This window comes from Sorghum bicolor, chromosome 7 (assembly GCF_000003195.3).
Source record: "Sorghum bicolor cultivar BTx623 chromosome 7, Sorghum_bicolor_NCBIv3, whole genome shotgun sequence".
NCBI classification, from domain to species: domain Eukaryota; kingdom Viridiplantae; phylum Streptophyta; class Magnoliopsida; order Poales; family Poaceae; genus Sorghum; species Sorghum bicolor.
Genome location: NC_012876.2, coordinates 17,635,670 through 17,706,939, shown reverse-complemented (window position 1 = coordinate 17,706,939; position 71,270 = coordinate 17,635,670). Strand labels below are relative to the sequence as shown.

General features: G+C 42.0%; 5 protein-coding genes and 1 long non-coding RNA gene across 13 annotated transcripts; all 6 read right to left on the bottom strand.

The window, feature by feature from the left end:
• On the bottom strand, positions 27,415-31,395 carry LOC110436864. 6 transcript variants are annotated; one of them, XR_002454741.1, is made up of 5 exons: positions 30,511-31,395; positions 29,130-29,191; positions 28,708-28,843; positions 28,336-28,512; positions 27,415-27,798 (listed from the first exon to the last, which is right to left on the bottom strand). It is a non-coding gene; the product is annotated as an uncharacterized LOC110436864 (long non-coding RNA). The 6 variants fall into 6 exon arrangements; XR_002454740.1 differs by having other exon boundaries at positions 28,336-28,429; XR_002454743.1 differs by having other exon boundaries at positions 28,717-28,843.
• LOC8073283 (probable leucine-rich repeat receptor-like protein kinase At1g35710) lies at positions 33,592-37,088 on the bottom strand. The gene has a single exon (XM_002444093.2). The coding sequence runs from the start codon at positions 36,696-36,698 to the stop codon at positions 34,464-34,466; it is 2,235 nt and encodes a 744-aa protein (XP_002444138.1). The 5' UTR covers positions 36,699-37,088; the 3' UTR covers positions 33,592-34,463.
• Positions 37,296-40,446, bottom strand: LOC8073282. The gene is made up of 5 exons (XM_021465862.1): positions 40,080-40,446; positions 39,125-39,342; positions 38,014-38,142; positions 37,719-37,850; positions 37,296-37,629 (listed from the first exon to the last, which is right to left on the bottom strand). The coding sequence occupies exons 1-5, from the start codon at positions 40,411-40,413 to the stop codon at positions 37,516-37,518; spliced, it is 927 nt and encodes a 308-aa protein (XP_021321537.1). The 5' UTR covers positions 40,414-40,446; the 3' UTR covers positions 37,296-37,515.
• On the bottom strand, positions 42,239-45,213 carry LOC8073281. The gene is made up of 2 exons (XM_002444091.2): positions 45,052-45,213; positions 42,239-42,911 (listed from the first exon to the last, which is right to left on the bottom strand). Exon 2 carries the CDS (start codon positions 42,881-42,883, stop codon positions 42,596-42,598), a length of 288 nt encoding a protein of 95 aa, XP_002444136.1. The 5' UTR covers positions 42,884-42,911; positions 45,052-45,213; the 3' UTR covers positions 42,239-42,595.
• LOC8073280 lies at positions 57,439-60,690 on the bottom strand. Of its 2 annotated transcripts, none has more exons than XM_002444090.2 (6): positions 60,138-60,689; positions 59,622-59,671; positions 59,326-59,389; positions 59,060-59,108; positions 58,232-58,380; positions 57,439-57,780 (listed from the first exon to the last, which is right to left on the bottom strand). In XM_002444090.2, the coding sequence occupies exons 1-6, from the start codon at positions 60,380-60,382 to the stop codon at positions 57,690-57,692; spliced, it is 648 nt and encodes a 215-aa protein (XP_002444135.2). In that variant the 5' UTR covers positions 60,383-60,689; the 3' UTR covers positions 57,439-57,689. The 2 variants fall into 2 exon arrangements, 1 of the variants encoding a protein (XP_002444135.2); XR_002455237.1 differs by lacking the exon at positions 57,439-57,780 and adding an exon at positions 58,577-58,710 and having other exon boundaries at positions 58,275-58,380; positions 60,138-60,690.
• LOC8073279 (lactation elevated protein 1) lies at positions 62,651-68,122 on the bottom strand. 2 transcript variants are annotated; one of them, XM_002444089.2, is made up of 15 exons: positions 67,556-68,122; positions 66,532-66,797; positions 66,346-66,425; positions 66,148-66,248; positions 65,943-66,068; positions 64,856-64,925; positions 64,673-64,759; positions 64,531-64,596; positions 64,330-64,422; positions 64,172-64,228; positions 63,946-64,074; positions 63,772-63,862; positions 63,590-63,678; positions 63,111-63,301; positions 62,651-62,966 (listed from the first exon to the last, which is right to left on the bottom strand). In XM_002444089.2, exons 2-15 carry the CDS (start codon positions 66,764-66,766, stop codon positions 62,852-62,854), a joined length of 1,530 nt encoding a protein of 509 aa, XP_002444134.1. In that variant the 5' UTR covers positions 66,767-66,797; positions 67,556-68,122; the 3' UTR covers positions 62,651-62,851. The 2 variants fall into 2 exon arrangements, with proteins under 2 accessions (XP_002444134.1, XP_021319855.1); XM_021464180.1 differs by having other exon boundaries at positions 67,564-68,122.

Here is a 71,270-nt window from a genome sequence, read left to right as displayed (position 1 = left end):
GGATTCGAATGGTTTTATAACTGAAGGAATCCTTGTTTATCTAGACATCGCATTCTGTGTGATGTGTCATCTTCTATTATTTGTGTTGCATTTGGTTCAGACTTTAGAGACAGCCCCTCTCGTCTTCATAGCCCTCTGTAGGTGGCATCTTTGGAGCAGTACAAGCCATACTTTAGTATTGCTTATCTACTAAGAATGGTCATTTTATTGGTAGATCATTTAAATTTACTTATCCTTTCTTTTTTTAATTTGAAGATCTTTTCTACAATGGTAGGATCCATTATTTTTGCTTTCTGCGGCTTCCAGTTTATGCTTTGCTTGTGCTTTTGTAGAGATAACTTTTTGATCATTTTGTACATTATGTTATGGGTAAAGAGCCCATTTTGATCCCTGTTGCCTTCATGCTCCTGAGGGCTTGTACTGGTATTGCTAAGCTCATGCTCTTTGAAAGAGCATCTAGGCCCCTAGTGATTTAGGTGATTAATGACAATGTTGATTACTATGACTAACGTGTGTTTTGCAGAGGCAAAGTCATTGGTAAGGTCATGGTAATAGGTACTCGATGAACAGGGACGTACATGCCTACTTAATAATGGAAATCGTTTCGGTTTTCAAAGGATGGATGGACATCGTCAAGACTAGACTAGGTCTAAGTGCCATATGGTGAAGAAGGGCACTTAGAGTAGTTTAGGACTTTGTTTTCCTTTGACCGTACTATTAAGAGCGGCTTTGATCTAGTAGCTTAACTTAGGCAAGGCTTTAAGTTTAGGTGTGGTGCACATTTGGTAAACCTAGCACTAGGCAGCTCAGAGATAGTCCTTAGATCGAGAGGAACCAACTATGTTTTGGAGCGATCGCGTTTCGACGAAGTTAGGGTGCCTAAGTAGGCACCGGACGCTGGCACCGGACTCACCGGGCAGCGTCCAGTCCCACACCCAGGGAGGTTACAAACTTCGCTTGAGCACCGGACGCACCGGGTAGCGTCCGGTCCTAAACTCAGGGAGTTTGTAAAACACCCCGGAGCACCGGACGGTGCCACCGGACGCTGGGAAGTAGCGTCCGGTGACCTATCAGACGCAGGTACAGTTAGCCGTTGTGTGTCACCGGACGCTCGGTGCAGAGCGTCCGGTGCAACATTAACAGCGTCCGGTGACCCCGTTTTCAGTGGAAAACGGTTGACTGACCTTTGGACTTCGTGGGGTGTATTTATACTCCTCAACCTCGTCCATGAGAGGCCTCTTGCCCATTTGAACATTAGAGAAACTTGTTGTGGAGCAAGAGACTAGCAAGAGCCTAGAGAGGATTGAGATTTGAGTGATTTCTTGAGAGAATCCTTCTCTAGTGAATTCCAAGAGTCAAGTGTGCATCCACCACTCTCTAGAGCCTTGTTTTGGGTCAAGTGAGAGTTCCTTGCTTGTTACTCTTGGTGATCGCCATCACCTAAACGGTTCGGTGGTGATTGGAAGCACGAAGACCGCCCGGAGTTCTTGTGGGTGGCTCGTGTCAAGCTTGTGAGTGGTTTTGGGCGATTCACCGCGACAGAGTGTCGAAGAATCAGCCCGTAGAGAGCACTTGGTCCTTGCGTGGACCAAGGGGGAGCAAGACCCTTGCGCGGGTGCTCCAACGAGGACTAGTGGAGAGTGGCGACTCTCCGATACCTCGGCAAAACATCGCCGAGCACTTTCTTCCACTACTCATTTACATTCTAGCATTTACCTTGTGTTTTTACATTCTTAGAATTGCCATGCTAGAATAGGATTGGAACTAGGTTGCAAAACTTTTATCCGGTAGCTCTCTAGTCACACTAGGCACAAGTGGTTGAATTGGAGCTTATAGGTTGCTTAAATTTTTAGAGAAGCCCAATTCACCCCCCCTCTTGGGCATCTTGATCCTTTCAATTGGTATCGGAGCCTAGTGCTCATTATTTAGGTTTCACCACCTAGAGAAAGATGTCTAACGGGGATGGACCGCCACCCATGTTCGATGGGGATGACTTCCCGTATTGGAAAATACGGATGGAGTCATACCTTGAGGCATGTGACATAAAGTGCCTAAAAGCCGCGACCAAAGGATTTACTCCTCCAGCAAAAGACACTGCTCTTACTCCACAAGAGCAAGAAAACGAGAAGTGGAATGCAAAGGCCAAAAACCACATCTTTAGATGTCTTTGCAAAGAGGTGTTCAACCGCGTTCGGAGTCACAAAACCGCCCATGCTCTATGGAAGGAACTTTGTGCGCTCCATGAGAGATCAAAGAGTGAACGCGAGGAACGCTATCACTTAGTGATGAACAAGCTTAATACTTTCGAAATGCTTCCCAAAGAAAATGCTAATGAAATGTATTCTCGCTTGAATGTCATTGTAGAGGAGCTTAATGGACTTGGGCTCACTCAAATGAGTGCGGCGGATGTCGCAAGGAAGATATTATGTGTGCTTCCCATTGAGAAATATGGGCACATAGTAACCATGCTTCATCAAGGCGATCTCTCCACCGCTACACCAACCGCCATATTGGGGAAGATCAATGCTCATGAGATGTATATGCACATGAACCCCCAAGATGGCTCCTCATTGGCCAAGAAGGAGAAGAAGGATTTGGCCCTCAAAGCTTCTCACAAGGGCAAAGCCAAGAAGATTGAAGTTGAGTCATCAACTTCAAGTGATGATGATGCATCCATTGCCCTCATGGTGAGAAGAACCACCAAGATGTTGAAGAAGCTCAACAAGAATGGAGTCAACTTTGACTCCAAGAAGAAGAAGTTCTTCACAAGTAGCAAGAGAAAGCCCATCTCCGAGATGGATTGCTACAATTGTGGTGAGCTTGGCCATCTTGCTCATCAATGTCCAAAGCCCAAGAAGGACAAATACAAGAAGAAGAAAAAAGAGCAAGATGATTCAAGTGATGATGAGAAGAATGAAAAGAAGCCATACAAGAAGAAAGGTGGCAAGAAGAAAGAGCATTACAAGAAGAAGAATGGCAAGGCTTACATTGTTGGTGATTGGCTCACCTACATTGAGAGCTCAAGTGGTGACTCTTCCGGCAATGAGATTGATGATGAGAAGGTTGCCGCCATTGCCATCGATGCTCCATCACCATCATCTTCACCACCATCTACATCCTCTACACACCTATGCCTCATGGCTAAGGGTGACTGGAAGGTACAAAGTGAGGATGAGAGTAGTGAAAGTGATAGTGAATATGAATCACCCTCTTATGACGAACTTGTAAAATTGCTAAACAAATATACAAAAGTCATAAGAAAGACTAGAAGTGAAAATGAGAAGCTTGAACTTGAAAATGAAACACTTCTAGCAAAGCTTAAGTCTAGTGATGAGCTTAGAGACCAAAATGAGATCATGACCACTAAGCTCAAGGAGCTCAAACTCTCTTTAAAAGAGCTCAAAGAAAAACATGATAAACTTGAGAGTGTTCATGATGAGCTTATCACTAGATATAGAGCAATGAAAGAAGAACTAACAACTCTAAAAGCAAACTATGACAACCTTGAGATTGCTTATGAACTTGCAATTGATGAAACACATGTTGCTACTAACCATGTTGCTAAGCTTAATGTAGCCACATCTTGTAATGACCTACTTGTGGAGAGCACAAGCAAATGTGTTGATTGCAAGGGCAAGAAAGTGGTAGTGGCCGAGAGCTATGAGGACACTATCAAGCTCAAGGAAGAAATTGTCATGCTCAAGAAAGAGTTGCAAGAGCAAGCCAAGCACAAGACCATTGTGATTGAGTCACTTGATCAAGACAAGAAGCTTGCATATGAGAACAAGTTGCTCAAGGAAGAAAACCAATATCTCAAGCTTGGTTTGATATATGACAAGCAAGAAGAAGATGAGACATTCATCTTAGATGAGTTAGCTAGCAACAATGACCCAATCATCAAGAAGCTAACTTAAGAGAATAGCAAGATCAAGAAAGAGAAGGAACATCTAACCATGGCGTTAGCAAAGTTCACAAAACGGAAGGACCTTCAAAGTGAGCTTTTCATGAACACCGTCATGAAGATGGACAAGAGTGGGATTGGCTACAAGGCTCATCAAACAAAGCTCATCAAGTCACTAGCCACTCATGATCAACCAAGCAAGCCAAAGCCAAAGAGATGCTTTGAGTGTGGTCAAGAAGGACACTTTGCTCATGAGTGTAAGGCACCACTACCACCACCCTTGCCCAAGCATGCTAGACCATTTGCCTCAATGCTCACTACATTGTAAGGAAAGACAAGAGTGGCAAGGTCAAGGTTAGCTTCATGGGGCCGCCCAACAAGCAAAGGCCAAAGAAGATTTGGGTGCCAAAGCAACTAGTAGAAGGTCAAGGGCCCTAAGCAAATGTGGGTCCCTAAATCTCAAGCTTGATCTCTTGTGTGTTGGTGAACTACAAGACCGGTGGATCACATTGGGTAATTGATAGTGGTTGCACTCAACATATGACCGGAGATCCCCGGATGTTCACCTCTCTTGATGAAGATGCTGACAACCAAGAGAAGATCACATTTGGTGACAATTCAAAAGGCAAGGTCAAGGGACTAGGAAAGGTTGCTATATCTAATGACAACTCCATCACCAATGTGCTCTATGTGCAATCATTGTGTTTCAACTTGCTCTCGGTAGGACAACTTTGTGATCTTGGTTTTGAATGCTTATTCAAGTAGAAAGAAGTAATAGTGACCAAGGAGGATGACAATGAAATGATATTCGAAGGCTTCCAACACAATAACTTATATGTAGTTGATTTCACATTCGATGAAGTTGATGTCAAGACTTGCTTATTCACCAAGACCTCACTTGGTTGGTTGTGGCATAGAAGGTTACCACATGTTGGAATGGGCACACTCAAGAAGTTGATGAAGAAAGAATTGATTAGAGGCTTGAAGGATGTGACATTTGAAAAAGACAAGCTTTGTAGTGCATGTCAAGCGGGCAAGCAAGTTGCAAACACTCATCCAACCAAGTCCTATCTCTCTACTTCAAGAGTGCTTGAGCTACTTCACATGGATCTATTTGGACCAACCACATATGCTAGTCTTGGAGGCAACAAGTATTGCTTGGTCATAGTTGATGATTTCTCCCGGTACACTTGGACATTCTTCTTGCAAGACAAGGCCGAAGTTGCATCCATATTCAAGAAGTTTGCAAAGAATGCCCAAAATCAATTTGATGTCAAGATCAAGAAAATTAGAAGTGACAATGGCAAAGAATTTGACAACACCAACATTGAAGAGTATTGTGATGAAGTGGGAATCAAACATGAGTTCTCCTCAACATACACACCACAACAAAATGGGGTTGTAGAAAGAAAGAACCGGACATTGATCACCTTGGCAAGAACAATGCTAGATGAGTACAACACTTCGGAGAAGATGTGGGCCGAGGCAGTCAACACCGCATGCTATGCATCAAACCGGCTCTTTCCTCACAAGTTCCTAGAGAAGACACCATATGAGTTGCTCAATGGGAAGAAGCCCGATGTCTCATTCTTTAGAGTATTTGGGTGCAAGTGCTACATCTACAAAAAGCGCCAACACTAGGGCAAGTTCCAAAGAAGATGTGACATTGGCTACTTGGTTGGCTATTCATCAAAGTCCAAAGCATATAGGGTCTTTAACCATGCCACAAACATGGTTGAAGAAATATTTGATGTTGAATTTGATGAAACTAAAGGCTCCCAAGGAGCAAGTGATAATCTTGATGATGTAGGTGGTGAACCATTGAGGGATGCTATGAAGAACATGCCGATGGGAGACATCAAGCCTAAAGAAGATGATGATGTGCAAGTCATTGAGCCACCATCCACCTCACATGTACCTCAAGATGAAGACAAGGATGTGAGAGATGCTCATGAAGACACCCAAGTCACTCATGAGCAAGCGGTGGCACAAGCACAAGATGTTGATGCTCCCCAACCAACCCCTCAAGTGGCGCTAAGAAGATCATCACATCTCCTCCAAGATCACTCTCAAGATCTCATCATCGGGAGTCCATCACGTGGTGTAACTACACGCTCTAGACATGCTTTATTTATTGAACATCACGCTTTTGTGTCTCTTGAAGATGAACCAAAGACTATAGAGGAAGCTCTTCGTGATGCCGATTGGATCATTGCCATGCAAGAGGAGTTGAACAACTTCTCTCGCAACCAAGTGTGGACACTTGAAGAGCGACCCAAAGATGCAAGAGTGATTGGAACAAAGTGGGTCTTCCAGAACAAGAAGGATGATCAAGGCAAAGTGGTGCGCAACAAAGCAAGGCTCGTGGCAAAAGGCTTTTCACAAGTGGAAGGTCTTGACTTCGGTGAAACCTTTGCACCGGTGGCAAGACTTGAAGCAATCCGTATCCTACTTGCATATGCATCTAGTCATGATATCAAGTTATTTCAAATGGATGTGAAAAGTGCTTTTTTGAATGGCTATATTAATGAGCTTGTCTATGTTGAGCAACCCCCCGGTTTTGAAGACCCTAGGTACCCCAAGCATGTCTACCGGTTGTCCAAGGCTCTCTATGGTCTCAAGCAAGCTCCTAGAGCTTGGTATGAGAGGCTTAGGGACTTCCTCATTTAGAAGGGCTTCAAGATTGGGAAAGTTGACACAACACTCTTCACCAAGAAAATGAATGGGGAAATCTTCATTTGCCAAGTTTATGTTGATGATATTATTTTTGGCTCTACTAATGAAGATTTTTGCAAGGAATTTGGTGATTTGATGTCCAAGGAGTTTGAAATGTCCATGATTGGCGAGCTATCCTTCTTCCTAGGATTTCAAGTCAAGCAAATGAAGGAAGGAGTCTTTATCTCTCAAGAGAAGTACACTCAAGATCTTCTCAAGAGATTTAAGATGATGGATTGCAAGCCAATCAAGACTCCCATGGCATCAAATGGGCATCTCAACTTGGATGAGGGAGGTAACCCAATAGACAAGACTCTCTATCGTTCCATGATAGGAAGTCTACTCTACCTCACCGCATCTAGGCCCGATATCATGTTTAGTGTGTGTATGTGTGCTAGATATCAAGCAATGCCTATGGAATCTCACTTGATTGACGTCAAGAGAATTCTTAGGTATCTAAAATACACACCTTGCCTAGGTTTGCGGTATCCCAAAGGTGCAAGATTCCAACTTGTAGGCTATTTCGATTCGGATTATGCCAGGTGCCGAATTGATAAAAAGAGCACATCCGGTGGGTGTCAAGATGGCAACGGGTACCCGAAACCCGAGTACCCGACGGGTTTTACCCGATAAAGAGGCGGGTATGGAATGAATTTTCTACCCTTGGGTATGTTATTGGGCAAAATCCTATACCCATCGGGTATGGCGGGTACGGGTGTGGGTGTGTACTACCCATACCTGTCTACCCGCGGGTAAAAAATACCCGTCAAAATAACTAGCCACCCTTCTCATTTTAGCCTATATAGCACATGAATTTGGTCTAAATCCAACTAAACTCTCCTAATATATATGTATATGAATTTGATGTTGTCATATGATTATTAGTTTGTAACTTGTTGGAGGTTTAGTATGAATTTCTTTGTGTAAATATATGATATTTGTATGTAATTCTCGGGTATACTAGCGGGTGCGGGTTACCCGTCAGGTAGAAATTACCCGCGGGTGCGGGTATGGAATTATTTTCCTACCCGTGTGCGGGTACGGGTAACCCGACGGGTAAAATTTAGACTTCGCGGGTACGGGTACGGGTGGCCACTACCCGTCGGGTACGTACTCGTTGCCATCTCTAGGTGGGTGCCACTTCCTAGGTAGATCACTTGTCTCTTGGATGTCAAAGAAACAAAATAGTGTTGCCTTGTCAACGGCCGAGGCGGAATACATTGCCACCGGTGCTTGTTGTGCACAAATACTCTACATAAAACAAACTTTGCTAGACTATGAAGTAGTACTAGACAAAGTACCTTTGTTGTGTGACAACAAAAGTGCCGTAAAACTTGCTAACAACCCGATTCAACACACCCGCACAAAACATATTGACATCCGCCACCACTTCCTTAGGGATCATGTTGCTAAAGGTGACATATCTCTAGAGAATGTGGGAACGGAAAATCAATTGGCGGATATCTTCACAAAACCCCTAGATGAAGCTAGGTTTTGTATGTTGAGAAATGAACTTAATGTGCTTGATCTCTCTAACTTCACAAAAAAATGAAGTTGTGTGTTGAAACTTGTAAATAGCTTTTGTTTTGCATATCATGCATGCCAAACCTAAAACAAAAAGATTGTGTGTAGGGCTTGTCTAACATGGTTAAGATAACCCCCATGTGTGTGTGTGAAAAAGCTTAACCTTGGATCAAACTTGACAAGCATTAGTTTACTTTCAAGTATTGCATTTCACCTCATATCATATGCATGCTTGTTAGTTGACCATTTCTTTTTGGTTATGTTTTGAGCATCCGCTGTGTTCGTCCATAGATAGGGGGAGAATTCAAAGCTCATTATGTTTTAAACCCCTAGCTTTATGGCCATACGATGCTCCTCGGCGATTTCACTTGACTATTTTCATAAAAACTACTAAGCCTAAGGCTAAATATTTGTGAAAATTTGAGGGTTTGAGAGAGGTCACTCATACCAGTTCCACTTGGTGTTTATTTGTGTGTCTTTGAAGTTGGAACTTGGTTGGGTCAAAGTCGAACGTGGTGCTAAGTTGAAAAAGGACCTAGAGGGGCACCGGACGATGCACCGGACGCGGTCTCGTTGCGTTCGATGCGGTGAGTGTGCTGGATTGCACTCACCGGACGCAGGAACAGTGTCCCTGCAGCGTCCGGTGCTCAACCCGGTATGCCCTAGGGCACCGAACGCTAAAGCCAGCGTCCGGTGGCCATCGTCCGGTGATTACGCGATTTGAAAACCTCTCTGTGTTTTAGTCCGGTGGTCACCGGACGCGTCCGGTGCCACATTAAGAGTGTCCGGTGACCCCGCGGCGGGCGCATATAACTCGCGCCCGGGGGTATGGCCCGGCAGTTTTTTCTTTCGTCTCCGCGATTCACCCAGGCCGCAGCCAAGCCCTCGGTCGTCGAACAGCCGCCGCCCGTGTTTTTCTTCGAATCTTCGACGACGCCAAGCTTTCCCCGTGGCCAGATCTCCTCCAAGGAACTTCTCCTCTTCCTCCCCACACGCAGAAGTCTCCTTCTCGCGTGGATTCAAGGTCTTGGGTGAGTTCTTGCCTTCTTGCCCTCAAGGTGCTCGAGTTTATGTGTCGATGGATTAGGATGACGATTTGATCTCAATCTCATACGTCTCATCTGTGCAGCACCTTGAGGAGTCATTGTGCATTCTCCGGTGGTTCCTGATTGCGATATTTCATCCGGAACGCGTCTCGTCATCGGATCGTAAGCCGTTCGTGCCCGTTCTATATCTAATCTTGTGATCTATAGGGTTCTCTCACCTCTAGCTATTACGTTTGCTTATATATATCTTATCTATCCATCTCTTGCAGCGTGTTGATCTCTCGTGTCAGCTTGTCAGTTGTCGGTAGTTGTTTCAGGCAGTTGTTCTTGCGATGGCTCGTTGCAAGAACGTCAGTAGTCCGGCAGCCAGCTCAGGAGGTTCTCCAGGAGGTGATGGTGGAGGTGATCCTCCCCGTCATCTGTCAGCAGCAGAGAAGGGCAAGGGAAAGAAGCTGGCCACCAAGAAGAGGAAGGCCAGCGACAGAGAGACAGAGATAGCAGAGGCAGTTGCAGCAGCAGCTGAGGCGGCAGAGAGAGGTGGACGTTCAGGTGCCCTGAGGATTGGGGCCGATCTCACGCCACGTTAGAGGCGTGCAGTTCTTGAGGCAGAGGCTATGCATGGATCACCTCCTGGCACCATCATGCTAGGAGGTCAGCGTGTTAGGATTACAGTTAGAGATCCAGCTCAGGAGGACCCTGACATAGAGACAGAGGCAGAGGCCCAGGCAGAGGGTCCGACAGAGACTCAGTAGCAGGAGCAGCCCCTCAGGAGGTCGACTCGTGCTCGTAATCAGGCCATCTCTAGGACTGGTATGCAGGGTTAGTCTACCTCTGCTACTTGCTCTACACCAGCTCGAGGCACTCCAGCTCCACGACAGGCACCAGTGAGGATTCATAAGGACTACACTCAGGTTTCTGCTCGTGAGATCCAGCAGTTGCGGTTCGTTCCTTTCCCACTTGGTTTCCAGCTGCCAGGGATCCGAGAGCTAGTGCCCGGTTCTATACAGTTGTTCAGGAGGATATGTATGAGGCACTAGTTCGCTCATAAGCTCAGTTCAGGGAGCACAGGGTGCAAGATCTTGAGATTCTAGAGAACGTGGTCGGTGTAGATATCACGTAGTACTTCACTTACCTCCACGGTCTCCCAGAGTTGCTTGCACTACCTGGTACTTACTGTGAGGAGTGGGTCAGAGAGTTCTATGCTTCAGTGTGGGTTTCTCCGGATTACAGCTGTATCCACTACGCACTGGCAGGGACAGACTACAGGGTCACAACACAGAGTGCCAGAGAGGTCCTTGGTTTGAGAGCCTACCCCACTAGGATTCACCAGCTGTGCTACGGGAACTTCGAGCCCCCTCGACGTCCTCACGGTGGTGAGATACCACCGGTTGACTTTGTGGCTCCCTGTTTCCGTCAGCCTTTTGGAGAGGGCTCTAGCAGGACAGTGGGAGATTTGACACGCCCAACCAGGATCCTCGACTTTGTGTTGAGGAAGACGCTCTTTCGCAGGACAGGATACAGAGACGGTTTCACCAGGATCCAGCAGTGGTTGGTGGCCCACCTCATCTCGAAGACTCCCTTTGACTTGTGGGATCTGATAGTCTCAAAGATCGAGGATACTATCTCAAAGAGCTTCTGGGGCCGGTGTCAGTTGCCATATGCACACTAGATCACCATGATCATTCTTCGTGCTAGGCCCGTACCCCTTCCAGCTCACCTGCAGAGAGAGTTGTTAGACTCAGACACAGTGTTCCCCCAATACGACCCCAGGCAGATGCTGAGAGCACACCATGACCTCAGAGCTCCACCACCTCCTAGTGCACCACGTGGTCAGGTGCCACCACCTTCTCCTAGGGGCACTCGCAGTCCAGGAGTAGTCCTAGAGATTGAGGATGAGCAGGATATCGCCATTGGGGCGTTTGTAGATGCGGAGGCCGAGGAGGAGTTTGACTTTGCTTCGGACAGCTCAGATGATGATTATCGTATTCCAGTGCCAGACCTTCCTCTGAGGCCGCACGACCATGAGGCTGGAGATTCCTCGAGTGCTTCAGACCCCGCTCTGCTTGCGATTCTAGAGGGGATGAGAGCCGATCAGCGGCGGGCAGCTGAGGAGCAGGCGAGGAGAGACAGGGACCAGGTTGCCATCAATGCAGCCATGCAGGCTAGGCAGGACGAGCTCCAGCGACAGCTTCTGACCTTCCAGGAGCAGCAGCTTGCATTCTAGGCTCAGCAGACAACGATGATGGCCGCTCTTATGGCCGCCTCAGGGATTCAGCTTCCACAGATCTAGCTCCCAGGCACTTTGTCTGTCAGGCCTCCTACCCTAGCACCTCAGAGTCAGTCCCAGTAGCCACTTCAGCTCTCTGCTCAGAGTCAGCCGTTCTTGACACCGTAGCACTAGGTTCCCCAGGGTGCTATCTCGTCTGGCTTTGAGCAGGTACCGCAGTTTACACCTCTCCGCTCTGGTTTCACTCCACAGTCAGCGACAGCGTCACAGCTAGTGTTGGACTCGTCAGCAGGCCAGCACATCAGTTTCTCGTACAGTGCTCTGACTGGTGACCCCACGTCTCCACCCCTATAGGCTCCAGCAGCTTTTACGGTCCCAGTCACCACTACTGAGCGCCTGTCGTCGTCAGTAGCCTCGTCTGAGTAGCTTGCACTGTCTTCTACCGTGCCAGAGACGTCCGCTACAGCGACCGAGTCCGTGCCAGCCTCGTCAGCAGGACTTGAGCAGCCACCTCAGCCCGTGACAGCTTCAGCGCCCCCAGAGCAGACCCAGACGGCTTCGCCAGCACCTGCAGCTTCAGAGGGTCACTCCACCTTCTCCGCCTCGACGGCCGATGGATCAGACGATGCAGCTCGTTTTGAGGCTATGCCGAGGGACTCCACTGCTCCGCCTCCACCTTCGTCTTCTTAGGTTTTTGGCGCTTGATGCCAAAGGGGGAGAGGGTTGAGCATGAGAGTTAGGGGGAGCTAGAGATCTAGTGCTAGAGAGGGCTTTATTCTTTTGATATACTTTTGTGTGCTACTCCATCATGCATCATGTTTACGTTTATGCATTGCACTTGTGTGAGATACTTTTGTGAGATACACTTTGGCTATGAGACATGACCTTATGCTTATTTGTGATATCCTTATGTCATGTGTTTGGCTCATATTACCTTTGCTTCCGCGTTTTACTCCGGTGTACTATGAGCCATTTGTGACTATATCCTGTTGTATACATCTCACATATTTGGATGCAGGATGGTAGACTTGGTTGACATAAGCATGTCTAACCCCTTTGCTCTTATTGTATCATGCTTATAGAAACCAAGTCATTTGTAAACCTCATTTCTTTTCATACTCGAGGTTATTGTCATCAATCACCAAAAAGGGGGAGATTGAAAGAGCATCTAGGCCCCTAGTGATTTCGGTGATTAATGACAATGTTGATTACTATGACTAACGTGTATTTTGTAGAGGCAAAGTCATTGGTAAGGTCATGGTAATAGGTACTCGATGAACAGGGACGTACATGCCTACTTAATAGTGGAAATCGTTTTGGTTTTCAAAGGATGGATGGACATCGTCAAGACTAGACTAGGTCTAAGTGCCATATGGTGAAGAAGGGCACTTAGAGTAGTTTAGGACTTTGTTTTCCTTTGACCGTACTATTAAGAGGGGCTTTGATCTAGTAGCTTGACTTAGGCAAGGCTTTAGGTTTAGGTGTGGTGCACACTTGGTAAACCTAGCACTAGGCAGCTCAGAGATAGTCCTTAGATCGAGAGGAACCAACTTTGTTTTGGAGCGATCGCGTTTCGACAAAGTTAGGGTGCCTAAGTAGGCACCGGATGCTCTATGAGTGCGTCCGGTGAGGTCCTTAGCCATTGGAGGGTTTCGGTGCTTAGGGTTAGGCACCGGACGCTGGCACCGGACTCACCGGGCAGCGTCCGGTCCCACACCCAGGGAGGTTGCAAACTTCGCTTAAGCATCGGACGCTAGCACCAGACGCACCGGGAAGCGTCCGGTCCTAAACTCAGGGAGTTTGTAAAACTCCCCGGAGCACCGGACGGTGCCACCGGACGCTGGGAAGTAGCGTCCGGTGACCTGTCAGACGCAGGTACAGTTAGCCGTTGTGTGTCACCGGACGCTCGGTGCAGAGCGTCCGGTGCAACATTAACAGCGTCCGGTGACCCCGTTTTCAGTGGAAAACGGTTGACTGACCTTTGGACTTCGTGTGGTGTATTTATACTCCTCAACCTCGTCCATGAGAGGTCTCTTGCCCATTTGAACATTAGAGAAACTTGTTGTGGAGCAAGAGACTAGCAAGAGCCTAGAGAGGATTGAGATTTGAGTGATTTCTTGAGAGAATCCTTCTCTAGTGAATTCCAAGAGTCAAGTGTGCATCCACCACTCTCTAGAGCCTTGTTTTGGGTCAAGTGAGAGTTCCTTGCTTGTTACTCTTGGTGATCGCCATCACCTAAACGGTTCGGTGGTGATTGGAAGCACGAAGACCGCCCGGAGTTCTTGTGGGTGGCTCGTGTCAAGCTTGTGAGCGGTTTTGGGCGATTCACCGCGATGCAGTGTCGAAGAATCAGCCCGTAGAGAGCACTTGGTCCTTGCACGGACCAAGGAGGAGCAAGACCCTTGCGCGGGTGCTCCAACGAGGACTAGTGGAGAGTGGCGACTCTCCGATACCTCAGCAAAACATCGCCGAGCACTTTCTTCCACTACTCATTTACATTCTAGCATTTACCTTGTGTTTTTACATTCTTAGAATTGCCATGCTAGAATAGGATTGGAACTAGGTTGCAAAACTTTTATCCGGTAGCTCTCTAGTCACACTAGGCACAAGGGGTTGAATTGGAGCTTATAGGTTGCTTAAATTTTTAGAGAGGCCCAATTCACCCCCCCCTCTTGGGCATCTTGATCCTTTCACTCTTGACTCTTGAGATGTCAAATTGTCAAAATATGTAAGCAACTTTAACTTTCTGTCTAATGAGCCATAATTTCTCTCCTGAGGGCCAGTTTCTCTCTTGACTCTTGAGATGTCAAAATTTGTAAATCATTCAAAATCTCATAGCTGCAGCATCAGTTAGCCAAATTCACCTTTCAGTAAGCCTACTTTGCTTCTCTAACGGTGAATTCGCACTTTGCAGTCCAAATAGAAGGTCCTTTGCAAACAGTCCATGAACGTCTCAAATTTTCATGCACATTTAGGAGCCAAAGAAACAATGATTGAAATAGGTTTACTGGTAACTCTGGTTGCAAAACAATTCAAGTGAACAAAATTTCTATGCCATATTTCAAACAAGACTGATAGCAGAGGCTGAACATGATTGATCTGAGTTTGTTCTCATGCCATGTTTGTAGGCAGATATCAGACAGGTTGCTTCTATTTATACTCAAAAATAGTTGCTACTGATTACTTATATGTAATTAGACAGTGAGGACTGAAGTGACAGATGATAGATTGTTCGATCTTCATCTTTTATTGTTTGTTCAACACTCCATATTATATAGATTGGTCAAGTGCCATCCAAGTTTAAGTAAAAATTCACAAGAGACATGAATTAAAGTTATTCGGGACTGCATGCTTGGTTCAATGATTTACAAATTCTTGATGTAGAGCTAACAACTAAAGCAACAAATTCTTGTGCGGAGCTAAACAAAAAAGCAAAGAGCAAGTAGAGATAAGGGTTAAAGCAAGGAATTCCTATGCTGAGCAAACCATTAAATTAAGCAGTCTGTGTTTTAAAAAGTTCATATGCAGAGCTAACCGAGTTCTCTAGTGCTGAATCAGTGTTTTCTAAACCTAAATCACTGTTTTCTAATCCTTTGTATACCGATAAGTAGTTTGTGTTATCCCTTGGTTCAGTAATAAATTGCAACAAGTTATCAAGATATTTTTTGGTTTAGTTGAACTTGTAATGATGATCCATTTTGCAAGTATTATCGAGATAAATATATCTATGTTTATTCAGAACGAGCTTTGTTTACTTGTAGAATTAAGTCCATTGTACAAATACAGATACTAAATAATTTTTGCCACCTCAGCTGATACAAGTATGCCATCGACTCCATCTCTGCCATAGCAAAGGTTTTTCATCTCTTCTCATGCGCTTTGTTTATTTGTAGAATTAAGTCCATTATACAAGAATTTTGATCCAGCTGCAGAGTCTGGACCTGATACAAGTACGCTAATGACTCCATCTCCGCACTAGCAAAAGCGATTCATCTATTCTCTCATGTCTTGTGGTTACTAGCTCGCTACCTGATAATGAACCTAACACTATTCTTGCAATTGTTAAATAAAGAATGATTTGGTTGCAATAATGAGAATGCACTGATACTTTGATTAATATATGATATGTATATGATTAGCTTACTGGTCATAAGTGGTTGCGGTTTAGCTCTTTACAAATCTCTGATTTGCATGGCAGCACCTAAGAGCAATTTAGAGCTAAGGTATTTCTTCCCCTTTACTAAGGTATAATCCGGTAACATTTGTGTGCACTTTTCGTGTTTTGGATCCTCTGATATTTGATATTGGATCTCTTTAAGAGTAAAGGATTGAATTAGCAACTAAAAATAAGTCTAGTTGCATTTAATGTCAGGTACTATGGCAGAGCTAGAATGGCCAATATTAATTGAACACTCAGTGCATCTAGAGCACTACTACAGAATGAGGCATTGGTCGATGCCCAAAATGGCCAAAAACCTCGGTCTTTTTGCGGCCCGGGGTTAAAGACCCCTTTAGCACCGGTTCGTGTTACAAACCGGTGCTAAAGGGTCCTGCCCAACGGCTACTGACATGTGCTGTCGGGGCAGGGACCCTTTAGCACCGGTTTTTAACAAGAACCGGTGCTAAAGGGGTCCCTTTAGCACCGGCCAGAGCCACAGGCCGAGGCAAACCCTTTAGCACCGGTTTGTGTTACAAACCGGTGCTAAAAGGTAACCCTTTAGCACCGGTTTTTCTCTGAACCGGTGCTAAAGGTCCGGTTTATAGGCCGGCTCCCTCCTCCCCTCTGCCCATTTGAAACCGAGAGCACCATTGTTGTTCTTAGAGCTTCTTCTTGCTTGTTCTTCATTTGTTCTTCATCTCCAACGCCACATATCATATATTAATTGGGTGAGGTAAACTCGAGTTTACCTCACCCAATTATGCTTATATGTCTAAGAAAAGGAATTGCAGTACAGATAAAGTAGAAAGAAAAATACATTACCCGAGCTCTAGTGATGTGTTTGTGAATTTATGGTTACTGATCTCCTTCCTATAATTTTGCATTTGTAATCACTTTAACTCAACGGTCTTGCTGATTGAAACATAGAGGTGGGACTACTTGGAGTACCTCTCATATCTAGATAGCGTCATCAAATTTCTGGTCTTCACACTCTCTAAAGGCTTATCAATGTGTATGTGACATACATTACAATATTGCTTTGTGCAGACCCCTCTTAGTCTTCTTTTCGATTGACCAATTTTTTTAAAATCTTCCTTCAAATAATAGGGTCAACCAAAGAAAGTGATTGGTTGAATACATGATTTTATTGTACATATATAAAGACTTTAAAAACATATATAAAGACTTTAGGTTAACTACCTTTTATACCTTTTATAAGTACATAACGAAGAAATGCTACCACAACCAATCACTTCCTTTAGTTGACCCATGGGAATGTGTGGGGTATTGTCCAACTTTGATTTTGGATTAAATGTTACTCAGAGTCATGTGGCCTCATCCACTCACACCCTCGACGCCTCCAAATTTGTTAGCCTGAAACCTTGCCAAGATGACTCTGGAGTCCTAATGGGTTGACGGTCACAACACCCTGTGCCCCGCATAGCCTTGATATAAGCATGCCCCTGTATCTCCACGTGATGGCGTCTCGTTAGCCTAGCAAGTCCATGAGATGAAGCCTTGACAGTCACATGCACCAATGACTTGACACCTTCACTCGTGTCACCATCTCCTCTCTCCTCGACCTCACCCCACATCGTTGTTGTCGCACCCGCCTTGGTCTCACTCACATCTCCGTTTCGTCACTCTGTTGCCTGACCTCATCATGGTCTCCGCACCTCATACCATCGTTGTTCTGGCTGTATCATCTTTTCGCGCTGTCTCGTGATATGGTGTTGTGCTTTTTAACCGGTGTTCAAATTTAACCTAATTTATATTTAATTTATTTATTAAGTTATAGATTAGATGGTTGATAAACATTTTTCTGTTTATGAGAGAAAAAATATAAAATAAGTCACGGAACTATAGGTATAGATCAGATTAGATTAAATGTAAATTATGAAAGATTTTACTCATAAATTATTTATATTAGATCAGAAAAGGATAAAGAGTTTAAATATCCATATAGTATTCTATCTCTTATTTATTATCTTGTTTGTTATATACAAATGGAAAAAAAGAGAAAAAGCAAAAGTCACATACGGGACCGGGAAAGGCCACGTGAGCGGAAACGTCTTTCATGGGAATTCCATCTCATGGACGGGAATTTTTTTTATTTTGAAAATGTTTTCATCTCACGGAGAAACACGGACGCTGGATATTCTTTTTTCCTGGAGTTGTGTCGAAATTGAGCCACTTTAGGTTAAGCATGACAAAAAATTATCAGTGGCTAGAAATTCTGCCTCTTTATGACTGGAATAGAAAAAAGTATATCCTCCATCCATAAAAGAATAAATTCTTAGAATCCGTGTCAGTCAAACTTTTTAAAGTTTGACTAACTTTATAGAAAAAAGTAACATCATCTATGACATAAAATATGCATCATATGAAAATATATTCTATGATGAATCTAATGATACTAATTTGATACCATAAACCTTAACATTTTTTTCTAGAAATTTGGTCAAAATTTAAAAAATTTGACTTAGGAAAACTCTAAAAATTGACTATTTCGTGGACGGAGGGAGTATATGTAAGCATACTGGAGTTGATGCCGAAACTGAGCCACTTTAGGTTAAGCTAGACAAAAAAGTATTAGTGGCCAGAAATTCTGTCTCTTTATGTCTAGGTAGAATAGGGAAAAATATATACAAGATACCAGAGTAGAAAAAAAGACAGAACAAAAGTTATGGTGAAATTTTTTGACTTTTTATTACTAGGTATAAACTCATGCGTTGCAGCAGAAAAACATAATATCATGAAAACATATGTGTGAGTGTGTATTTTAATATCACCAACACATATATATGAGTGTGTATTATACTATTACCAAAAAAGATATCGTTTCACATTGTTCTTGAATCGTGTTTTCAATATTAAACAGTCAAATCTGTAATTTCAATTGGTAATCTGGAGACGGCATGAACAGTTGCTTCTCGTCAATGAGGTGTTCAACACATGCGGTCTTCACGATCTCTACTATAATGGATCAATTGAAATTATACTTAGTTCACCCAAAGAATTGTCCCCACGGAGATGATCTTTCCGACATTCACATATAATTGTGCACCCAGGAAAACTCCTACGTAATAAACTAATGATCCAGATCTAACCTTAGAAGGCTTCAACGCGATCCTACGGGCACCAACGATTTGAGGCTTCAACGCACCCTTCCCCCGCACCATGTCGCGCAAGCGCAACGGCTTTTCCGCCTCTACATCGCAATTTTTGGGGAGGGAGCAGCGGAGTCCTAGCGGCGGTTCTCGCCGACGTCGAGGAAGCCCTAGCCGCCGGCGACGCTCCTACCTCCGTCACCCATGCTGTTGGAGACGCTGGAGACGCAGAAGTGGAGGCATCAGGGGCTCGTGTCGCGGGTGTGGGAGAGCATCTTCGGCAGCCGTGAGGACGTCAAGAAGCTGCTGCAGGCGCTGTCCAAGGAGGAGGAGGAGGACGTGCGCCCACACCTCCTGCCAGTCCGTGCACAACGTCCTTAACCTCACCACCGCACTTGAGGTGATTCCATTCGTGCCGGCCGGATTAATTATCTATTCGATTATACATAGATGAGTGGCCTGCCGGGCCATCGTTGCTGTAGTCTGCAATATTTCGTCATCTTGCATCAGACATGATGCATTACGTCAGTTCAGAAAGTAGAATTAGTACTGATACTAAATGGAATCATGTTGGGGATCACCTCATGAGTGCTGCTTCGGATTTAGGGCCTTAAATCAGGACAGAATCGTGTTTTGAGATGGTCTCGTGTTATTTCCTTTACGCGGCAGATCATGACTACCAGATCGCCGGACATTAGCTAGCAGATGAGGGTATTCAGGGTGCTGCCGATGTTCATGGTTCCTGCTCGAGCTGCTCTCATCTGCTCGACCATTACAAGCCTCACCAAAATTCGTAAGTCACTGACACCTTCGGATGCACATTCTAATATTGCACACGCAAGTCATCATTAGGCTCTAGCTACACATTCTGTTGACTGAAGGTGGACAAAAGCAAGGCTGTAGATATGTGCCGTATGTTTTCCCATTGGTTTTTCAATGCATTTTATTTGATCAGTTAACATAGAACAAATTTGTTTGAAATTTGTGAGATAAAAGCATTTGGAACTATTTTTACACAGCATGCATGCAAAGATTTTGAGAGTGATTCTTTATAAAAAAGCTTTTGAGAGTATTTTTTCTAACAGTGATATTGATCAAAACACATGACATTAATTTGCAAGGTTATTTTCGCTGCTGGCTAGACAGCTTAAGCCAATTTAGAACATGGTCGTAACCAAAGGCAACTGATCATTTTGAGTTTTACCTAAGGTGGAATCACCTTTCATCTAACACATCTGATTAGGTGGTTAACTGTGGGCCCAAAGCATTTTCTAACATCCTGACATATGAGCCCAAGATTTTTGACGTGATGATTTTCTTACCTGCCCACGTAGTGTTCGATCTTTTTCATTGCATCTTAGCTTAGACTAAAGTAACCATGTGAAGGTATTTGAAAGTTGCAGGGAACTGGGAACTCCAGACCTTATGAATGACATTCTTATTTTATCTACATATATTTAATTTCCGAATGTTCCTTTGACTTCAGCTTCACTGATCTTTCAGTTGTTGCTCATAGCTCTATAACTTAAGTCCTAAATGCCCATATCCTTTTGTTGAAATTCAGTTGAACAAGGAATAAGCTAGCATTTTTTTCTTCTGATGGAAGGAGTCTCTATTCTTTTTTTTTGAAGGTCAGGAGTCTCTATTCTGAACATATGCAGAGGTCTAAACGTAGATTCCTAAAACAATGTAGTAGAGCCTATTTTATTACTTTGTTTCTATGAAATGCTATCAGATTAGATGAGCCCTCAACTAATTTGTGAAACAAGATCACAACTACTTTCTTGGCTTCCCGTGCATGTCCTCCTGATTTGGCGGCATGGCCAAGTAATTATAGATGGGCCGAGGGTAGGAACAAACTAGTGGACATCGAACTCAAGGACGGCGGTGACCTGTAGGATGGAAGGGGTCGGAGTGACGGGTAGCGGAGAAATAGAGAGTGCCAAAAAGATTGCATGCACGCACAATCCACCTCCCAAATATCTTGTGTGTTTATGGTTAATGGCAAGTACATTGATGCTGTCTAATAGGCGATCTCAAAAATTGCCACGTAATCTTGAGACGACCTAACAGACAATCTCTACAATGAGTCGTCTTTTAAGTTGTCTAGTAGTAACACATAATTCCTAAAATTATGCATGGACCTGTATGATATGATCATATACAATCATGACTGTGTAGCTTATTTATGTCATTATTGAGCTATGTAGACATTACCATTGCAATATAAAATAGCTATTCATTACAAATCTGATATAACCGTGCAAATTATGCAAGAGATAATCAAATGGGACGATATTATTTATTGCAAAGAACTTGGTACAAATTTAAAAAATATCACATAAATTAAAATTAGCTACTATGCCTATTCTGAAGGCGATGATGCCATATATGTTCAACTAAATCATTTCTAAGATGGGTACGTGTCTCTCGATCACCGATTGCAGCATTTCTTTGTAGTACTCTAGAAAAGCACATGTTGTTCCCTATATGGACTGTTGGTGGCAGAGCATATGACAATCCTGGAGTTGAGTTTAAATCAAAAGATATTGCACCCGGCTGTCTTTGGTCTTCAATAATTATATTGTGAAGAATAATACAAGCTTGCATGATTTGACCAACATCTATCCTTTTTCACTTTCGTGCTAGACAATCAACAATGTTAAATCGAGATTGCAACACCCCAAATACATGCTCGATATCTTTCCTTGCACTTTCTTGCGCTTGTGCATAAACTGTGTCCTTGTCACTTTGCGGACAAGCTTGCATGATTTGACCAACTTCTATCCTTTTTCATTTTCGTGCTAGACAATCAGCAATGTTAAATCGAGATTGCAACACCCCAAATGCATGCTCGATATCTTTCCTTGCACTTTCTTGTGCTTGTGCATAAACTGTGTCCTTGTCACTTTGCGGGGCCGCTATCGACTTCACAAAGACTACCCATTGTGGGTATATTCCGTCAGCACGATAATAACCATTCTTATATTGTTTTCCATTGATAGAAAAATGCACTTGAGGTGCTTAACCTTTCAATGCTTTTATGAATAAAGGCGAGTGGTTCAGTACATTGATGTCATTGTTAGCACCAGCAACACCAAAGTAACTATGTCATATCCAAAGATCATGTGTAGCAACAGCCTCAAGAATCATAGTAGGAGCATGCTTGTGCCCGCTGCCTAGTGTATTGTCCTCTCCATGCAACCGGACAATTTTTCCACTCCCAGTGCATGCTTCCTAGCATACCGAGAAAGCCCTGAGCCTCAATGAATTGTAGTATGCGCTCTGTTTCCTCAACGATAGGCGAGTGACCTCAACGATAGGCGAGTGTAGAAACTCTGGTCCAAATGTTTCAATCACTCCTCGAGCAAACAATCCTAAACTCTCCAGTGTTGTACTTTTGCCAATCTTTAGGTTCTCATCAAGTGAATCTGCAGGGGTGCCGCATGCTAACATACGCATTGCTGCTATACACTTGATCAGTGGCGACAGTCCTTCTCAGTTAGTGGCATCTGACCTTTGTGTGAAATTGGAGACCATGCACCTAGGGCAGTCACGATATGTAGAAAGAGTGACTTTCTCATCCAAAATCTTGTGCGAAACATTAAGTCCGTGTAGATAGGGAACTCTGAGAAGTACTGGGACACAAGCTCCTCATGGGCATGTTCATGATCCCTGAATATGTACAGTTTGGATTTGCTTCGACGGCAAGATGATTCTGCTCCATGATGATCCTTCAGCTTTGTCATGATACTTGCAGCGACAGAATCAAATGCTTCTTGCTCAGCCATAAAATCTTTGTGCTCTTTGTCAAGGTCTGATGATTGCAATGACTCATTTGAATCATCGAATTCATCTGAGGCAGATGAACCTGCTTGATGCAACATATTTTGTTGGCTATATCTTTGGCCTTTTGCTCTTGTTCGTGGCACACGATTATATGTAATTAAGATTTGACACCCGTCATGATTTATAGGGTGTTAGCACAACAGAAAGATATTTAGGCATTAGCACAATATAAATATATTTCTTCAGCACAATAGAAAGATATTTCATCAGCATAACCGAAAGATATTTCAAGTGCTACAGATATACGCCAAAGACCAAATCCAACAACCTACCAAACCGATTTCAACTTGGGAAATAAGAGTTCGACTTTGACTTTGACTTGATTTGTGCTAAACTTGCATTGGACGAAACCAATTGGATTGCTCAACAAACATATATTAAATAAAATATTTATATTTATTGCACTGACACATCACGACTAGATGAGGGTTCATAAATAACTTATACAAAAATGTTCTCAAATATCCTATCAAGCCATTAAAAAACTAAAGTAAACAAGCCTCCAAGGTACTAGCAATGTTGGACCAATGATCTCAAATAACCTGAAAATAGTGACACTTTTGTACGTTATTAATAATCTGAAAAACCTGAAAATTGGTAAGTATATCTAACAATAAAAATCTGGAACACATACCTCCTATAGTCCAGAAGCACATTGGGGAAAAATCATCTCCCTCATACCCTTAAGAGCTAACATATGCTCTATTCTCATGTCCTCATGCATCTGACTTGTGTCAGTCATCAAAAGGGCTTTATATGTCTCTAGCATTCTGAATTCCTTATCATGCTTTTTTCCTTCTTTCTCAAGTAATTTTGCCTCCTTATTCTCTTGGGCTGCAAGGTGGGTGAGCCTTGCAGATTCCTTCTTGTCAGCGGCAATTTATTGGTGTCTGTCTAGTATCTCCATGCGATCTTCCTTAGATTTCTGTTGACCCTCTATTAGTTTGTCAATCTCATCCATAATTGATGAAGAAACCTTCCCCTTTCCCTTCTTGTTGAGTTTCTCCTTAGCTTTCTTACACCCAATTGGACATTGCAGATAACTGACTGCATCAGAAGAGGCTGTCAGGTCAACAGCTTCTGCCTCAGAATACTTTCTTTTTTTAGATCCATTAAGGTCCTCATTATATGCATGCCACTTTGGTTGATTTCGAAGAACCTTCCAACAAGCTTCGAGTTTAAACTCACCATCATCAGACTCAACCTCATAGAAAGCCTTGCCATTGTCCATTACCTGCTCATCAGACTCCCTACTGCCACGAAGTTGCTCTGCTTTTATCCAACAACCTTGAAATCAATTCACACTTTTGTTTACACGATGCCATTGTTCCTTCAGTTGCTTAATTTCTCTGGTTCTATCGCTTGGAGTTGTGTTGTTGAACATGGCAGTTACTGATCAGTTGTGTTGTTGAACATGGCAGTTACTAATCCCCCGTATTGATCATTTCTCTTCCAGTTTCCTTTAACCGTATCGTTTGAGTTTTTCAACCAAGCACTCACCTACATACAACATAGATGGTTATAAGATGCACAAACATTATATAAATATGGGTACGTATGTAGAGAGTATACAAGGATTTTACCAGTCTCATGGTTTCATTAGGTGTCCATATCATCCTCTTTGCAGGCCTACTTCCTCTAGTGTCTTTTTTGTGATTGTGCTTGGACTGCCTCTATTACCATCAAATTTATCAATGTCCACTATATGAGCAGCGGCAACCTAGGAACCAAGTGCTGCATGTGGTGTGTTCTTGTGCCTCAAAATGGAGCATATTGAGCACAACTACTTGTGTTAACAAAATTACCCGGCATGGGTGGCCGGTGATGATCTGTTGAAGTCAGTAGTTTGAAGAACCTTGCATGAAATTTAGAAAACCACTAGGTGGGTATGAACCCATATCACTGGAGAAAAAATAATGAATATGTTATGCATTTATGGTAAAAACTTAAATTGCAAGTAGTCATAGCATAACAAATACCTAGAAATTGTTTTTCAGTTTCCTGTAGCAAGGAAAGACAAAGGACTACCATGTATTAGATGTTAGTATCAGTTGACACTGAAATCTTGCAATATGATATCTATATAAATTAGTAAGCAAACTGGAAAACAAACAACTATAATAATGACCCTAAATAAGCCGTTTGAACCCTCACTAAAAATCCTGTTCATTCTTTCTCTCAAAATGCATCCAAATTACTCCCTTCGATCCCAATTAGTACAGATGTCAAAGGCTAATTGCTCAAAATGCATTCAAATTACTCCCTCAGATGCCAATCAGTACAAATTCTAATGAGTATAGATGCCATACGCACCTTTCCTCTTGCATCGGGGCACTCAGATCTGAATTTTGGACCATGGGAGTAGAATAGTTGGACACAAAAGCAGGAGGTAACCATGTCGAGTATGTTTCGAATGAACTAGGACTGGCTTGCGCTGCTGGGGTTGTGGCTGTCACCGGTGCCAGTGCCAGTGCCAGTGCTGTTGCTGGTGACAGTGACGAAAGTTCGAGGGGCATGCTCGTAGCCTGGGCCATCGGGGCAAAGCGCAGCAGGTTTGGTAGCGCGCAGGGGCACCATATGCTCTACTGTTGCGTGCGGTCGCCGTGGGCAGCGCCGTCGGAGAGGGATGGTTGAGTTTTGGGAGCAGAGAAATTAGGAAGAGGAAGTTGCACGCTGCAGATGAATTAGATACGAAGAAAAGGAAGTGCGCATTGGCGCCATGGACAAAGAATTTGGCGCCAAAAATAGGAGCGAGCAAAGGGATTTGGCGTGGCGCCGCGGCGGATCCAGCGAAACAACGACTTTGGTGTACAATAAATAGTTCGGATGTCGTCTCATCTAGCGAAGATGACAGACATGAGCTTGTTGTTTCATGAGACAACGGCTTGACTTTCTCTCTCCTTTCTCTTTATTCCGTGTCATCTGAAATCCTACGTGGCGCTGCATGAGACAGTCTATGAGACTGCTGACATGTACCAATGTACCTGCCCTAACGTGCATCTCTGCAAGGCCCTTCCCATAATCTGCTCATCGTTCCTTTCCTTTCTTCCACAGCCGGGCATGAGGAGCTGAACTGCGGCTTGCATGATGGTCCACTATGATGATCGATGTAGATGTTGGCCTGGGCGATCGATGATGGATGGTGTCTGAGGATGATTGCGGTGATTCTAGACACATTGCCACAACGTCTGTGGTGGTGGTGGTGGTGGTGTGGGGGGGGTTTGACAATCCATATGTTTAGGTTGATAAAGAAAAGAGAGAAATAGAGATTATTAGAGCAACGCCAATCCACCTCCTAAACAAGTCCATATTCTAAATCTAGGGACTTGATCCAAAAAAATCAACTCCAACCCACCTCCTACTTGGACTCCCATTTTCCATGCCCTCCTAAATTATAGTTTCAGCCCCTCACATCTAGAACCCCCTATCCTACTTGTTTAGGAGGTGGGTTGGAGTTGGGTCTTAATTTGAGCCCCTACTCTTTTTATCATAGCATGTAAATAAAAATTTAAGAACTTAATTTAGGGACTTGGGCTGGAGTTGCTCTTAAGTTTTTAAGAGAGCTTGTATTTAAGTACTCCCTCTACATAAGATTTAGAAATCATTTTGAACAAGGATTGAGTCAAACATTGAAAATATAAATCATCAATAACTTTCAAATTGTTGAGTTTGCAAATGTAAAAGTTATATGAATAAATCTGTTTTGAAAAATACTTTCATAAAAGTATACATATATCCTTTTTTTCTAAATATTTTTTTTATAAAACAAGAAGTTAAAGGACTATATCGCTGTTATAAACAATTTCTAAATTTTATAAGGCCAGTTTCAATAGAACTTCAATAGAGTTTTATGGATATTAAATATGTTGTTGTGGCACTGTATTAATAAAAAGAGATAATGCAAGTTTCATATGAGTATAGAGTTTCATGGGGATAAACTCTTCTATATAATTTTTAAAATATGGATGTATTGAAAATGGTCCTGACACTTTCATTGAGTATGACCTAAGCAGGAGTACTCTTAAAATAGGACCCACGCCAATACTAGTGACACTACTATACTTTAGTGATGTCCCTAAGTAAAATCGACACTCGACATTTCTGGCGCAGTGGCTAGGGATAGGCTCTCTGCCTACTCCTAATGACTACGTTAAAAAATGCCAACAAGTAGTCATTTTTGAAAATTAATTGCATGAGCTACACAATTTAAGTGTGGAAGAGAACTAACGATCTAGCCATGACTACACCCCCTCTGTCTAAATTTGCTAGCACCCTTACAAAGGATTGAGCTACAGAGCAACTAAGGTACGGAGCTTGTGGGAGCAGGCAGTTTTTTAATACTTTAAAAACAGAAAAATCACATTTTCTATACTAGGGGCTTTAGTGGAACGAAAGTATAAATTTGGTCCTCTAGCTAGTTTTAAAGGTGAGTTTCTACTTTCTAAAATAATAGAAATCATATTTAATATATGGAAACGGCTAACGCACGGCCGGCCGTGCTATAAGCATGCGGAACGCACATTCCATTTACGGAAAGCATATATTACAAGTTAATAACCATTTCTATTTTTGGTAAATTTTCTTTTTCACTCGTTTTTTCTCTCTACTTCTCCAACAGTCTCGCTGCTCTCCTAGATTTACGAGGCATCTTTTCAGTCAACATATCCCACATATTAAAAATGGATTCACTTAAGCAAACGAAATCAAGTACAAGTTATTCATCACATGTCATTCTGGACATCTTGAGATGTTTTGTATAGCATCTCAGGCATCTTAGAATATGTAGGCAAAAAATATAAAGCATTTTAGAACATAATGACAGGCAAAAATAACACAGAAAATCATGCATAGGCAACTTATATAACACGAATTGACAAGCAGGAAAACAAAATATCATCAGCCTTTGAGCAAAACACACAAATATAGAAGCTAATTACACAGAATTTCATGTTGCCAAAAATTACACAATGATTAGAAATAGAACCAAGCAGATTTGTTCTTAGTAGTAATATATTATTTTCTGTTACCTGATAAGCAATTCAGATTATGCTCTTACTAAAGATCTATTGTTATTACTATCATATGTTGTTCTTACTAGTTAATATGCATATGTGAGGTACTACTACTCCTGTAGATATACAACTTGCTTTAGTAAACCTCCTTGTTTTGTTAACATATCTACATCCTGTTGCACCATGCATCCCATGATGCTACACATGGTTCTCTTTGTTCATTTGATCCCATGTTGATGCTTGAGACCATCACACCTGCAATTAAAATTGTTGACAGATTTAGGGTTGCAGCAGTCAGATGTCATACAACATATATAAGTACTGAAACTTGGTGTATATAAATGCATTGAAACATGAGGCACATAATAGCATGTTACTGAACAAAAAATTGCATAACCTTGTACTTTTTTTTGCCTAATTCAGTACAATATTATTGCCTAACGGGTTTAACTAAGTTGCCTACATGTCATGATATAGCAGCACACATTTGTACTTATTGTTTTGCATGCAAGGAATAATCATATAGGTGTCAAAGATAGATCTTAATGAGCTACCTCCATATTTGCAAAAAAGCTAAATTGCCTATTTAGAAGCACATTGTTGCCTAACAAGTGACACTTAAATTGCCTAACAAATGATACTTAAATTGTCTAAGAATATCATATTGTACAGCAAGCTTATAGAGACAACATTGAACCTTAGTGGTTATGATCTTCCCTTTGACAAAGAAATTACATAATTAACTACACAACTATGAGACAGACAACCAATGTACCATAGCCCATATTTTACCTTGCAAAGGCGACAAAACTTCACACCTCGAGACACAAAAATCTGTCAGCATGTGGATGCCTTGCAAATTCATTCATGCAGAGGAAGGCACCATCTCCATGCACCATAAGTAGTGGGGTGTGTTACACATAATGCCACAACAGCCAAATATAGCAAGCAGCTGCAGCCTCTGCTAAGCTATAGCAATATTGATAGAAACATTAAAAAAAACATGCTGACAGTAGTTGTAGCCTCCAAGAGCAACACATGAAAGATAAATAACTTATACTCCACATCAGACACATACACACAGCGACAAGTAATTCTTTTTTGTGTCCAATGCAAACTGAACTTTATATCTAATAAGAAAGCTTTACATGTGGAGAAACTCACCTACGATACCTTGAGTTTAAATACTGCACTAGCTACATATTCAAATCCGTCCAAGTAATAACCAAAGGAGGCTCAGAATCATCCCTTGATTTTGCAACGATTGTTCCATCATCAGCAAACAAGTGAAGCAATGATCCTAGCAGATGTATAAAGTTTGTAAGAACACTATGCATACACATAAATCAGAAACAGTAATAAAAAATACTCTAAGCATATAAATTAAAATAAACTAAAACTTGTAGGAGACAGAAATTCAACATTTTGAATTAAATAATAGCCATATAAAAATTCCTAGCAAGAAGAACATTTTGCATCACTCAACTATTGAAATGGTGAGGAAAAAAGTCCAACAACCATTTTCTTATTGCTGAATCAGTGAACATCAAATCAAAGAAACATATATAAGGTGCAATCTTTCTTACATGTAAAGCAAAGCACCAAAGTAGCCTCAACCGAGATATGCATCCAATCCAAGCATGTCTACCTATTTGACAGAACAGATAAGCATCTGAACAAAAAAGTTTAAGCAAGTCACCTAATATAAATTTGTTGTTCGATCATATATGTGATAAAGGCATCAACCTGTTATCATTTAGGATCCATATATGTACCACTGCTACCCCAAATTACACCAATAGCCCCCAAGTATGAGAGTTGCAAAAATCAAGATGAAACTTGTTGCCCAAAAAAAATACTAAGTTGCGGGGATTCAATCAAATATGAATACACACAGATAGCTAACTACGGCGTAGCTTAAATTAGGTGACTTGCTTAAACTTTCTATTAATGGAAAATTTGCCTAATGATTTGAATTATGTTGCCTTGTTCTTGCCACAATATTGCCTGGTCATAGTACATTTAGTTGCTTATTCCTAATGAAGTTTAGTAACTAATCAATACACATGTACATTTTGGTTGCTCTAAATGCTGATTATTGACACTCACACGTACTAGCTTTCAGTTCATGGAAAACAACAGTGAAATGATTTAAGGCATTCAGATAACTTTCACATGCTTAACTAAATTTACATGCACATTTTTTGGTGCTACTATCATGTCTGTCTACACTTTCATCTAGCCTGCTGGACACTCCACCTTTGCTGCAGGTCAACTTTGCTGTCTTCTCTATCTACAGTAACAGCATGGCAGCAGTATGGCAAATAAGTAGTGGCCGATTTCAGCCCGATATTACCCAGCTGTAGCTAGTAGTGGCTACAATAGTAGCAGGTTCACTAAAAAACACTTTCATCTAGCCTGGATCAGGCTGTGCATCAGCTACTCGTCCACCTCGTGAAAGTAGCGTCTGTAGGGGTAGGACAGCCAGACGTTGTTGACGAGTGTGCCCACGTCGAGGCCTCGGATGGAGTCCTTGAGCGCCTCGCTGGAAAAGGGAAGACGCAGCACGGTCCGGCAGGAGTACGGGTATGTGAAATTTCAGTACACTGCAAGGTGTGGTCCATGGGCTACCTTTTCAAGCAACTCAATCATCTATGAAAGCATTGTTTAGCACAATTTGTCCTAGAAAAGAAAGGTGACTGGATATCAGATTGTCAATTGGTTGTATATGTTTCATTCTTTTGTGGACGGAGGGGGAAAGCATAGAACACAGCTATGATTGTCAAATCACATCGATATCTTGAGCTTTCAACTGTGTACATGACTATTTTGCGCCATTGACTTACACGGTGTAAGAAGTGTGAATTTAACACAGCTTGTTCAGGCACCAAGTAAGCAACCATCATCATGTCAACTGTAACAAAAGTTCCACCATGTAGGGTGGAAGCAGAGTAGAAAGAGCTATACCTCAAAAGAAAGACAGCTGGAGCAGCTCGTTCAGAGCGTTCCCCTTGCTCTGCTTTGACTCGACCTTGTTGTCATTCTTCGTGTGCGGGAGCAGCGACAACACGTCCTGCATCAGATGCCGATACCTGTGTCGAGCACGCACGCGTGAATGGAATCACCCACCACAGGAAACGATTCACGACACTGCAAGGGGGCAAACAGGGAACAATCACCTGTATGTGATGCGGTGGGATCCTGTTCTAGAATGGCGCCATGGCAGCATCGTCGCTCATGGAGGCGTGCTCGTCCTCGAGGGCCAGGTCCTTGAAGCCGAAGAGCGTGCGCTCTGGCGCGGAGCCGTCGGGATTCTCTGCACGAGATCTGAGACGTCGGGCGTCAGTAGGTGGTAGGTCATGGGCTCGCAGGGAGACAGATCAAGGAGCGAGGTGCGGCGACGCCGATGTGAAAGCGGCGACCTCTGCCTCGGCGAGCACGATCTGCACGAGCTACACTCCCCTCTGAGTAAAAATCGCTTAGATCGATGGGCGCCTGCACGACAGGAAGTAGGCGTTGTGGCTGCCTCCATCGCACCCCGAGCGGGTCACCTGTGTGAGGACGGGTTGCGGCAGGCCGGAGCTCTTGAAGAAGGCAATGACCTCCTGGTCGCTGATCCGGTCGACGCAGTCCAGATCCGCGCTGCGGAAGTAGGTGTCGATGGCCGGCTCCATCACACCCAGAGCGAAGGCGTGGGGGCAGGCGGCTTGAGAAAGGGAGGGTCGATGAGTGTCGCCGGCGGTGAGGGCCTCCTGTCGGCGAGATCGGCGGGGCACGGGACGATTGTTGTCGGGATGGAGAGAGGGAGAGGGAAGAAATGGATGGGAACGAAAGGAAGAGGAGGGGCACGGCTGCACGAGTCAAATGAGCAGTGCGCTGCGTAGATGGACGCGTGTGCGTGCGGTTCAGTAAATGCACGGCTGGCCTGAAAGAAGTCATTACCATAAAAATTGATAATAAATTGTTTCAAATCAGAAAGATATGAAACTAGTCTTGATTTTTTTTCCAAAAATGTTATCTATCCATTGTGCTCTACTTGAAGTTATTTAGATATAATATAGTCATATTTTCTAGTGTTTCATTGCTTATAGCCATGCCTTATTTATTTAAATTATCTTGATTGTACTATTTGTTGGATGATTACAATGTGAGTTTTGCAACTTGATTATACTATTTTCATTGGATTTTTATAAGTGCACATCCTCACTCCTACACCCTCAAAGCCTCAACGAACACGACCTGGACCGGATGGCGTCAGCCGGCGTGATCACACCGCTTGAAGTTTGTTTGGATATATTTATGTATTCACCTCAATATATTTACATGTGTTAAAGTGGATTAGAACCTTGTTTAGATTTAAAAAATTTTTAGATTTTAATACTGTAGCACTTTCATTTATGTTTAAATAAAATTATTGTCTAACTATAGACTAACTAGGTTTAAAAGATTCGTCTCGCAAATTACAAGTAAATTGTGTAATTAGTTATTTTTTATCTATATCTAATGCTCCATTCGTATGCCGTCAGATTCGATGTGACGAGGAATTTTGAAAAGATTTTGGATTTTAGGATGAACTAAACAAGACCTAGATTGTAAGTTAGTTTGGGTCTACTTGGTTCACTTTCAAAATTGACCCAGTTAATAATTTAACGAACCATGATTTTAGATAATATTTGGTTGGCTGCCAAAACTTGCCAACTTCTCATATTTGACTTTGCTTCAACTTTTAATTGCCAAATGTTTGGCATAACAAATTTTAGTCGCGAACCAAGTAAGTTATTAGTTCCGCACCAATCTATTAACACATGTAATTGAGGTGGATAGATACGTGCAAACAGGCTCAATGCGACGCCGCGAGCCTAGACCCTACAACCGCACGGCTCACATGCAGGTCACGGGCAGGTGCAAAACAAAACAAAGACCTTTTTAGGCAAGAAAACAATGCAACTGAACTGAGCAATTAACGTCGAACAGCTAATAACATAGTAGGAGTGGAACTACAAGAGGTATATTATAATAAATTTATGTAACTATACAAAATGGAGGTTGAACCAAAACTATAATCGCTTCGTCCTGTAATACAACATATTCCTGTATTCAAAATTTGTTCTCAAATATAATGTATTATAGAAACGAAATCAATTTTACATTAAATACTTTTTATTTTTCAACCAATCACTATTAATCACATTGATGTTAGCATCTAATTAGGAAATAAAATAAGAGTATGTCTTTATCTTCTCTCTTAATTTGTCTTAGAATTTCTAGAATACACCGTATTACAGAACAGAGAGAGTACGTCGAAAATCGTATTGCACAGAAATTATATTTTTGGAAATCTTTTGATGGCCACATATAGAATCATATCTACATAAATTATATTTTTGAAAATCGTAATTAATGTATATATGATCGATGCAGCAGAAGACGGCGATCCTCAACCGCCTCAATTCACAAGAACAGCAGTGGCCCAGACCATAACAAGTGTTTTTGGCATATATAACCCAAAAAAAATGTCAGCCCTACTAATACGGAGTAACAGCAGCATGAGCGCTTCAAGCTCTTGGCTCTGGTTCAGCTTAGCAAACATCTAGGCCTTGTTTAGTTCTGAAAAATTTTGAGAAATGGACACTGTAGCACTTTTGTTTGTATTTGACAAATATTGTCCAATCATGGACTAACTAGACTCAAAAGATTCGTCTCGTCAATTTCGACCAAACTGTGTAATTAGTTTTTATTTTCGTCCATATTTAATACTCCATGCATGCGTCTAAAGATTCGATGTGACGGGGAATGTGAAAAATTTTGTAAAAATTTCTGGGAAGTAAACAAGGCCCTATTCTTTGCTAAGGAAATGACAATTAAACTCCGGATAATGTTGCTGAAGTATGCGTGGTATCATACCTGACAACTTGTTACTTGTTGCAGAAACTGCATTTTTGTCGGGCCTTATTTAGTTGCAAAATTTTTTGCAAAATAGACACTATAGCACTTCCTTTTATATTTAAAAATATTATTTAATTATAGACTAATTAGACTCAATAGATTCATCTCGCAAATTACAGGCAAACTGTGATGAGAAATCTAAAAAAAAAAAGTTACAAAATTTCTCAGGAACTAAACATGGCCTCAATCTCCAACTTCCCATCAGGGAATTGTCTTGCTGCTGCATTTAATTTCCTCCGGTAAAGTTTAACTGGCAGAACTTTCGATGCACAGTTGCTTGGTACACTGAATAGCCTAACGAACCGTGATTAGAGATCTGGACCTCGGATGAACCAACAAATATTCAAATTGATAGTTTAGGGAGCTTAACGATATTAGTGAATGAGTTTAGGGGCCACTGATGTGTTGTTTCCAAATTTAAAATGCTGGTGCTGGCCAGGTAAATCGAGACTACTGCTTCACCAGAGCTTGGGTGTGTTTGGTAGGGATTCTCCAAAAATATTTCTCAAAAAAAAAAAACTGAGTCCATATGCGGAAACTAACTTTTTAGAGAAACAGTAGAAACACTGCACAAACGATTCTGAAATTTTATTTATGACCAGAAACATTCATCGGATTTTCTTAGAACACAGAAGCTAAAAAACCAGTTTCTCTCTAGGAACGTTTATTAGAGTAGCCCAATCCCTGTCAAGCACACCCTTAATGTCAGATTAACATGATCAGAGTTTGAACCGTAATTAGTGTTGCAAAAGAAGAGGAATAGTAGAGAAAAAATAAAATACGGAAAAATATATTGTTAGGCAAATATCCATTGCAAAAGAAGAAGAATAGTAGAAAAAAATAGAATAGTAGAGAAAGTTCATCGGAAAGTTTGTTATTCGAATTTGATTTGGATCTGAAACATTCCAGCCAAATCAACACACCCACTCCAAATGGGACTTTATTTTACAATTCTGTACCACATCAAATGGAGATTAGATGGCAAATATCCATTTTGCAGCCCTATCTTGTATATGGTCAACACAGCGGAACATGGTAACCCTCCAAGACTCGAAGAGAAGCAGTGGTCCAGTCCATAACCAGAATCCAAATGTCAGCCCAGCTAATACAAAGTAATACAAGATTAGGGCTTCAATCTCCTGGGAATGGCTGTGCCCAAACAGTGCTGCTGTAGAGTTTGAACCATCTGAACATGCTATGTCGAGTGGGAAACCACAGAGCCCAAAGTTGTTGCTGTAAATTGATGGGTCCACAAGTGTTTGGAGTTGAGAACCTGTTGGTACCTCACCTGACAGATGGTTGTTGGAAAGGTTTAGCGAATTAAGGGACATCAATTCTGAGATGCTTGAAGGAATAGAGCCAGAAAGTTCATTTAAAGATAAGTCAAGGGTCTCCAAAACCACCAAGTTACCAATGTCTTCAGGAATAACGCCAGATAGACAATTTCTTGACAGGTTTAGGAACCTGAGACCCACAAGCTTTGTCAACTCAGGAGGAATGTCACCAGAGAGATAGTTGCTTGACAAATCAATACCTGTCATAAGTGCAATGGTTCCTTCAAAAGTATGATATTGCCTCTTCCAGTTTATGTTGATCCTCTCAGTGTATATATATAAGACAAGATGATGTAGAATCTGGTAGCTGATTTCCAGAGGTACGTTGAACTCTGGTTTTGGTTGCATCATAGATATTAGATTGGAGAAATTTCTAGGGATGGAACCCATAAAACTGTTGCCTGATAGATCAAGCAGCTGAAGAAAAGAGAGCTGTGATAGCTGCCAAGGAATACTCCCATGGAGCATGTTTGACCGTAATATGAGCACCCTTAGCAAGGGATTGCTAAATCCTATCCATGAAGGAATTGTATCAGAAAAATTGTTCTCACCAAGATCCAGAATCAGTAGCCTTCTGCATCGCTTAAGGACATGTGGGAATCCTCCACTGAGTCTGTTATTTGCTAGGTGCACTGATTCTAGTGACAAGCTGAAGTTCTTTGACATTTGGACATTCCCAGAGAAGGCATTGCTTGACAAATCCATGAACAGTAGATCCTGCACGTTCCACAAGCAGCGGGGAAGTTTGCCATATAACTTGTTGTTTGATAGGTCCAAGATTTGAAGATACAACTGTTGACAAAGCACGATAGGAAATACTCCAGTGAAGCTATTGTTTGCTAAGCTGATGGCAAGCAACTTCCTGGTGTTGAGGTATGGTATTACACCAGATAACTTATTGTTGCTGACATCGAGAAATTGGAGATTCTGGAGCGCCGAGAGGGCTTGGGGCACCTCACCCTCTAGCTGATTTGTGTCAAGATCAAGGGACTCCAGTGCCGTCAAATTGGCGATTTCTAGCGGTATTTTCCCAATGAGGTTGTTGCAGAAGATTCCCAGAAGCACAAGACTTGTTAGGTTTCCAACTGAATGCGGAATCGGTCCAGTGAGGGAATTTGATGACAACATGAGGCGCCGCAAACTAGCTACTCTTCCAATCTCTACTGTGATTTTACCATATAAGTTGTTGCGGTGGAGAAACAAGGTCTGTAGTTTGGATGCGTTGCTGACCTCTGGAGGGATGCTTCCAGTGAGGGAATTGTTCTGTGCGTAGAACGATGTGATCTCTGGCCAATTCATGAACAGATCCGGAGGAATGGCCCCAGTGAGCTTGTTTCTTGAAACATCAAACACCCACATGCCACGCATGTTGGAGAGTGACCGTGGTATCGAACCGTACAATCCATTGGCGGACAGGTTGAGGTACCTCATCCTTTGCTTCATCGATGGTAGGGTGTCTGGTATCTCCCCGGACAAGCTGTTCTGCGACATGTCAAGGTACGTCAGGCTGGAGATGTTTGCTGGGATGCTGCCACTGATGTTGTTGTTGTGGAGGTCAAGCTTGGTGAGTGCCGGGAATGCAGCCAAGTCTAGGGCACTGAGCGTGCCATGGAGGCCAGTGCCGGGAAGGCTCAGCTCGGTGACACGGCCTGTAGCGTCACACATGATGCCGCGCCAGGAGCACATCGGCTTGGTAGCCAGCCATGAGAGCAGAGGGGATGATGGCTCGTCCCCGCCATTGGCCGGCAACAACGTAGATTTCCACCGGAGAAGCGAGCCTGCTTCTTGCTCTGTACCACGGGATGTGGATATGCAGAGCAACAGAAGAAAGAAGGCTTTCAGGAAACTTGATTGATTTCTTGTTCGGAGCGCCATTGCTAGATGCTGAAGGTTCTCATGTTCTTGTCCACACGAGCAATAAATGGATCGGCTCTGAGTGGATGAACCAAGACACCACCCGGAACCAGTGTGGTACAGTATCACGTCAAGCAATAAATTCAATGACAAATCCTAATGGCAGGGTCAAGGCACGTGGGATCCTTTAGTCTGGTGTTCACACAACAGCCTTCACAGGGCACATTGGTACTGTAGGAGCTCTGGCTCCACCCTCAATCCCCATCAACCCAAAATGAAGAGCCGGTGAAGGCAGTTATTTTTCTTCACCGAATCCTGCTACAATATCACACCTCTTAAGGACATGAACATGAACAGTGGTGAAGCCAAAGCTAGTACTCCCTATATTTTTTTGAACATGTCATATTAGCTTCGTCCTAAGTCAAACATTACTATCTTTGGCTGTTCATTTTAAAAAATTCTTACAGTTTCACAACATATGAATTATGAAATTATTTCTCATAGTGAATCTAAAAACATTCCCATATCATGAACCTATCTAAATTTGGTCAAAGATACAATGTTTGACTTAGGACAAAGCTAGTATGACATGTAAAGACATGGAGCGAGTATAAGTCATGCCAAACAGGCTCAAAATCTTGTCAGGTGGAACCACATGGCCTCCATGAGGTCTAAGACATGTCTAGTCCCAGTTTGATTTAACCTTACGACACCGATGGCAGCAAAACCTTTCAGACACAAGACACCAAAAAGTATAAGGGGAACAAGCAATTTTCTCTATATAGGTAACACGCAACTGTTTCATGATTCTAATGAAGCTCATCTACATGAAAACATTTCATATGACCTTAATCTCCTTGAGCCAAGCTGTGTGTAGTGGGCAAGGATCTGGCCTTCCTGCTGCAAGCGCCTTCTCGGTGAGGGAGTAAAACCAACCATTCCTCCACTTGAACTGCTCCATTCAAATTAGCATATTTTAATTTAGCAGGGAATAACATAATGTTTGGTTTAACTTCTCAATAGATCATTGGTAGGACTTGCCTCTTTTACAGCTGTAGGGAAGTGTGCCACAGCCCTGGAGTAAGCACAAAGCCGCTCCTCTATGCCTTCGTCGAATGTGAGCCCTCTCTCTGCAGCAGCAGCCGATGCTAATTCAGCTATCAGGCTCGCAACCTACCAAGATAACAGTGCAATTCAGTCTCTTGAAAAAACATCCTTGCGTCTCAGTGATAATTGGATGAAAGATAGCCAATGGTTTGGACTGATTGTAAAACTCATGACAGAACAAACCTCAGATCGGTAATCTTTTGATTGTAAAACTCATGACAGAACAAACCTCAGATCGGTAATCTTTTTCCACCACACCAACAGTAGCCCCTGGATGTCGAGCACCAACAAGCATGAAAGCTGAAATCCATATCAACTTCTCTAGCATCTGCTTCTGAAAGGCTTCCTTTTGAAGCACCTGATGGGGTAGGTTGCAGCACAAATACACAATTAATACAAATGATCATACTTCAATACTTGAACATGCAAAAAGAAAAAGGTAAGTGCAAGGACCGTTACATGAGAACATCAATACTTCAATAGACAAAAATGAAACCAGTACCAGTACATTACTAATTACTAATATTTTGATTCCTATTGCAAGAAGATAATTTTGATGATGAACCATAACTCCCTGAGCTCACTGACTTTAATGATTTTCATCATTATGGTTATTATAATGTTATCTTAATCTGGATTAGGCACAAAGAATAATATTGATTATAGAGGATCAATATATAGGCAAGGATGACCTAAGGTTTAAAGAAGTAGAACCAATCAACTGTGATCCTTGCCTAATCGATATCAATTTATCTATCCTAGCCATATGGGCGCTAGCCGCTAGGCCCAACAGGGGGTACACAGGCCCAGCAAGAGGAACCAGACGACAGTCCTAGAGGCTGCCGTAACCCTTTGTCTAACAGTTAGGACAAGTAAATGCACAACTTTCATGATTTGAGTAATGTATTACTTGCACCTACTATGTAATACAGTGTGCAGAAATAAGGAGGTTCCTGCAAATGTATAGGCACAGACATTGATTTTTCAAAACTTTATCTTTGGTACCCTTTTTTTTTAGAATGAACATATTCTTTTCCCTACTACTCACATCTTATAATAGGGAGAAAACATTTTGATGCCTTGAACAAACTTTTTGACAGGATGGAAATAAATAATGCATAGGGAAGGGATCATGATTTATTCTAAGTTTCGTCTGACACAGTTCAACGTAAAGGTCTAATAAACCTTAAGCAAGGGTTGCCCAAACAATTCTTTTGAGTAGATATCTATGTTGTTTGCACCTTACTATGAAAAGTAATATAAAATATGAAAATGGCCAACATGGGAATTTATGGATGAGCGGAATACAGAACTTCTGAAGCAAATGTTCATAACCTCACCTTGCAGGTAAGTCCGCCGTTTTGCAGGCGGGCAGCCACTGCAGGAGCCCAACTGCCAAATGCAGCAGTCAACCCCTCTGGGTTGGTATCAGTAATCCCATCGACTGGTGGTTCTCCAAGCTTTGATACAGCAAAGTAGGCCAAGACCTGGTTTGCATCCACTAGGCCCTTGCTCTCGAACCATGGATCCAGCATTCCATTCTGGAAGAACACCAAATCTGCTGCAATATTAGCTCAACATGCAGCAACACTACGCAAAAATGGCAAACAATGCTGTAGTTAGCATGCACAATATAGAACCATTGCAGATCACTTTTTGATAAAGGAACACGTCAGAATCGAAGCAAATGCTCATCTAGTGACAAATTCATATCAATACAACCATCCTATGAGGTTAGTTTCTTCAAACTACATTGATGGCAGAGATTATTTACCAGACTTGCATAATTCAGGAAACGAGCTTCTATGTAATGACACCCTGAAGCTCTTCTGGAATCTTAACTATCCAAAATATTGTGCTTGTGAGTGGATGCACATCGGATCTAACTGTTAGAATTTAGAAACAAAAAAAAATGCTACATAACTTCCCTGAGTTTGCCAATCCCTCAATAATCAGAAGCTCAACTGCTAAACCTTCCATTTGTAAAATGGATCCCACCTACTTACACCATGAGGGTATTCGATTATTATTGCCTTATTGGAATTGCATGACAAAAAAAACTGAACTGAGTAGCCAGAACAGCTTGGCTAATCCAGCTCAATTTGTTCAGTATTTCAGGCACGGTTTAACTAAAATGCAAGCCCGATGCAAAGACACGCATAAACAGACCTGATCGCACACAAGCAGCGGCACAAAACGAACGCGGACTCAACGGGCAAATGCCAGCGCCCACCCAAAGCACATCAGCCGGGAGAGCACAGGCAGACGAGGTGGGAGGAGTTGGAGAGCACGTACCGCGCCAGCGCGACTTTGGGGTGGCCTCGAGCACGCCATCAAGGTCGTCGTTGCGCGTGCACACCAGTATCGGTCCGGGCGCATCGTCGGGCACCTTCTCGCCGCGGCCCACGAGGACATCCCCTCCCGGCGGGCCCATGGACAGCAGCGCCTGGCCTACACGGCCGCCGCCCACCACCACGGCCGGCTGCACCGCCGTCGTCGCCATCGCCGCGGAAACCCTCGCGATCCTGCGAGCCGCCGCGGGGCTAGAAGAGGAGGGGGAGAGCAGAAGACGGCGGAGGGGAGGCAACGGCAGCAGCGGGGTGACGGAGACGGCGGTTTTGAGGGCCATCTAGACGGCACTGGGGTGGAGGAGTGAGAGGGGGAAGTGACGGCGTTTGGTTTTGGAGCTGGGGTGCCGTTAGCGCTTTAAAAAGGAACCACCCGATTCGGGATGAGGTTAGGCTATCTCGAACAATCACTATTTTTAGTCTTCTCCAACAACAAGACTTAAAAGACAACACTCTCTGCAAATGGGTCTCGAGGAGAGAGGATACCCAAATTTGGTTATGCCTCTCCTGATACCCAAAATAGGTCTTCTATATGGGTACTCTGTTGGAGGTTATAGGTATTGTGTTGGAGACCCATTTTAGGTTTGGGTTCTCAAATGGGTCTCCCTGTTGGAGATAGCCTTATCTTGTCGGTTTGTGGTGGACGTATGATGGGCCGTGCCGTGCTAGGCCTGTGACCTGGAATGGGCTTTCTCATGTCTCATTTTCTTTCTCAAACTTTAAAAAATAAAAAACCAATATCATTTCACTCGGCTCATCTTTCTATATTATATATGTTTCTAAAAAAAATATCTATATAAGTTAAAAACTATATTATAAGAGCTCGGTCGCGTTGCCGATCTCTACACCAACAGCCTGTGGAAACAAAATCCACTAAATTTAACCACTCGTCTTGACTTGATTTATTAATAAAAGTTCTTAAGTTTAACTATGTTTTCATAATTTTTTTATCAAAATTAAGGTCAAAAAAGTAAAGTGTCTTATAATTTAGGATCGAGGAAGGAGGTTCTATACCAAGAGGTTTCGCCAATCTAACATAACATCCATGCAGCAGCCAAGAAACAGAGTTCCACATACCATTGGATGTGACCGGCCAAGTTTTGCACGAGTCTCTCATTTATTCCTACTTTGAACGAATCAAGGTAAACTGGAAGAGGCAATACCATACTTCGCTGGAACCATTGCGCTTATGACAGGTATCGATCTGTCAAACAACTCTCTCTCCGGTGACATTCCTTCAGAAGTTCAGAGCTGACAAAACTTGAAGGTCTACGGTTCCTAAACTTGTCAAAGAATCGTTTCTCCGGCGATATCCCGGAAGACATTGGCGGTTTGAAGAGTTTGGAGTCTCTTGATTTATCTTGGAATGAACTCTCCGGCTCCATCCCTCCAAGCATCTCGCAGCTCATGTCTCTTGATTCGCTCAATCTGCCTAACAACCATCTATCAGGTGAGATACCAGCCGGTTATCAACTCCAAACACTCACGGATCCCTCGATTTATAGCAACAACTTTGGGCTCTGTGGTTTCCCACTGAACATAGTATGTTCAAATGGTTCAAATTCTGCAATGAAGTTCAGTAGAAACCACCAAGAGCTTGAAGCTCTAAGCTGGTATTACTCCATATTAGCTGGGCTGGCATTTGGACTTTGGTTATGGTTCGGAGCACTCTTTTTCTTATCTTAAAACCTTTTTGTGTTGCAATCTTCAGCCGTGTCGATCAAATCAAATAGAGGATAAGGGCACACAAACAACCTTCATCATTAGTTTGTATGATTAGTAGTGTAGCAGCTCTTCCAGCTCTGTATTTTTTTTTTCTGTTATTATTATTGTTATCTTCTTGCAGCTCCTATGGTTTAAATAGAACTTCAATCCTGTTCAGCGCTGATCCTCTGAAAGAACGTAACTCATTTACTACTTGGTGGAATCAAGTTACAGGATGAAACCAAATGTCTACTGAAAATTTCCAACCACTCTGATCTACCGGTCAAAACAAGAACAAGCTCATGCTCCAGGTTGTCATATTTACATGACTAATTCACTAAAATTAACAAACTTCAGTGAACAGTTGATTATTAATAAATTAGGATGAACACTACCAAAATCAAGGGATCAAAGCGTACTCAGGTAGCACAGTATCAAATTAACTGTGAGTCACATGTCACACGGGAGACAATACCAAGATCTCCTGGACGAATTACAGGCGCCATGATGTTTTTAGCACACCATGGTAATAAAAGAACGATATAGGCCTACCCCAGTATACCAGTTTCCACAAACTCAACACTGTCACTATTAGATTTGCCTCTACCAGTACAGTAAATTTGTGGTCCAATAACATCAGCGTGAATACAAACCACCCACCACCAAAAATATACAGATTCATGGTATGAAGAATAAGACCTGTGACCAGAGTGCATATAAAACTCAATAATTTGGTCTTCCATCAACGAGTCTCCAAAGTCAGCGGAATTTCAACTTTCCATGTTGCAGCACTGATCTTGCCTGGCACTCAATCCTCTCTGCCCCTGCCAATCCAATGCAAGCATCTGATGCCCCCAAGGTTACTGCAAAGTACAGATAGATAGTGCACAGGAAGGCAAGCACAAGAAGTGTTGTCAGGAGGAACCGGTGCCGCTCAACCAGTGCAGACCAACTGTCATCACGAGATGACTGAGGCTTTTTTGCAGATGATACGAAGAATGTGTTTTGGGACCTCCTGTGAGGAGATGATAATGAATCAAGAACCATGGTGGTAATGTACTGGTTTGTTTGAATCCTGTCCAAAAGAGACAAGAATAATGAGCAAGTATTTTCAAGCTCTACACTCACAAGAAAGATTGCTTAAGTGAATAAACCATCAGTAGCTCAAATCAATCACGAACATGTTCATATGCAGTGAGACTTGGGTGACTCTTGACTAGAACTCAACAGACAGTAAACGGAGCAAACAAATAAACTAAGTTTCACATCTTGATATACAACTCCATTTTAATGGAAATATGATATGCACATATCTAGAACCCGAATCATGTCACATAGTAGATAATCATTTACAGTTTTACTAAACAAGCAATGTCTTCTTCGATAATATGGGTAGTTCTATATCCATTTTTGAAAGGGGAAACATATCACTCTCTGATTCTAATATATTTCAGTGTATGTTGCATAGTTCATATTTCACAATTTTCTCCCCATTCTTAAATTCAAATCAGAATAATATATTAAGAGAAAAAAATCTAAAGAACTATAGAGCACAAAGAAAAAAAAAACATGCGGCTAAGAAAGTTTCAGTACATTTCTTTAGGGAAGGAGAGGATCTATTTTGTTATGGACAGAACAGAAAGGCATAAGAATGAGTTGGGTTACTCCAAGTCCAAACTGATGTTTGAGTAAACAGAAAACACAACAGAATGTAATTTCAAATAATGATTGCTGTTTGAGATGCCTGATTTCGCTGCACTTTCCGGTCCATGGAAAAACAGAAAAAGAAAATCTTTCCACTGTCAAAACCGCCAGCAGAACCTTAATGGATAATCATCATTTCTGGAAAAGAATTATAACCTACTGTATCACATCAACCATAAAAAAAAAACAAAACAAAGTTAAAGAGAAAGTCTGAACATTAATGGACAAGTAACATTTCTGGAATGATCATCACCTATTAATAACATCAAAACGAACCAGGATCCATTACTAGAACTCTGTACACATTGAAATTCTAGTAAGCCACTGGGTGCAACATCAGTTCATCACAAAAGGCAGCACTAAAACTAAAAGCATGTGCAAGCATACAGTTTCCAGGCACCAGCAGCATGCTTTAAATGTCACATACGAGAAAGCTAGTTCATTAAAGAAACTAAAGAGACAATGCATGTTCTCCACATGGTTCCACCTCTCTGAATTCCAATAAATCGGAAAACATATGTGATACCAAAAAAAATATGGAGCACAATATCACTTTTATCTAGATGAGGGCCAAAAGTCCATTGTATATATATAAGATAATTGGGCAGTGAGCACTAAAGCTCGCATTTTTATCCATGACAGCACGAAAGGCCAAAAATATGTATTAAAAATTACCACAGCTACTATCCTGAAAAGAATTAGAGAATTCCAATGCACTACTATCTATGTCCTTGACCGGAGCTATTGATGAATTGTGGGGATAAAAAAGTCAACTAAAGTTCAGGTAGCACAGTCTTTGTTGACAGTGGGATTGCCGGAGTGGAAGTGCAGAACGACAGTGTGCACTGCACAGCGAAAACGACTCCTTAATGCGGCACTATCGTGGTCCCTGTCGCAATGGAATCGCAGAGTTTTTTTTTTCTGGGTGTTGAAGGCTGAAACACAAATATCGAAATCAATTCTTTCCCCTCTTAATGGATCAAAGATCCAGGCCAGAAGCTCATCTCCAGAATAAATCGGCAACCATACTGAGAACACATAGGAAAAAAAAACCTAACGAAACGCACCATCTATTCCATATTCACATTGCCCCAAATTGGTAATTCTGATTCTAGTTTCAAGAAAACATCTATCCTCGAAAGCATTAATAACGACTGAGGTACATCGGCAGAAACGCGCCGGAGCAAACCCCTAGAAAAAAAAATCGTCGAAATAAAAACATGCACGCAGCAAACATTGAACGACTGATTGGAATGGTAAGCGAAGGTTCGGATTCCAGCGCTCAAATCAATGAATCAAGAATCCCGCAGGCCCCAACGAAACGAACAAGCAAGACAATCCTATCCCTATCCGAACCAGCCAAAAGGCGGGCAACATAGAACCCCGTTCGGATCTCCACTCCATGCCATGCCAGAGGCGCCCAGCGCAGGGTGGGGATGCGGACGCCTGCCGACGGGCGAGGAATGGAGGAAAGAGACGCGGTTGCGGCGGAAGGGGAGATTCATGCATACCTGGATCTGGATCGGGGCGTGGCCGGCCGGCGCCGAGGGGCGGTGGGGAGGCACTGCGAGGTGGGGGACGGAGCGGACGCGGCGGCCCTGGGAAAGGGGGAGAGGCCGAGGCGGGGCCCCGGTGAACCGTCCGAATATTGACGACGGCCGAGGAGGGGGGAAGTCCGGCAAAACTACCTCTCAAATAGGATTAGGAATTAAGATGGATGGGCGGGTCCACCCGCATGTGTATATATTTTTTTGGACATGTATTTACTAAACATCAGATTAATTTACTATAGATTCTTTCCAATGTTTTGAATCCGATCATTTAAACAGAATTTAATGCCTTATCTCGCCCGTTCATTGGTTGGTACAAGGAAAAAAACTATTATTAGAATACATTTTTAGAGGAAATGTACAATTATTATATGATACACTGATGTACAATTATTAGGCATGTCTCAATGGGTTTTATGAGTATTAAATAAACTGATGTGACATAATATTAATAACTGGAGATATATAAAACTTTTATAGGATGAAATAAGTTTTATGAAAACGAAACTTGTTTATACAAGAAAATGACTATTATAGGACTCCAATCGTTATGGCTTCTCTCAAATAGGACTCCAAACATTTGTTTCTCTTAAATAGGACTCTAAACATTGTTTGTAAGCTCTAATAACATTTTAATACAATTAATTATTTTTTCTCATCTCCCAAATATATATATTTTCGTATATAACCTTATTGCCCTTGTATGTGTGACTGTACGAGCAACGATTTATCTGCCTCGTACGTTAGTCTCCTCGTCTACTCACGCCGCCGCCAGACCGCGGCTAGACTCGCGCCGTCGGCCTTCTTCCTCCCCTCGGCCATGGACGACGATCCTCCACCCTTCTTCTCCTCGGCTATGGACGTAGCATACTGTACATGCTGGAGTTTTTTTAGAAGCTGTACATGGCGTGGTTCCATGGCCAGGCGGTGGCCAGCCAGCCTAGGCCATGCCCACGGCCAGGGAGCAGCAGCCAGACCAGCCAGCCCAGGCCACGACCACGGAGGGAGCCAGCAGCCATGGCCACGGCCAGGGAGCGGCCAGCGAGCGGCAGCCAGACAACGTTAATAAAGCCCGGAGATAAAGGAGTTATGTTATGGCCAAATACATATATTTAAGGACTTAAAACATAGTTAATTGTATTAAAATGTCATTAGAGCTTACAAACAATTTTTAGAGTTCTATTTGGAAGAAACAAATATATGGAGTCCTATTGAGAGAAGCCACAATGATTGGAGTCCTATAATAAACATTTTCTCTGTTTGTACTGTTTCTAATATGTAGAAGTCTTGAGATAAAACTCCCCAAATAAAGCAAACATTTACACCTTGTGTTCGTTACTTGATAACTAGTAGCGTGCCGTGCTAACGCTATGGTTAAGTCAAGAGGATAATATTTTTAAAAACAAATAAAGTAAATAGTAAGATAGATTAAGATTCATGTCAAAAAAACATAGTTTAATGCATAGTGTGATCCGAACCATCATAGGCAAAGATTCATAAAAAAAATCATAGTGTAGCAAGACCAGTAGCAAAGAAAGCTTAAAAATTAAGTCAAATGATTAGGAATTAAGCTACCGGCACCAACCATTCGAGTTGACTTTCAAGTTTATGAAGCAAATATATATTACCCAGCAAGTATATTGCAAGATTGCAACAAATTCTAGTACATAGTTTAGTGAGTGCTACGTATCCAAGTTACAACAATTTTTTAAAATAAATAAAATGGTGAAAATAATAAACTCCTCTCCTTAGGTGGCCCAAAGATGGGTTCATCTAGAAAGTAATCTTCCATAAGCTTAATATGGCTAGCGTGCTTCTTATGACAAACCGAAAGCTGTCAAAGAACCATAATGTTTTGCCTCCTATAGTGCACAAAGTCAGCATACCAGACTACTACCATCTCTAAATCGATGTCTACGTCTGAGGGCAAGATGTTAAAAAGAAGAGATCAAGTGAGCTCATCTACAAAACAAATGGCAAAAGCAGTCATGAAATTGGTAGCAAAAGCAAAATTAAATAGGATTTGCATCCAAACAAATGAAGTCTACCGTCCCATAGAATGGACAATAACTGAAGTAATGTTGAAGCACGTGTCATACTTTTCAGAAAAAATAAAGCTAACCAAATCATGGATGCAGAACCAAGGTAAGCAATGAAATTTTTGTACAATTTTCAGTTATTTGATCAAACTAACAAAATAACAACCCTATAATAGTTGATTAAGCACCGTTCATTTGATTTTAATCACATCAGTCCAAGGAAAGCAATGTCACTTGCTCTCATGACAACGGACAATCTCAACTGTATTACCTTCGAGCCTGCACATCCTTGTCGGTGTACAGAATGTGGGCCACAGATGTTGCGGTCGAGTCAGAAAATGCCAAGCTCATCAATCTATCAAAAGAAGCACACGCCGTTGGAAACCAACGCCTCAGTTCACAGTAGAGAGTAAATTAGTAGACTAACCAATCAAGATGCATAAACAAACATATACTTCTCAGTGTCTAGTCGAGGGACCTCGACGGTGGATCTAATCAAAAATTTCTCTTATGCTAACTATTTTCTATAGGACTACCATATTTTATTTAATTTACTAATAATTTGACATTTGCATTGGTAAAAGAAAAGGCATTTTTAATGACATGGACTACAAACAACTGACCTGATCAACCTAGAACCAAACCTACTCCTCACCATGGCCTTGCAACTACAACCTAAACAGAAAATTATTCATAGTGCAAACACATGAGAAGAGTCATCAGGGATAGCAAAACATTTCCCTTGGCTGAGGCATCATTCTCAATTGATGCAGGCTGCCTTTCCCTGCAATTTTTGAATTTCTACTGTCACTTTCCTAAGCAGAGATTTTTGAAACATCAAGGCAACATCATACAGTGAGGCAAACAAAATCTAAAAAAGGACGATTAGGCAGCATATTCGTCGGCATCATGCCACCATGCGTTCAGTACCTGATTGAATCCATGAAAAGCAAGGATTATTGGGAATGAAAGTAAGAACCCGTGTCAAAAAGGGAGGATGGATTTTCATGCGGTGTCAAATAGGGAATTGTCTCCAATAAAATGGTGACTTAACCTTGGAATACTAATTAATGCAAGTATCAGAAATATAACCAAGTAAGCACCTTTGTTGCAATTCTAAACACAAGGATATATTTCAGCAGCACAAATGATGTAACATGATATCACAAGGATCCTCACAGACCTAAAATCAATCAGGTCATTAGGTGATCTAGCTATCACTGTTGCATCTATCTTCGGAAAGTAGTACTCCCCAATTGGGCACGATAGTTGCAACATCACATCCACAATAAAACATACTAACTAAATTAACAACAAATATTTTAAATAAAATAACGGAGAAAAGCAGACATTGTGTGGGAATACCGAAATTGAGATATTAACAAAGAAAATTTTGAAAAAAAATATATTTCCTTTGGTATATGGTCACAGTAACAATCACTTGGAACTGGGGAAGCATATCTGATGCATGTTGTTTCAAGTTTCTTTTCAACTATATTTATGAATTTATACCTATTTTTTTATTAAACAAATTCCTACCATTTATTATAAATAGGTTACCTTTAAAATAAATTTAGAAATACAAAATACCATTTCAAAAGCATAGAAGCTAATTCATTGACTCTCAAGAATGGAAATGGTCTTCTTAACATTATTACTCTACGTAGAAAATTAACAATTGTAGCCATCATAATATAGTATTCGATGACATAGAACCTTGAAATAAGAAGGAAACCCAAGTGTTTTTTACACAAATGTAAGCAACCAATACACCTGAATTAAAATGACCAAATGTAATACTTGGAATTCTTGAGGTCCATTTACATATGGGCTTTGATGTGGTACACCCAAATGATTGTGAGCCATTCATTAAATTAAATCGAATGGTTAGGATCATCTATTACCTCGTAGGAAGTAATATGCTAGAATATATATTTAAATATTTTTTCTTTATATAATATGATAAATTAGGAAATTTTTAGATATAAAGATTCTTTCCTGATCTAATTAATGCATACATGACGTGATACATCTTTTTAATCTTTGCAACTTTAGATCTGATATAAATTACCCATGTGCCCGGTTAGTATACACACTACTTTTTTTGTAAGTAACCCGTATAGATATTATCATATTTTTGTTTGAATTTAAATTTAAATATAGATGTTGGTATTATTGTATGTTAATTAGAAATGAATACTTCAAATTTGCATTCGGATATACGATCTAACATAAAGCAATCATTGGTTGCTCGAAAATGTCCAAAGAACCAAACTTGTGAAAAAAATTTAGATGCAAGCGTAAACAATAGTTAAACTATTTTAAAAAAAGTTTTTACAATTAGAAATCAAACGCACATGAAAAATTAGGAAAGGAAGGATGTATGCCTACAGAAAAGGAAGGGACAGGCCCGCTCGTTTTTCTATCCCGTGAGGGGGATTTGACATATTTCCCTTTATATTTTTAGATTATTTAATCAACTAACTAATTAAAAATCCAAAAAAATCAATGGCTTAGATTTATTTGAGATATTACTCCTACTAAGTAAAGTGTGTACCATAGCATTACCCTTTACATATAGCATTTATTTTTGTTTATCTCCATCAATATTTTAAATAGCGGGCTATAGAAAATAGCGTCTTTCTATCCCAGACGCTATTTGCGCTATAGCCCCGCTATAGCGGCTGCTGTACACAGCAGCGTGTTGTAGTTATCCACGCTATAGCGACACTATAGCGGCGCTATAGCGCGCTATTTTTTGGAAACAGACAAAATATATAATAGACAGCAATAAGTTCAAACAACCATCATATTTCACAATCACAAATCACAAATCACAGGTGTTTCATAGTTTAAATGTTTAATACATAACTAACTCATAAACATAATGCATGACTGCATAGTGCACAACCACAAGTGCATAAGCACAGCACAACAAATAAATGCATGACAACATGATCACAGATCAACAGCAATAGCGCGCAAATAGCGGCGCTATGACGCTATTTCAGTTTAGCGGCGCTATAACGCCAATAGCGCTAATAGCGTAAAAATAAGGTATAGCTTCTTGTCGACTTATTCTGGCCGCTATAGCGGCGCTATAGCGTAAAAATAGCGCGCTATTTAAAAAATTGATCTCCATTATCCACCTACAAAAGATGTGTAGAATAGCGAGGCATACAATTTTCAGTCAAGAATTGCAAATGCTGCTAACATCGCTCTCCAAGAAACAGAATGATACAACCAATACAACTGAAAACTTGCAGATTAATGTGGGATAACTATTTTTGCTGGCGTTGCAAGTAGCCGACCTTGTTTAGTTCCAAAAAATTTTACAAAATATGAATAGTAGCACTTTCGTTTGTATTTGACAAATATTGTCCGATCATGAACTAACTAGGTTCATGTTGACGGTCCTTAGTGCTCACATTTAACCGTCAACTAATCATGAAAAAAGATCCAAATGCAACCGACACCTAGACTTAGGGTTTCATCTGACAGATTTCCACGAGTTTTGGTATTTGTCTATTTCTGCAGGGGGTTATCAGAAAATATGGAGAAAAGACCCACACGTCGGGTTTACATAGAGATATTAACGTGTGCGCTAATTTTCTATCATCTAGAAGACTTTAGAAGCCACAGGAACGAACGGGAGGCCGAACGGGCCCAGGGGCAGGGCGCCCGCACTCCCCCCTTGGGCGCCCGCCCTGGTACAAGCACCAATCACAGAATGGAGTACACCATTACAAAGATCTCGTCGTGCTGATCGAAATGCATATATTATTTGCTATATTTGGAATTCGGAATCAAGAGATATTAATAAAAGAAGGACTCCGCATAAAAGAGCCGCGGGATTAATTGGGCCCAAATTAGATTTTGGTCTATTAAGGCCTATGTGCATTTTAATGAGATATGGTGGAAAGTTTAGTACTACATCGCCTGCTGAACTAAAAACGCACAAAGGAGGAGGACTATATAAGCAAGGCCCCTGGCCCCTAGAGGAGAACATATCATCATAGAGTTGAGAGGTGCCCTCGAAGGATAACCTTTCCTCTATAGAGAATTAGGGCTAGATATTTCAATGTAGTAGATTAGTTCTAGTCGGGAGTTAGGGAGAGCGGAGCTGCGCTCCGGTTCTGGAGAAGTTTTTAGAGTTTTGGTATGTCTTTATATATATTTATTGTAAGACTTATGCTTTAATATATTTATCTTCTCTATATACTTTTATGCCTTTATTATTATCGAGTAGTGTAGTTGTTATATTTTGGCATAGGATCTCCGTTCGCATCGAGTGCTCTAGTTATTCATGGTAATTAGAGTAGTAATCATTAGTGTAGACGTGGTGTCTATACTAGAGGTTACCTGAGGTTGCGCCCAGTCCTGCGGATTGTTGTGGTAGCCCTAGGGTAGTGACAGCCCTAACAGTCGACGTATTCCACCTCGTTCGGATCGGTGTTTGTAGGACCGTAGTCAGAGCTTCCTAGCCCCCTTCTAGTTCTCTTTCTGTGGTTGGTGTTCTGATGTCCCAAAGTGCTAATATGTGATTGCTATATCTATTCATTCTTTGTTATCATAGAACTGAAGTAATAGAGAAGTATACACGAACCCAGGTCTCTCCCGTTGTCCTCCCGCTATGGCTATCTACGCATTTATTATAGAATTCTCACATTTATATTATTAGCTATCATATATCATTTACCCCTACTTTAGTCTAGTTAGTTTATTAAATTAGTAGATGCATGATAGTAAGTTATCAGATTCTTTGACCTTAGCTTCCCAGTGGTAAAATATAAATAACGATACCTGGAATACTTCCGGTAAAATGCTACAATGATGTTCTGTGTGCTTGCGGAATTTTTCTTATTCTTGTTGCACTTAACGAATGTCAACAGTTCAAAAGATTCGTTTCGTCAATTCCGACCAAACTGTGTAATTAATTTTTATTTTCGTCTATATTTAATACTCCATACATACGTCTAAAGATTTAATGTGAAAAATTTTGAAACTAAACAAGGCTGGAGGTGCGAGAATTGGTGTACCTTGAAAGTTGGAACCCCTTGCCAATGGAGTTGTTGGAGACATTGATGAGGTCGTCCTCCTTGAAAAGGTTAGTGAAGTCGATCGGCTGGCCGGGTTCAAAGCCATCGACGGCAGTGAGCCTGAACTCCTGCAGGTGCCGCAGCGAAATTATAGACAAGCAGAAATATTACTACTGCAAAATGGCAAGCACGAGTTCCAATTATCAGGATAAGTATTCAGTGTAATTTAGACTGCATCCCTGCACAACAAAATTATAGAACCACCACCATAGTGCCACATCAAAAGGAGAAAACTGAAAAAAGTTCTTAGAAATTTAGACTGTATCCCTACAAACTGCATTGCATAATCACACGGAGTATATCCTTCATCGGATCCTTCACCGATCTGCTTAGGTGGAACTGCTCTTGTAGCCGCTAAGTAGATCCTTCACCGAATCCGCGGTGCTGCCTCCTGAGCCTGCCGACCGCCGCATCGAGGGAGGCCCGAGCGGTGGAGGGGTGGGTGGCGTGAGAGAGGCCAACGGCCGACCGAGTTGAAGCACGAGGGAGGCGGTGCGTGTGGCTCCGATCCCGCGCCCGCCGACCACGGCCCTTTACAAAAACTGCTGCGGACCCGGGACAGTGATGACAAAACATGAGCTGTCCGCATCGGTGGGGGCCTCATGACAGCACGACTTGCGGCCATGGCGCTCAGCTGGAGCGGGGGAGGACGCCAGAGCCGGAGAGGAGGAGAAGCGGTTTGGGGGAGGGCAAGGACACCTTGGGTTCTAGGGTGGCGTCACGTAAGGTGGCTTGCATGGTGCGGCCGCGGAGTGTGGCGTGTGAAGGAGCGGGGTCAGAAGGCGGAGTGAGAAACCTGGATTTCCCACATCCAATTTGGCCATCGGTTTTATTGTTATTCTTTTATTAGCCATTGATTTTAATGGTGTAGGATTTATGTGTGCATTTTTCTAGATACACAGTGGTTAGAGACTCTAAACAATTTGGTGGGTGGATCAACTATAATTTAAGAATTTCATTATAGTAGAGATGTCATACTCAGACATTATTTGACATATAAAAGTGGTTCCTTAATTGCATATTGTGGAAATAAACTGTTTATGAACTGGTGCTAGAATTATTACAGGGAATCATAGGCAGGGTTATGCAAATGCACACCCACATCGCCACTAATGCACTTTGTTTAGTTTCGGATTTTAGTACTATAGTATTTTCGTTTTTATTTGACAAATATTATCCAATCATAGACTAACTAGGCTCAAAAGATTCATCTCGTGATTTACAGGCAAACTGTACAATTAGTTTTTATTTTCGTCTATATCTAATGCTTCATGTATGTGCTCCAAAATTTGATGTAACGGAGAATCTTGAAAAGTTTTTAAATTTCGGGGTGAACTAAACAAGGCGCTAGAAGGCTAGAACGGAAGACAAGCAGCTTTGTTTTTGTTTAGGGCCATGTTTAGATCTAAAAAGTTTTTGGATTTTGACACTGTAGCATTTTCGTTTTTATTTAATAAATATTGTCTAATCATGGAGTAACTAGGCTTAAAAAATTTGTCTCGCGATTTACAGGCAAACTGTGTAATTAGTTTTTGTTTTCATCTATATTTAGTGCTTCATACATGTGCCGCAAGATTCGATGTGACAGACAATTTTGAAAAGTTTTTGGTTTTTAGGGTGAACTAAGGCCTTGTTTAGTTCCTTCCCGAAATGTTTTCGGGACACTGTAGCACTTTCGTTTGTTTGTGGTAATTATTGTTCAATTATGGACTAACTAGACTCAAAAGATTCGTCTCGTAAATTTCGACCAAACTGTGTAATTAATTTTTATTTTCGTTTATATTTAATACTCCATGCATGCGTCTAAAGATTTGATGTGATGGAGAATCTTGAAAAGTTTTTGGATTTTGGGTGGAAGTAAACAAGGCCTAAACAAGGCCTAGACCGGATTAGAGGAGGGTTCTGTACTGTAGGGGAGCCTGACCGAACAAAAACCTAACCATAACCTTTTCGGCTGTTCTGATGTTGTCTTGTCAACATGACAAAAGAAAACTTCGGGTTCCTAAGTGCAGTTTCCCTTCGAATTTTAGTCAATTATTAATCTTAAGATGGACCAAATCTGTAAACATTAATATTTATAATACCAAAAATATATAATTACATTAACCATGGAATATATATTATAGTAGACATATTTTGAGATATAAATGTTGATATTATTTTTTGATAAACTTTGTTAAACTTAAAATAATTGGATTATTCTAAATCTGAAATTGTATTTTTTTAGAGTAGACTGCATACAAAAATCCTGACACGACAAAACTTATTTCAAGAGAAACCAGTTGAAGAAGCAGTGACCAGATTATCGCTGAAGCTACACCATACCATCGGGGCTTAGGCAGAACAGAAACTATTACCATCGTGCATGCACAGTGGCGGAGCTTGGCCATGAATACAGAGGTGGCCAATATGACATAAATGCAAGAAAAGAAGAACATATTAATGTTTCATTAGCAACTAAAGTAGAAAGCTAAGACTCTTTTGTTGAAATTTGGCTTATGCTGATGTTGTGAGAGAAAAACAGCTAGTGTACACATGGAATGAACATGCAACACAATATTCCGCATTATAAGAACCACACATGTCGAAAGAAAATTTATCCCCCTTTTCAGATTAATTCCAACACCAAATTTTGAAAAAAAAGAAACTAATGTAAATATTTTTTAGAGAATTTTTACAATGGTTGTCGGAAAATGGATGGCTCACGAGAGCCGATCCGACGGCTAAAAAAGCAAAGAAAGCAGGAGGAACCAATTGGAGAGACACCAAATGAGTATTAAATGGTGGGACCATATGCACTAAGTGCATATTAAAATTGGTGGGATGAACCCGGTGAGATAATTCTATTTTTGAGATTTCTTTAGGTAATTAAGGGTAGAATGGTAAACATATAATAGAGAAATAATGTCTGAGTAGTATAAGAATGACTGAAGTATTATGTTTGTCACATGTATTTTTTAATCTAGATAGACCACGCCAAGTCACAAATCCTATCCACTCATCTCTCTGTTCTCCATTCTCAGATACTCGGTGCGAGCGGCACCCTACAGTGTCGGTGTCCTCGGTTGCTGCAGGTGCTGTTGGATAATTGGGTTGGTAGTTTGGGGGTGGTTATGAGTCACGATTTGAGATTCTTCTGCGTCGCAACATTCCATGGAGCTGAGCGGGGAGAATTCTAAGAGGGACGAGTTTTCTCTCTCTCATGGAACTAAGTTGAGTCAGCATGGCACTAAAAAATGGTGCTAAGTTCTCAGTTGATATGAGACACCCATAGTGTGTGTGTGCGCACCCTACGTTCATTGGCAGATCGCTATCTGGGACATTCTACTGTATGTGCTACTCTGGGCGCAATTAATATCATTGTGTGTCTCAACTGCAATTATATGTTAGTCTGAGATCTGTTAGTGAATGTGATTAAGTGATGGGTTCAATGACAGAACTAGTGTTTGATGTCAGGGTTCCGTTATTATCATGTTGTAGTCTGGTTTTGCTTGTAGTTGGGCTGTCAAGGATCTGATGCGCATGCTGTTCCACATTACTTGTAAATGTCATACTTGTTGTAATGTTGCATGTAGCTTTGTTGATGACTCCTGCTACAGCATAAGTTGAAGTTACACAAAACCGTAGCTGTGATGTTTCACTTGTAGTTTGATTTGATAAATGATAATATCTTGCTTTCCCCTTCTAGGGCCTTGTTTAGTTCCGAAAAGTGAAAAGTTTTTGTTTTTGTGACAAATATTATCCAATCATGGACTAACTAGGATTAAAAGATTCGTCTCGTGATTTACAGCTAAACTGTGTAATTAGTTTTTGTTTTTGTCTATATTTAATGTTTCATGCATGTGCTACAAGATTCGATGTGACGGAGAATCTTGAAAACTTTTTGGTTTTCAGGATGAACTAAACAAGGCGAACTTCAATTTATTTTTTTCTTTTTTGATGAACGTTGAACTTCAATTTAATGCCATAAGCCTGGGCAGTGCCCCCACTGACCGGCCCGCTCCAATTCTCTGAGCCCAATCCGGCCGGACAGTTGAGGCAAGGTGTGTGTGTGAGGGAGGTGAGCCACAATTACAACAAAAATTAATTAGCACTAATAATTTTCTTAGGAACCCGAACCAAAAAGTACTCCCAACCACGTAAAGAGCTCCTTTTTTATGGTAGAACCTTGAGCTATCTCCAGCTCAATCATCTTTTAAGCCTTGTTTAGATCTAAAACCTTTTTAGATTTGGACACTGTAGCACTTTTCATTTGTATTTGGCAATTATTATCCAACTATGGATTAATTAAGCTCAAAAGATTCCTCTTGTAAATTATAGGTAATTGTGCAATTAGTTATTTTTTATCTATATTTAATGCTTTATGCATGTGCCACAAGATTCGATATTATGAAAAATCTTGAATTTTTTTGGATTTTGGGTGTAATTAAACAAGGCCTTAGGCCAGTCTCAATAGAGGTTTTATAGAAGTTTCATGTACATTAAATATGCTAACGTGACACTATATCAATGAAGAAAGAAATTATGAGAGTTTCATAAAAGTAAAGATAGTTTTATGAGGATAAAACTCTTCTGTACTGTTTTTGAAATATAAGTGTTTTTGAAAACTAAACCATAAAATTTTCATTGAGTCGGACCTTAGTGTCCGTCCCTTAGTTTCGAGTTTCCAACCGTTTAACTTCAGCGAAGAAATGCCTTTTCACGCCAATTATGCTTAAAAAAAGGCATTCCTTTTTTTATATTTCTTCAAGAGCTGTTGTTGACGGCTATTTCATACCTCTGCGTGCCCTTTTTATTTTAAACTTTGTTGATTCTTTATAAAAACGAAAATTTGATGATTGTAGAAAGGATGTATTCTTTGTTCCAAAAGCTCTGTTCGTTTGGCTGATAAACCATGATAAAAATACTATTTATTAATTTATTATAAAAAAAATATTGCTAAATGATTGATAGATTCTCCAGATAAACTCAAACGAAAGTCATCTCTACTATAATTGAAATCTTCTCAAGGCAAGTCCTACGTGCAAGATCAACGACTCACAGCACAGGTCCTACGGATTAGACGGCTCAGATTAAAAGTATGATGCAGACCTTACACACCTACCGCAACCTCTCCTCAGCCTCCTCCGTGAAAACGAATCGCAGATCGAATCGCAGATGCCGCAACCTCAGCCTCTCCTCCGTCAATAGGAATCACAAATACCGCAGCCTTACTAAAAACCTGAACCTCTCCTCAGCCTCCCGTGAATCGAATTTAGCCTCCCGTCAATCGAAATTTTCCGTCAATACTAAAAAAACTCCCGTCAATCGAATTTTTGAATACACAATTTCCACCTCCTACAACTGGCGCCCGGCCGGCTGGGTGACGCAGCTATATCGGCTAGGTCGCGCGATCCACCTCCGTCTTCCAGCGATCGCCACGCTTGGGATTGAAGTCATCGACTGAATCACGTCGGCTTCGTCAGGTCTTTCCTTCGTATCTTGCTTTCCTCATCGTTGTATATGCATGGATCGGAGGTTCGGTTGTGAATTCCACTGTGCTTCTTCTACTACTGCAAAAAAATATATATTATAAATACTTAGCATCGACTGAAATTCATCTGAAATTTCAATTATAGTAGAGATAGTAGAGATAATATAAATACTTGGCATCGACTGAAATTTATCTGAAATTTATGTGTCTGAATTAATGCCTGCGTTATTATTTGTTTCTCTCTCTAAATTTGTGCATTCTGATTGTTCTGTTGTAGACAACCGCAATCCTTTGAAAAAAAAAGGTGTTGCCTCCTCACCTACTCAATGTCTTCGCCACGAGATACGCCCAATGCACTAAATTGGTGATAAACCGTTGGTATACTCAGGTACATTAACCCAGTACTCTCTTGTATAATTTATGAGCCTCATATAACATATTATAATATGTCATATGCTTCTGGCATTCACTATAGTGAAAAATATCTCTACTATAGAAAATAAATTAAATGTTGATGTCTGGTAACTGACCTTGTGTAATTTGCAACTCTGCAGTGTTGACAGGTGCCAAATCCTCCGCGTCCTCCCGCTGCTGCTTCGGCGGAGGCGTGCCCTCCGTATTCCTGACCGCGGCCAGCTTCTCTGCCAGTCTCTGCTCCACTGCCCTCTGACCCCTTTCTCTGCAAGGAACGGACAATAATCAAATCAAATGAGATGCTCGGTTGAAGCTGGTTTCACTAGATAAGAGCAACAAGACTGCAATGGGTAGGAATCATCGTGATGGTGCTCAACGGGTAGGAAACCAACAGCATGTGGTCTACTAAGCAGATGGTTTGTGATGCATGGCTAGAACGATGAGAAAAAAAGGGAATTCACCTCCTCCTGTTTGCCTCAATGGAGCCAGAACCAGGGAACTGTATCCATCCAATGTCTGGCCTGTGCCTTTAGGTCTTGCAGATCGCCCACAAAAAAGTTTGTGGAATATGGAAGCAATAGGGTCCAAAATTGGCCTGTGACATATACTTATTTCTAGATTACTTGAGTCCTGTATTGCTTGGGAAGTGTTTAGCAATCTAAACTTTCAGAAAAAAAAATCCAAGGACAATTATATGCAGAACCCAAAATTGGCCTGTGACATATTAATAAGTTTATGAGATAAAAAAAAGTTTACATTTACTTCTTTCTAGATTACTTGAGTCCTATATTGCTTGGCAAGTGTTTAGCAATCTAAACTTTCAGAAAAAAAATCCAAGGACAATTATATATGCAGAACCCTAGAGCTAGGAATCCATAAAATGATACTTAGAGTATGGCTTCCCTTGGTCAGTCTCTAGAGCTAGGGGAAGAAACAGAGCATACCCTGTCAAAGAATACTGCCAACATCCTTTCCTCATCACCACGAGCTTTCCTAGAAAAAAAATGCAGCTTTAGGAAAATAACCAACATAAAGAGAAAAGGAAACACACCCATCCAGTCCAGTTGATACTATTAGAGGTTAAACAAAAGGGAACAAAACAGCAAGGGCCCATGTTTCCATCCATAATGCCAATTGTTAACTCGATGCTGAAGGAGTGGCAGGACATGTGATGCTCAAGATTGACAAGGATAAAAAATTCAATATGCACCTCACCAAATCAGCATATATTGGCTCTGTCCAATTTGCACAATCTAGCCCGAGGCTTCGAAATGCTGGTGAAAAGAAAAGGTTAAAATGTATTAAAATCAACAGGCAAGAACCATTCATACTTGTGCAGGTAGACTTGTACTCTGCCAGAGGCTAGACCGCTCCATTGTTTATCTACTGAATTTACTATTTTACATTTCAACCTCAGCATAGTAGCCATATTGGAGTAAAATACAGTGCAATAGAACTTGGTAATAAGGGTGTGAAGAATAGAAGTATATTTTTTGTGTTTCGCACCTACATTGAAAGCTTGGCGATTGCCGAAACGGTAGACATCTGCAAGAACTCTGGAGGAACAGAAACACAAAATACTCAATCAGAAACATTGACTGTTCTGGATCAGCAATGTAGAGGAGTTTGAGAGAAAGAAAACATGTCACTCCACAAAAGCTCATAAAAGCTTAGTAGTATTTGTTCAACAACGAAAGCATGGTGCAGCTATTACAAATAATCAATGGAGAAAGTGTTCGCAAAGAAATAATCAGATACTACCACATCGCTTGACTGTGGCACTTGTCTGCACCAATTACCTCTGAGCAAATCCAATTCCATCGACTTTCAACATTTCATATAGCAGTTCTAATTTCAAATTTTCTAATCCCCGTGGCCAGATGGGCAGTAGCGGAAACAGCTCTACTTTAGTAGCTTGAGAAGCTAGCATAGCGAAGAAACAGACAAGGGCGATCCATTTGGAACTTGACAAGAAATCGACGAACTAAGCGCTACAAAGATAGGATTTTTAACGGGCCTCACCCTTCCACCTCCAGAAGCAAGCCAAGATCCGGCGGGGCAGAGTTCTCCGGCGACGAGGAGGAGCACCGGAGCGGCGGCGCCGGGAGCCGGCGGCCAGGTCCCGCGGCGACGGCGGCGGCGCGGAGGGGAGCAGATGCAGAGGCGGCCGAGGAGGTGCGCACGGAAGCGGAAGACTTCGCGGTCTCCGGCGGGGACGCCCGGAGCGGGACGCACCGAGCGGCAGCTGCAGCTGTGGCGGCAGACATGATGGGCGAGGTGGAGTAGACGGTTGCTCGCTTCTCCTCACCACGACGCCGTCGAGGACCAGGGTCAGGGAAGAAGAGGGGTCCGGGGGAAGCGTGTTCACGAGGATGACATGTTCCTGGCCACCTCGCCGGGCAGATCCTAGCGCCGCCTCGCCGCGGCCCTGGGTCCCCGCCCCCGCCGCCGTTCGCCTCCGCCGCGGCCGCCGTGGTGCCGACCGTTGGGTGTCCGGACAGTCAGCTCACCTGCGCCGCGCACCTCCCGCTCCGCCGACTGAGTCAGCGGAGGCGTCCGCCGACCCCCCGCGTCCCCGCCTCGCTTCCCTCGCCGCCCCCACCTCCGGATGCGCCTCCCACCTGCGCCTCTCATCTGGAAGCTACGGCCGGTGCTCAAAGCTCGGCAGCTGGTCGGTCCGTATGGGGTGTTGGGTGGATAAGGAAGGACTGAGAAAGTGGTCAGAGCTCTTTTTTTTTAGCTAGGAGAGTGGACAGAGGTCGATACTTCTATTCTTTTCACACTCGGGCATATGGCCCAATTAACTTGTCAAAAAGAAATAATAATAATAACTAATCCTCGTTTGCCATGCACAGCACTCAACTTCACTGAGGATGGAATTTTTGGCGGACATTTTGGCAAGCAAAGCAAACGAATGTTTCGACAACATCCCTAAAGATGTCCAATATATGATTAAAGAATTAGACATAATGTAACATAAATGCTCATAATACGACAAATAGCTCTATTATACCTTGTTATATGAAAAAATATTGTCGAACTATAATTTTTGTTTTTAAAAACATTCCAATGATTGTGGTATACATGCTCAAATATAATTGTGTAAAAATTAAACTATAAAATAAAATCATTGAATGTTTTTATATACATCTCCGAGATAAAATCGTAGCGTTAGCACGGGCACTATACTAGTAGCTTTTAGTTACAAAGGTTTTACTACTTTACTCTGTAGCTAAAAAAATACTTTATTTTGGAACGAAGGTAGGGTCGCCACCCATTCTTGAGATGCTTGTTTTCTACTTAGGCCTTGTTTAGTTCCTTACCTAAAATTTTTTCATCCATCACATTGAATCTTTAGACACATACGTAGAGCATTAAATGTAGACGAAAATAAAAACTAATTGCACAGTTTGGTTATAAATCACGATACGAATTTTTAAGTCTAATTAGCCCATGATTAGCCATAACTGCTACAGTAACCCCACATGTGCTAATGACAGATTAATTAGGCTTGATAAATTCGTCTCATAGTTTCCAGACGAGCTATGAATTTGTTTTTTTATTAGTCTATATTTAATACTTCAAATATATACCGACATATTTGATATGACACCCAAAAAATTTTCATTTTGAAACTAAACAATGCCTTACATTAGACTATGTTTGGTTTCTTCTTTTTTTTTCAAATATTTGGACGCATACATATACATAGAGTACTAAATATATACTATTTATAAAACTAAAAATATAGGTAGAGAATAATTTGCGAGACGAATTATTTGAGCTTAATTAGTCGAACACTAATTATCAAATAAAACGAAATACTACAGTACTTATTACATTTAACACCCCCAACTAACCACCCTCTTATTACAATAATGGAAAAAGGCTGATTTATTAAAAAAAACGTATTCGTTTGACTAATAAGTCATGGTGGCTGATTTATTGTAAGAGAAAAATACTGCTGAATGGCAGGTTCGTCGGTTAATAAGGGCCTGTTTAGATTAGGAACGAAAATTTTTTGCGTGTCACATCGGATGTGTCGGAAGGATGTCGGGAGGGATTTTTAGAAACTAATAAAAAAACAAATTACATAGCTCGTCAGGAAACTGCAAGACAAATTTATTAAGTATAATTAATCTATCATTAGCATATGTGGGTTACTGTAGCACTTAAGGCTAATCATAGAGTAACTAGGCTTAAAAGATTCGTCTCGCGATTCTCAACTAAACTATGTAATTAGTTTATTTTTTATCTATATTTAATGTTTCATGTATATGTCCAAAGATTCGATGGGATGGATGAAAAATTTTTGGGTGGGAAACTAAACAGGGCCTAAGTCAAACGAACAAGGCAGCTCCAGACCTGACACGACAATAATGACCAGAGCTTCCCTGCTACGTCAAGCATGTCAGTAAAGCTAACATGAGGAATTGTTGCCTTTTTCATTCAGAAAATTCAGTGAAAGCATTTAGCGCATTATTTGGTTAATATGGTAAATTCCCACTATTTTCGAGCTTAGGCCTATCTGAAAGTTTAGAAACATGTCATACGATATATTTTGAGCCATTTTATGGATCAGCCACCTCCACCTGTAAGCAAAAATGCCCTCACATAGCTTTATTTCATATTTACATGCATCACTGTTGGAAAAGCTTCGCTTCTCAGTTGCCTATGTAAGCCAGGTGGGGCGACTACAAGAATTTCAAATATGAGGCGCAGAAGCCTTCAGCTTATTATGCTAGAACAACATGGCCACCATTATCCAGACCTTGCAAGGACAGCTGCTGCTGTTGCCGCAATCTCATTTCGAAGTCCTCCAAATATTCTCTACTGTTGATCTCTGTCAACCTGTAAAAGCACAAAGCAGAACAGAAGGCATCAGTTAAATACGAGCTTAAAGGGTTGATTGTGATTTGTGAACTGTGATTCGACATGGCAGGCGGAGCACTGATCTGAAATCTATATACATTAGCAAACACACATTTCCAGTACCTGCTAATCGTACGATCCTTGGCAAATCCTAGCTCATTGTCCACACACAGGTCAGGATTGTCACTTTTCTGTGAGCGCGAAGATCTTGGTGAAACCTTCTGTGCTTCAGCAACAGTCACGATATTCTCAAACAGATCTATTGGTCCAGCCTCAGCTGTACATAACAACCTTGCTTTGTTCTCGTACATAACCTAAAAAATCATTCATTATTTGAAGATAAGAACATGTAGGCTGCAATATGCAAAATCTATTGGTGGAGAGGGGAAATGCATCTTTGTTGTTTATATTCAAGTATAATTTTGAAGTATTATGGACTACTGCCTGTAATCAGAAACCTCCTTATATACCAAAACTGAATGGGTTAGTTTTGAGGTGTCATCAGTTGAAAATTGAAATATAGAAAAACAAAACATTGCCTGCTCATATTGAGGCTGAGACAAACTTAAACATAATAAAATGAGACATAACAAGGATCATACATCAATCAGTGTGACGAACCGATAAGCTGATGTTCTGTTACTAGACCCAAACTTTGGAACACCATCAAGTGCCAGGGTGTGAAATTTTTCTGCACAGCAATGTTTGGGTTATCAGTTAGGTTATGTCAAGAGTAAATTTTGTAATCCAAATACTAGAAATTACATTGCAGCAATATGCTTACTAAAAAGTCCAAAATAATCTGCTGCGCCTAAAGGTTTATCACAAAGGTCTTCAAAAGGAAAATACGCACAACCATTTGCTCCAAGGGGAACCTGCAAAGTCATGTTTAAGTAATATATAAAAAATAATGCGTTTTAGTGGGCTGCTTTCGAATGCTTCTACAATGCGTCCATACCGGTAATTTCCTTCCCATAATTACTTCAACAGTTTGTGGGCTGGGTTCGTCATCTCCAATTAAAGACTGGAGCCTCTGTTTCAGAAGTGTATTGTAATGTTTTCCGACGAAATAGAAACCTTGCTCAGCCTGCTCAGATATCAGTTCAAAGATATTAGATAGCTAGAGAAGGGAAGGGGGAAGAAACCAAAGGACTACTAGTAGCTTGCAGAAGTTGGTAACATACAGAACCCATTTGGCGATAGTCCACTGCAGATCCAATGGGGTGCGCGATGCACCTTTCCTGCAATGGTCCACAAAAGTAAACACCACCACACTAGGTACTAGCATATTAAACTTCGATTGACAATGCAGAGAAATTGATAAATGTGAAACCACTCATACTTTCAAGGTATCAATGAATGGCAAGAAAAGGTCCCGCTGTAAGCCACCTTCATAAAGCTTATCTGGAGCGCGGTTAGAAGTCGAAACAAGAATCTGAGCACAAGACATGCAAATAAATCCATGTCAAAAGTTGGTGTATTGTATAGATAACCTCAGTAATTAGTCCCCATAAGAAAATGGAAGAAAATAGTAGCCACATACAACGCCTTTGCTGAACAATTGTCTAAACAGCCGGTTCAGAATCATAGCATCAGCAACATCAGTTACCTGTGCAGTATAGTTGGGCTTGTTATAAACATATATACTGGACATTGTTGGAATATATAACCTCAGAGAAGTGTACCATAAACTCATCAAGACATAATATGATGGCCTCATCTGAAATCTCAGCTGCTACAACATCAAGGGGATCTGAAACACCTTTATGCATCTGCATATAGACAAGTGTCATGACAATGATTATCATATCTTCCTGAAGCTTGGAGCATGGCACTTATGAGGCAGTTTGCACATATAAACAAATTACCTGAAGATGACTATGTACGTTCAACATGAAATCATGAAAGTGAATACGTTTTTTTCTCCAGTTAGATGGCCTGCCAAGACACAATAATATCAGTTATCTAAAGTGAAGAATGTGTGCAAGTACTTGTCTAAATATTATTGTAAAAAGCCATGAGATTTGTATGTAAACTCTGTCGTTTCCAGATTATTTGGAACAAAACTATCTTGCTGAATGTATAAAATGACAAGAAAGATATGCCAGTATTTCATTCTTTCCGTCTAGTTTATCCATCAACAAGAGAAATATGACAGGATATCTCTTGGCCACAGGCACTACAGATTCCATCTAAAAATTAGAGAACTGCAAAGGCATCATGCACAAATTTTGTCTATTTGCTTATCTTTCATCTAAGTCATTTATCCTGGGAGTCCATAAATTGGAATAGCCCCAGCATCGCGTAAATTTCATGATATGTTCTACAGCATGTGCTGGGATATAATCAGGGAAGATCTATGAACTTCACGATCAATCCCAACATCAGAAAGCCTAAAAATATTCTATTAATGATTCAGTCATTATCATAGTGACTAAGACGTATAATCACATTGAATACATGCCAATTTCTTAACTACTTTTGCACTTAGGTTCTAAAAAAGCTTTTAACCAACAAACTGCAATAGGTTATTCCTAGTCATCACTATATAGAGTGCCTAAGAATGCAACTCATGGTGAACTATTTCTGATTTCAAGCCTTTTCTTCAATATGGCTTGCGCAACCTATAATGAAATAAATCAAGGTATAGTTTATATGTGAACAAACATATTTGATACATATCTGTACGAACGACTTTTTGGCTATAGACCAATTATCTAACATGTTTCTCCTAAGCAGATAAAAATCAAAGTTTAGCACTGAGAATCCTCAAATATAGGGTACTTGCTCTAATTTTGTGTATGTAGTACACCAGTGGCATGGAATTACATTACAGGTAAAACTACAATTACCATACAGCTAAATTCCTAAAGTTCTTCATAGATAAAAATTGTCAATGTGCCAAGATAAAAACTGGTTGCTCTTATCCTAGAAGGCTAGAACTGATGGACTTACAGCTGTTCATAGAACAGGTCCATAAGCATCGTTTTCCCTGTACCGACACCACCATAGAGGTAAAGCCCCTTAACTGGAGCATAGGTAGAAGGCTGAGTAATGAGGCGGGACCATAGCCATCGACTCCTTCAATATCAAAGACTAAGGTTAAGATAATGCAGTAAATACAAAATATTTCACCTCAGTGCACTAAAACTGCTCTTACCGTCCTGATTTCTCAGATGACTTATATCTGTCCAGCTTGCAATCTTCTTCATTCTCAATCAACTCCTTATAGAGCCTTTGTAATTGTTGAATTGTATCAACCTGTATGAGTCAGTAAAGAGGTGGGGAAACTTTTTACCACAGAATTGATGGAAGCTATCCAAGAAATGAAACCTTTGGTCAAGGACCAGAACGACACCTGAAAGCTATCACCATCTACTAGCTCTCCTGATGCTATTCTCCTATCATATTCCACCATCGGACCACCTCCTCTAATATCTACAGAAAAATTGAAGAAAGCAAATAAGTTGATTCAAATGGCCCCCAAGGCCCCAAAAATAAAAGATAGAAAGGCACCACACATAAAGAGAAATGAGAAGTGAACCTTTGATCGAATCAGCCGCTATAGTGGAGAACATGGACTTCATCAACTCCACGGCAGGGCTTGCAAATCTGCTAGTTTCACTATTACGGCATAACATGCTCAGTGAACGAGTTGTCGAACTGCACATGATTAAAGCATTCTGCTGCCTGATCAATCTGGTGGCTGGTGACTGCCTCTCTGCATGATGCTGGGTGAAACGATGACGCTGTCGAAGCGACCGAACGACTGATCTCATCTTCCACCTCGTATCTTATTTTTTCCACTTTCTAGGCAGGCACCACAAGGAAGCTATGAGCTTACAAATGCAGCAGACCAAGGTTCCATTAAAGAAAGATACAGGGTACACCTCCTAAGAGTAGCATATTACTGGCCGTGTGACCAAAGAAGCATCAATCATGTGCACAAACAAGGAATCTCAAAAGTAATTAAGCAAGTTAAATAAATGGGGTGGGAGCAAGACACATGGAATCTACCATCATAAAAGGTGCGAGTAGTAATCAAGAAAATGACATGGAAAAGGTGTTCAATAGTAAAGAAATGCAGGCACTACATACTACTACCCTGCAATTAATAATTAGTTCAATATAAAGACCAATAAAGAAGCACTTAAAGTTTCCAGAGAAGAACTAGGAACTCGTATCCAATTAACCAGTACGGAGTATCACTACAGCTCCATGGCTCCATCGATCGGCACAAGCTCCATGGGCAGATGAAATACTACTATTTAATCCCTTCGAAGCAGGAAACCAAGAGGCCGAGATGTGTAAATTCTTGCACGGTGGGCTAAAAGGTAACGCCAGCTCCAAGATTATGGGAGCACTGTTGCGACGGTTTCTCAAAAAGATGGAAACTAGGTACGGATCGAGGAAGACGAAACTGTATCGGCGCCCGCTAACGGCAGCAGGTAACAAGAAATGTACCAAATGGGGAAATCCGAGCTCCAGATTTTGCGGAATCACAGAGCAATCCTGAAGGAGTGATCTACGTAAGCTGGAACTAAAGAAGACCAGCCGCCTCATCTCACCTGACTACCTGAGCGGAGAACTCTGGCGCACGAACGGCCAGCTGCCCTGGCCCCGCCCGACACCTGACGGCGCCGCGCAAGCCTTCCGAAGAGGGATGCCGCGACGATTCGCTGCGGCACAGCAGGAGACGCCCCGGCGCCACACCGCGGCCACCCAACGCGGCAATTAGAATTTAGAAGGCGGCGTCCGCCGGCGGGCAGGCACTCCAACAGAGAGGGAGGAGACGGAGAGTGAGCGAGGGGACAGCGACGGCGCCTGCAGAGTCTGTACCTGTAGTAGAACCACCTTTCCTAATCCAATCCAATAATAGGAAAGAAAAAAAAAAAGGTCGAGAACAATCGAATCAGAGTTGTGATCCCTGGAAACCAGGTGAGAAATCGAACTCGGGCCAGCCAAGAAACCGAAACCACGCCGGCCGCCGCTGCCTCTGGCCGCTCCGTCTCCCTGACTCGACAGCGACGAGTGCCCCCAGGAGCGCGCTTCTCGTCCTGAGACGTCAGGAAAGAGAACTGACAACAACCGCCATGGATGCCGCCACGTCACGTCAGTTGACTCGGGGCTGGATTGTGCCAACACAACTTTTCTTTGTCTTACGCCATGTTTTCTTTATACACTGTTTTAGGGCGTACGCAATGCGCGAGTCTCGGCTGATGATGGTCTACTCAGACAATAGGCTGGATGCCACCTAAGGCCGTTCCCCACCTAAAATTTTTTCGTCCATCCCATCAAATCTTTGCACACATGCATAGAATATTAAATATATATAAAAAATAAACTAATTACACAGTTTGAATGAAAAACATGAGACGAATCTTTTAAGCCTAGTTACTCCATGATTAGCCTTAAGTGCTACAGTAACTCACATGTGCTAATGATAGATTAATTATGCTTAATAGATTTGTCTTGTAGTTTCCTGATAAGCTATGTAATTTGTTTTTTATTAGTTTGTAAAACCCCCTTCCAACATCCTTCCGACACATCAGATGTGACATCCAAAAAATTTTCATCTCCAATCTAAACAGGGCCTAAAGATAAAAACAGTGGCTAGCATAAAAAAATAGAGAAAGAGAAAATGAATGAGAACATGCATAATGATAGAGATTATATGGAACTTCTATATCTATTAATTTTTATAGACACTATATATAGAAATCATGGTCCCAATGAATAGTTTTTATGGAATAGTTTTTTATCCAATTACATTTATTTTTTTATTCTCAATCAATCACATCATTTCATGTCTTGGTTCTTGTGGGGGTATAAACCTCTATACCCTTACGGCTAGACTTGGGCCAGGAGGCTTGGCCCATCACGAAGACAGTTCGAGGCTTGATCCAACTGCTCGGAGTTTCGCGCAAGGAAACAAGACATGGAGATCAAGCCGGATTCTAGTCGGTTAGAATAGGAATTGATATCATGTTATCTATGGCAATTGTAACCGACTAGAATTAGTTTCCAGATCTGTAACCCTGCCCTCCGAACTATATAAGGAGGGACAAGAGACCCCCTAGGTCGATTCATCTCATCTCAACACAATCCAATACAATCAGACGTAGGACGTAGGTATTACGCCCACACGGCGGCCGAACCTGGATAAAAACCTTGTCCGTGTCTTGCGTCACCATCAAGTTCGTAGCTTGCGCACCGTCTACCGATAAACTACTACCGTGGGTATACCCCAAGGTAGACTGCCGACTAGCTTTCGTCGACAGTGGCGCGCCAGGTAGGGGGTGTGCGTACAGCTCTCTCGACAAACAAGATGGTCATCGTTCCAGCTTCCGCGGCCGTGCCTGAAGGCCTCACATTCACCGTCGGCCAGATCACGTGGACGACTCATGGCGACGACCTCACGACCACGACTTCGGAAGAAACTCAGATCCGATCTAGGACGACAACGGCGTCGATTCTGACCATGCCGACACCAAGCGCTCGGCCTCCGCTCCCTCGTTACAGGGGAAAGAAGGTCGACGACTTGGATCTTTTCCGAGCCCTTGATCGCGCCGATCTCAAGCTTCTCGAAGCTTCCCGACTGGTAGATGGGATCTCGCGCCGATCTGGTCAAGTCGCACCGACAGACTCTTTCGACTCCTGTCGGCCAACTCGTGTCGTCACACACGAACAGCTGGGGACGTCTCTGACAATAACGTCCACCCCCACGGGGCGGTCCATCGAGCTCAAGGCAGATCCAGACCAGATTTCTCCCTACGGACTAAACAACTCGGCCGATCACTACTCACGGCATATCCAGTCCCTTGCGGGCTAGTCGCCGAGACAGAGCAGCCGAGCAGCTCGCCATTACGTCAATATGGTATCAATCAGAGTCCTGCCGAACGATCAGGCTTCCAGTACGAACTCCAGCACAGGGTCTGTCCCCACCGAGGTTCTAAACTCCGAAGACGAGGACTACGACCTGAATCTACCACCGTATCCTCCGGGCTTCTCTCGCTTCCCAGTCTTTCCACCTCGGCGGGGAGATCTTATTTTTAATGTCAGCAACGACGAACCGGTTGTCGACGGAGAAACAGACGAGCAGAAGCAGCTCCGCAAACAGCGCAATGCCGACTGCGCTCGACGGCACGCAGATGAGGAACGGCAACTTGCGCCGCACAACCTCAGTGATGGTTTCGACATGGTCAGGGATCAGCCAGTCTATAAGACGCCGAGCGCTAACGTGGCTGTTGCTATGGCAAACCTGGACCGACTCCCCGATACTCCTGAGTGCCAGGGCGTCCGGTCCAGCATACGCGCACACCTGATCGCCGCGATGGGACAGACAGCCACCTTACTCAAAAAGGCCCAAGCCATCTCCTACACGGAGGTCTCTTCCGACCAGACCCATCGCAGCCGGACTTCGCCACAACCCAGCGAACGCCATCGTAGCCGCTCTCCCAACAACCGCAGGAAAGATACGGGGCGCGACAACCATGGTCGGGACACCGGCGGCTACCGCGAGCAGAAGCATGGGCGTGGTCAGGAGGTAAACCAGGACAGGGATCTACGATACAACATCCCTCCCAAGGACGCCCACGACCGCATCAACCGGCGCGCCACGGAAAGAGCGGTACACGAAAACTTGTGACGCATTGAGTACGATGCCGCGCACGGTCCTCCTGGCCTGAGATAGTTTTCTTCACACCTTCGCCAAGTTGTATGGCCCCACAACTTTAAACTCGTGAAGCTTAAAAAATATGACGGCAAGGAAAATCTAGAAAACTGGATCACTCTCTACGAGATTGCCGTTCGGTCAGCAGCAGGAGACGAGCACGTCATGGCAAATTACTTCCCAGTCGTCCTCGACCAGGCTAGCCATCAGTGGCTCCTCGGCCTGCCCGAGGACTCTTTTGACTTTTGGGAAGAACTACGCCAGGCGTTTATCGACAATTTCATCGCTACCTGCGAGCAGCGTGGGAACAAGTACGACCTCGAGAGAATAAGGGACAGGAAAAACGAGCCTCTGCGTGATTACATCCGATGATTCTCGGATGTGCGCCTTAAAATTCCAAAAATTTCTCACGACGAGGCCATATCAGCCTTCATTAAAGGGCTACGTTTCCACGAAGCACTAAGGAATAAGCTACTGCGCAAAAGGCCGACCACGATGGCCGAGCTCCTCGCCACGGCAAAAAACTACGCTAAAGCTGATGACGCAGAAAAGCTCATCCGAGAGGATGCAAGTGGTCCCGACCAGCCTCCTCGACGAGACGACAGTCGTGG

What these genes read in the sequence shown, in the direction of transcription:
- LOC8073283 (XM_002444093.2), bottom strand. Translation starts at nt 36,698, where the DNA reads ATGGCGCTCCGAACAAGAAATCAATCAAGTTTCCTGAAAGCCTTCTTT.
- LOC8073282 (XM_021465862.1), bottom strand. Translation starts at nt 40,413, where the DNA reads ATGGCCCTCAAAACCGCCGTCTCCGTCACCCCGCTGCTGCCGTTGCCT. An exon ending in ACGGCGGACTTACCTGCAAG is followed by an intron (nt 38,143 to 39,124) that starts GTGAGGTTATGA and finishes CTACCCCATCAG; the next exon opens with GTGCTTCAAAAGGAAGCCTT. An exon ending in AAAAAGATTACCGATCTGAG is followed by an intron (nt 37,851 to 38,013) that starts GTTTGTTCTGTC and finishes TTATCTTGGTAG; the next exon opens with GTTGCGAGCCTGATAGCTGA.
- LOC8073281 (XM_002444091.2), bottom strand. Translation starts at nt 42,883, where the DNA reads ATGGTTCTTGATTCATTATCATCTCCTCACAGGAGGTCCCAAAACACA.
- LOC8073280 (XM_002444090.2), bottom strand. Translation starts at nt 60,382, where the DNA reads ATGTCTGCCGCCACAGCTGCAGCTGCCGCTCGGTGCGTCCCGCTCCGG. An exon ending in TTGCTTCTGGAGGTGGAAGG is followed by an intron (nt 59,672 to 60,137) that starts GTGAGGCCCGTT and finishes CTGTTCCTCCAG; the next exon opens with AGTTCTTGCAGATGTCTACC. An exon ending in AGAGTTGCAAATTACACAAG is followed by an intron (nt 57,781 to 58,231) that starts GTCAGTTACCAG and finishes ATTTTTTTGCAG; the next exon opens with TAGTAGAAGAAGCACAGTGG.
- LOC8073279 (XM_002444089.2), bottom strand. Translation starts at nt 66,766, where the DNA reads ATGAGATCAGTCGTTCGGTCGCTTCGACAGCGTCATCGTTTCACCCAG. An exon ending in TCATCTGAGAAATCAGGACG is followed by an intron (nt 66,069 to 66,147) that starts GTAAGAGCAGTT and finishes TTGATATTGAAG; the next exon opens with GAGTCGATGGCTATGGTCCC. An exon ending in TATGTCTTGATGAGTTTATG is followed by an intron (nt 64,597 to 64,672) that starts GTACACTTCTCT and finishes TATACTGCACAG; the next exon opens with GTAACTGATGTTGCTGATGC.